Source organism: Ostrinia nubilalis, chromosome 7, assembly GCF_963855985.1.
Source record: "Ostrinia nubilalis chromosome 7, ilOstNubi1.1, whole genome shotgun sequence".
NCBI classification, from domain to species: Eukaryota; Metazoa; Arthropoda; class Insecta; order Lepidoptera; family Crambidae; genus Ostrinia; species Ostrinia nubilalis.
The window spans coordinates 9,880,542-9,952,630 of NC_087094.1; the positions used below are offsets into that span (position 1 = coordinate 9,880,542).

Below are 72,089 nucleotides of genomic sequence, written 5' to 3' on the forward strand. Positions count from 1 at the left end.
CCTTTCATTTCATACCTGAAATACGAGTAAGTTATATGGAATCCATCACATGAATTAATTCTTAAAAATAGGTATTGTGTATAATTAATGTATCGACGTTTCTAGAAACAGTTGAATGTAACAAAATCATTATTAAACCAAGTTCAAGCAGCTGAAACTTAGTTTCGAGCATTGAGAGAGGTTTTGCATATGAATAGTAAAAGTTTATTGTAACTCATAATGTTCTCTTTCTCTGTCCTTTCAGTCATGATCTATGTCCGATCCGAGAATAGCATTCATCGTCTCTCTGACAAACATAAATTTTGATAGAGTTTTGCTTCCTTTTCCATTTCATAAACAGGCTACAACCATCCAAAGCAGCAATTATTCGTCTACACTGTATGTTATACATATAATTCTGTAACATCAATTGCTTCCTTATCACAATATTAACATTGTAGAAGCGGCCTGTCAAGACGCGTTGTATTGACTTTGGTGACACGAGCGGCCGCTGGCCAAAAACCTATAGGGTGACGCGTGGGCGTAGGGGGTTGCCAAATGACACGTATCAATTATTCACACTAATTTCCCCGCCACATTTGCGTGTGGAAGACAAATAGTCGCCGTCCAAACGCACGGCCCGAAACATCTCTCTATAATTATGAATACTTAGGACCTCGTTCAATCAATGGATGGCCATTCTGAATTCCCTGTGATAATTAATGCACCTACCACACGAACTTATTAGCTTTTAATGACTCAGATGCAGAGCTTTCAAAGAATATTAGTGGTCAATTGTAGTACCTAAGAACGCGATAGAGAAAGAAGAAAACATATTTGGGATACTTTCGGTTCTTCTTCTTTATTGTTAGGCTATACTCGTATTAGTAGAGGAGAAAAGACAACCACCCTCGTCTCAAAATGTAATACGGCTACAGGCATCGACATAGCTGAAACGGATCGCGGCTTATGCTCTCGAAAGTGAAATATTTTCAGCAAATACATTTAATACAAATCCGCAATGTTTTAATCAAATCCTAAGAGTTATGGCAATATCAACTCAACTTTGCCGTTGTTTAGTCTCGCTCGTTAGTTATTGGTTCAAAGAATCGCTGTTTCTGAGTCCATCAATAATTCGCGGTAGGCATATTATAATCAACTGATAAAAGGCTGAGGTCCGGGGGTGTTGTGGGGGCGCTCAATTATTCAGCGCGCGTATTTTGGTCACGAGGCCGGCTGGCCGCAGCCCGCCTTTTCTCAGCCGTCAATACCGACTTCAAGGGGTTGATTTACAAATTAATGAAAAAAAACATACGCGTAAGGTTGACTTAAAAAATACAGGTAGATATTATGTACCTAAAAAGGTCCCCGAAAGTAAAGAGATAGATGCGGATTAAGCGACTCTACATTTTTGCTGTGGCAATTTTTCAGTCAACAATACCGACCGACGACTTCAAGGGGTTGATTTACGAATTAATGAACTAAAAATATACGCGTAAGGTTGGCTTAAAAAATACAGACACCTTAAAGGTCTCAAAGTTCAAAGTTAAAAGATAGATGCCAGAAGTGACTTTACATTTTTGGTGTGGCAATTTTTCAGTCAACAATGCCGACACAGTTTGGGGTACGAATAAATGAACTAAAAACATACGAGTAAGCCTAGGTTGACAGTAACACATGTTGGAGTAAAATATTTCAAAGTATTTTTATAAAATTATTATTACTGACGGGTTTGCTTATACCATCGGAAACTCAAAATTAAGGTACATATGGTAGCAATCTCGTCAGTAATAATAATTTTGTTTGTGACCATGAAAGTTTAAAACAGTATTTTTATAGTAAGTATTGATATACAATAAGAAATCCCAAGCCCTATATTTATAGCAATCTCAAAGATATATGGCATTTCAATGTTAATTCAACGCAATTACTGCACATTCAATTACGAGCGAGAATTAAACTGTATCTTGCTAAATTAGACAGCGGAAATGATGGTAATAAATTAATGAATATCTGAAAGGTAATCGGAGTGGATGGGATACCAGTTTTTCGACCTTTTGATGCTGGTACTCACTAAACTATAGGTATTTATCTCACATAAATGTCTACATATTAGCGTTAGTAAGGAGCCTTGGCCTCAAAATCTCGCGTAACCTCGACAACCCGTGTTTAACTGTGATGTTATAATATCGCGACTGAATAGATAATGTTTGGTTAACTGCCACTTCTTGTATATAAATAGGTGTTATTGTAAATTCAAATGTAACCCACATATTATTTTACACACCAATATATTTTACAGAAGAAATCGTATTTATTTTCGTTGATAAGGGCACAGAATGCTTAGATTTAAACTTATAGGTAGGTGAGTAAGTATCACTTATTGTCTATAATCTTATCTAATTCAACACAAAACCATGTGTTTATCAAAAGTTATTATATAGAAATGATTGCGCAAAAGGCAAACGCGAACGTTATCATTCACAGTAGGTATAGATTGTACCAGGGCAGCAGCTACGTTATCTCAGCCGTTGTCAATGTGTGCGAAAATCGCGAATGTTATGTACAGTTATAAATCCGCAATAGGTACCGCCTCCTCGCGAACTGGTTGCCAAAATGACTCATCGCACGATTATCATGAACCATGTATTTGTAACACTGGATTCCGTACAATTTAAACTTATTTTTAATGCCCATGCTAATGATTAAAGCAATATTTAAGTTTATGCTAAGTTTCTCATTGACATTTCTTGAAGCAAGACATGTTTGTAGCATAACAAGCCGATCGTGAAGGCCGCTCAGAGATTCTGCAGAGAATGGTATAACGTAATAAATGAATATTAATGAAGTACGTTATGTTAATTTAGATATATTTTTACCTTCATATTGTTGTTTTTTAGTTTGCAGGTTCCATAGTGTTGAATGAATTATTTAATTTTGTTTTTTTTTTTAGTTACCATACCTTGAACCTAATGTATACTTTGTCTATTATCGTTACGCACTTTAGCAGAAATTACCCACTAAAAAAAAACTTTTTACATTTTAGTTTCATAGTTAAGGAAGGATTTTTTTAATGTAAATAACGTGTGAAGTTTTTGTGTTACTGAACCCCAAAATGAGTAAATAGCTGCTATGTATCCATGTAACATTTATATGTATATCAATATAATAAACACATACATGTATATGTAAATGTCGTTGAGTTTTAGCAGCGATCCACTTGATTTCATGCTATCCTGGTAGTCGTTTGTTCGTACATTGTGAGATCAACAATTTAGTACCATTACAATGTACAATTTATTAGTATTTTTTCCATGTTAAGCTAATTATACTAATGACTTTAATAATTATTATCAAAAAGAAAAAATACCAGATTAGAAAAATTAAAAAAATTAAGAGAAGACAAATTTCAAATACGGAGTAAAAAGAGCTAACTGACTAAAAATGATAAATTAACACATTGCATTTCTGATAAAAACGATTACCTATGTAGGTACCTACTTATTAAAATATTATATTGTTTCGTGTACTATATACTTCATCCTAAGATATTAACAAAGCATGGCTATAAGGAGAGTAAAAAAAAATGCGGCTATGACCACAAGTCCCACAACAAAACACTTCTTGCTCGTTCATGCTGCCCTAGTACAATTGTGCGAAATTGACGTAACTCACGCCCGCTCCCGATACAATACTTTTTTTTGCACGAGCACGCTCCATCTCGCAAATAACACTCATTGTTGAGTCATCATTACGGTGGGTGAGCAACAAAAGTGGACGCTGCACTATTTCCATTTGTGCAAGTTTACTTTCGTTTGTAGGTCGGGGATGCCCATTCATGTCTCGGATCATTGCGAATACTACAGACAAGTCCTTGGCCTTGGAGTTGTATGTTTTGCTAGACACATACAACTCACACACACTTAGACATGTTCTCTCTATTTCTGTGTGTTGGTAAAGCTGACAACGAATATAACCAACTTTACATACAAACGGTACTGGTAAATTGTTTGATTAGTAACTGTAACTGAATATTACAAAAAAATGTTCTTTCATTTTTTTCATGTAAAGAGCAGAAAAGTTAAAACTTATGAAATACTCGTTAGGACTGCTCATTTAAAAATAAACGCTTTGCAATCGAGTTTACTCGCTTAACGTCTGCCCGGAGATAAAACGGGCGAAAGTCCATCGGAAATATTTGTGTAAGCAAATTTCATGCAGTATCGCAGCTGCAGGGCAGCGTATTATCGCGGGCGCGTTATCGGGCGAACGCGCGTTATCGTCGCTACGCACCGTGCGTGCGCGCTGCGTTTCGCGCACGCACCGGCCCGCACGTCTCGACTGATTTCGTAAAGGGACCACTTTCGCAAACGGAATTTTTACTAAAATTCACTAAACGTGAGTTGACGTTTTGTAACATGGGGAAGGTGCGTACGTGTAATACGAATTTTACGTGAAAAAGACCCAGTCGTTGAAATACAAAATCTTTGGTTGATCTTATATTTATGCAACTTAATTTGTTTACTATTAAAACGCATATTTTTAATGGGAACTTACGCAAGTTAATTGCTGACTTAGTGCCAAATTTACTGCAAAATATCTAAGGGACAAATACTGACATAATGTAAAAAGCTAAGTCCCAAACTAATGAGTTATTATTATTCATTAAAATAAAAATAAAACATTTAAGATCGTTTGGATATGTATGGAGCTATTCCTGATGCAGATAAAACTATCAATACTGGGAAACGAATGAACTGCGATAGTGTTAGATAACGAAATGACAAATTGCAATAGATAGGCTAGCTAGAACATAGATGCACAAATTCATTTGTTTTTCATATTTGACACGTAATGATGTTCTTTCTGCGCACACAATTAAAACATGTGACAATAAACAATATTGCGAGATATGGTAGAGTCAAGTTACAACAACAACTTAATTGGCATGTGTTTTGGTTTATAACTTTCAACTAAAGCTTTAAGGAAAAATATTCATATTGTGCTCCCAAAAAACAACGTGTTGGGGCCAAATATCCATCCATCGTTGATAATGCTCGAACGACATTCGTAGTTTTCACCCGGACAAAGGGATCAAGTCATATTTGCCAACAAAAATGGTCATGGGCAATCTTTTCGTGATATAAAAATGAGAAAAGGGGTTTATGCTAAGCCTTTTGATGCGGGTCCAATTGAGTATGGACAGGAGGACACATTCGCTTGTTTTTTGCTATTATTTGAATAATAAAACTGTCATTTTATTTCATCCTTGAGTGATATTTATTTTTTGTAAATTCAGTGAGGGCTGTATCCGAATAAAATACATTAAATGGGTATTATTAAGGTAGAGTTCCATTATGTTCAGTATCATTTCAAATGTGAGTTATTTGATATGAAACATCTACATAAAACTAGTTAGTTTAGCTCTATTTATTAATTTTCGCTAGCACTTATCAGTTTTATATTCGATTACGTCCCACAAACAGGTGAAAAGTGAGTCAATATCATTATTCATTACTAATTGCGAGATACCCTCGCGGTTCGGGTTTGGTGTAGCAAAACACAGCCCTACAATATTTACCCTAGCGGCCCGGCTCTATAAAACGAAGCAATTATAATAAAAATACAATTTCGTCCGCAACCCCACAAGGCACACGAGGGGTGTTCGCGAATAAAACTAGCGTAAAACTAATACTTATTCATATCGACATATGCTGGACGATGATTATCTCATAATTATGATTCATGACGTGAGATGAGACGTGTGTTTATTCTGTAATGGCAATTGTATGATCTGATGACATTTTCCTGCACTTTGAAACTCAACAGAATAATTTGGCCAAGACTAGAATATTTTGTCTTTTCGTATTACTTTTCTACGTGGCTTTGTAGAATAACAAAAAAATCCGTTAATTTTACAAGAAAATATTATTTTCATCGTGATTCATGCTTTGTGAAAACTTTTCCAACTGCCTACTAATTAAATTGTACTATCTACTTAAGACTCGTTAATAATTCTCTTCAATTGCGGTGCTAACAAAGTTCCAGCAAACTTATTTAAAAGGGGTTGGAATATGAAACTGTAACTGAATATCGATGTTTTGCATGTCGTTTCTATGACTCGTGTGGACGAGTTTATATTGCGAATGATACCTGTAATTATAGCCTATCGCGGTACCATCTACCGGACCGCCATTATGCACGCGCAGGAAATAACGTATGCCCACATTTTAACTATTGATTTTGCTAAAAAAAACATACCTTTCATTTGTGAACGTGTTATGGAATATTCCTGGGTTCAATTTGGACGAGTTTTAAAATGATTCACCATGGGCAATCCACCATGACAATATGTACGTACATGTCCCTAAATCAAGGTAGAGACTCTAAAACGTTAGTTAAAAACATGCATTATTGCCGAAATACTTAATTGCGAAAGTTTTAAAACATGTAGTGTCGTTAGTGATTGCGAAAGAAAAACTGTTTTTCCGACATTTAGCGATCTTTCGTCGTAAAGAAGGCGAAACATTTCGTCTCATTAGCGATGGGTGGGACTGAACCTGAGGACAACGTATTACACAAAACTTCAAAATAGCACTTAATGGCACTCTTAAAATTGTTTATTTATGTACCTGCCTCCCTAGTCACGGTCGATATGGGAAATAATTACGTTGGCAAGGTAGGGCATAGGGCAGCAAAACTTAGTGAAATATTTATGGCTACTTAATACTCTTATACCTACGCGAAAATATTGATTGCGCTGTTAGTCAGAAGTACATTACTTATGTGGTTTGTAACGTATCAGTCAACATATTTGGTTTAGATGCGCAGCAGAAGTGTCTCACACAAAGTAACCTATCCAACGTATACGATTTCTACTTTCCAATGCATTTTAAAAGTATCGTGTCGGTGCAACGACCAGCATGCAGCGATGGGACGATCTCTCGTGGCTAGCAGATCGAGTCCGCCCAAGGACGTCCACTCCGCCACAGCCTCCTAAGCCTAATCACAATAACAACCTTATCCCAATGGCAACAAGAGTGACTTTCGCCCAACGCATCAAAAAGATAATCCACCCGGTAAGAAAAATGATCCTGTACAAAAAAGTTAAAAAAGCCAAGAGCTCACCGTTGTTTTATTTTGTAAAGCTTCGGGCGGCAACATGGCCGCGATTGAGCGGCAAATTATATCTGGGTATATTTTATAGTAAGATTCTTATCGAGTGATGTAGACAGCGGCATCACTCATTATAATAACTATTTTGTGAAATACCGAGTACGAAATACTCAAACATATGAAGATAGGTACATCTCTACTCTACCATGAAAACTATGATGTTCCAATTTTAAATTCAGTTTAGTTAAAAACACAAAAGTTCGTTACGCGCCACCCTGTCTACGAAGCAGGTGCTGGCAATATTTTGACAACGATACTTAGCAGAACCGCCCATTTTTTTTACATTTATAATAGTTTTTTTTGTGCCCTCTTGACCCATTTCCGAATACGGTGATGTTATCTCTACCAATATGACATTTGCATTATTTTTTATGCCATAAAATTGTTATTTATAACTTTTTTTTTCAGAAAGAAGCGTTAATATAATTAAACAAACTTAATTAAATTTTACAAGTAGTACGTGTATTAGATAATGTCTCTTAAAGAAAAATTTGCCTTAAATTAGTAACGCCAAAAGTTTTGTACTGACCGAAAGCTTGTTAAAGCTCAATGAACATTAATTTGTTATATCAAAAACCATTTAAGTAGGTAAACTACAAACATAACCGAACCTAAATAATACCAGTGGAAGGTAATAAATTCGCGATTTTACATTATTTACTCATTACCCATAAATTAGGGATAGAATATTCGTTGTGGGCATAGACAATAGGAGGAAAGAGTGCATTGTTTTGTGCCCGGGGAGTTTCGCTACAATGAGCGCATCCGGGTGCGGCCGGGGCGTGTGCGTAGACGCAGTGGGAATACGTCCAACGATGCCCCAAACTGTCGTTTGCTCCCTGATTTGGCTTACACTTTATAAAATAGACAATAGAAATAGTCCTAGTTTAGCCATTCTTTCTAATTAAAGCAATGTTTCCAACAGCGGGTTATTTGTCAAGCTTATTGCTTTCAACGTAAAGTTAAAATAGTAACGTTCTTGTTTTTAAGTTTTTATACAGATTTTTATCGACTCTACCATTTCATGTGGCAGTATGCATCAAATTAACTCTTATTTTATTAATACGTTTGTGGAAATATGTTACCACAATTTTGAGAAATAACTAAATAATGTTGTGTCACTAATAAAAAAAGGCTTTCAAATAGATAAACATTTCTTTTAATTACCGCCACTTTATTCTCACTACAATAGTCAAATAGAGTTCAACACAATTTTTACGAGTCATCGCTACGAAGTATTAGTTTAATGCCCGCCTAGCGATTTCCATTAAAAATATTCGTTAAAATCATGAACTGTGGGTACATTCATAATAGCATTAATTGCAAATTCTTACGTATGTCTCTACCATATATATTTTACGTAACACATAAAAAGTAATAAACAGTTATGTTTAGACACTTATCTGCGCACTCAGACCCGCAGTTACCTACTTTCGCAAACACATAATTTTAAATATTTTGTATTATTGTTACTTTTATTAGCTAAAAGTAATCGCTATCGCTACGTAGAACACGACTAGTCGAAGAGTTTACAAATAATTGCCAGTCATACAATGAAAGATTCGGATGCCAGCCGCAACAACAAAAGCTATGGTCTATTATTTAATTGTCTCGTTGTTAATATGAAAGATAAGAGGGTAAGGGCTCCCTGGATAGCGTAAAATAATAAATTCGTAGGGCGCGTGGCAGGATGCTGGTGACAAATGACAAGGCCGCGGGTCCGCGTGAAATTACAATTATCTCTTCATGTACCACCCTTACTCATTATGCAAACTTTGCTTTTTAATTGCCATTAATGAATAACAACGCAACAGATATAATATGTGACGTTACTCAATTAAAATAATGGTCACTGTTGCAAAAAGCGTAGGTAAGTTTTTCTAATGTAAATCAGATGGCAAAGTGCCACAAATAAATTATGTTATAATAAACAAATGCATTTTCAGACTTAATCAATTAAAGCTTCTACATAGGTAGCTACTTAATACCCGTTTTTGGCTATTTATGTATTATCAATATTATCATTGTGGCCACGTACCTAACTTGTATTCAAAATTGCATAATATGTCTCTATGTTTAGATCCAGACACTAAGTAGATGTAAATTTTTCGTAGAAGAAAGCTTCCAAAAAGCTCGTAAATATTAACTAATCTACATTATTCGCATGCGTGCATCCTTATAAACTTTTTTAAGTTGAAACTTCGGAACAAAGCTTCTGGCAACGAAATTGCGGAGGGCTCTGGTTGCGTTTTGTGTTTTAAGAGGGCATCATCCGTGCAATAACGCTCATTGTCGATCACTTTATCCCTTACGGTTCATCAGCCGCGTCAATTTCGGACTAAACAAGCCGACATGCGGGATCTGATTATTGCTTTTTTATTAGTTTTTTATGTAACCCTCGTCCGCTTTGCAGTAACTGCGCGCGCGCCGTGGGATAGGTCGCGCGAGTTTATGCTGGTATTAGCATAATGCGCTTTTGTACACCGTGATATCGCATTGTTCACCAATTGACATCGAAATTTATAGCAGTGAGAATTGCAAATGCATTCCATAGAGTTGATTGTACCCGAACCATTAATGAATGCGAGGCGAAAGCTTCCGCGCGAATTTCAATACTAATTAAAGTAATTAACTAAACGTCCGAATCAAAGGTTAAAGTGTAGTATGAACAATGGAGCATTTGAATTTTGGTTTCCGGCGCAATATGTAGTCAAATTATCATCCTCTAACGGTCGTGTGGTTCACCGCGATACGTAGATGACACGTTGGCTTGCAGATAAATATTGCAATTTGTCTTATCTACTCATTAACTGCATTAACTGTACACTGTACCTAACTGGTTTTATTAGCCGGGCTTAAGTCAATTAATTCGTAGTAATCATTCCAGTTTTGTCACTACAATTTGCTCGTGTAATGACTGTTGCAGTCTTTGAACCAGACATAAACATACCGATCTAACGGTGACCACTTAAGTTAATTGACACATTTTTTTATTGTTTTTGTTATGTAATTAATGCTTTTAATTAGTCATAAAACAAAAATGCTTGTTTACCAGTAAGTATTTTTACCGCTTTTAAGTTATATTATGACGAGAAGTGCAGTAATCCAGTGGGGTTCCCATGAAATGCATACCGATACCCAAAAGTCGGTATTATTACCCACACTCTACACGTCATCGATATGCAAACGATTGCACACTCGACTCGAGTGCACTCTATTCTTTGCCACTGAGATGAGTGGCTATGACATTTGCTGCCATTGTTTCTGCTACGGAATTCGTATCGAAAAGTTTTGATCGTGAGAAAACAAAATCTTCGATGACCAATTTGAATTAAAACAAAGTTAAAATTAACTTAATATAATATGCATCAATAAATGTAGAGACGGCATAGTCTGTTATCTCATTATTACTTTTTAAATCGTGCTCGATATTTGCTATTTGGGTTTTAACACTAATTTCAAGTTGATTGCTATTGTGAAGCGCTACTAATGTGAAAGAACGTTATTGATGTAGACACTCGCTCGATTAACTCGATTTTCCCCTTTCGGTTATCTATCAATTCGTTGATAAATTCACGTGTCCCGTATAAAATCGAACCATTAAATATGATGAAGATTGGCACATTGTCGTCTCGATTTATAAAATGGATGATATTTATTAGCCACCATTTACTCTTATCTAAATTAACTAATAGATAGAAGGACTTGTGATTTTTTTTCGGATGTTTTAAAGCTAATATGAATAACACTTCCATTTTGGGTAATTTACGTATTTATAACAAAGTCATGATACCTACTTCAAAGTTATTTAAAATCCTCAAATAATCCAACTAAACATTTAAGCCAGTCGTACGACTAGAAATTTGATGTCAATTAGTAACAACTTTAACGAGAAACATTCCCCAAAATCGACGGAAGCCGCGCACGATGCACAGCAACAAAAAATATTGCACACAGCTTGATCTATTTTTGAGTGCATTTCGCGCTATTTTGGCGTTCCCTCCGCAGGCAATGTGTCAATGACCCCGTTTGCGTCGTTGTTCACGCACTTTTCGGAATTTTTGGGGCGATTCATGCGGAGTTAAACGGCCACGTATTTTCAGTTGCGCCCATTTCTGTTTGTTGATTTCTATTTGCATTTTACTCGCGCTGTAAATATGTATGAATGCTCATTTGTTAATTTATAATCATTGAGTTTACTTGTAACTATAGTTTATGTAGCATATCGACTCGCGTAACAGCAATATTTAGCAAAAACACTTGCCATAGGATGGTAGAGTCGATTGTTTGCGTTATAAATATTTAATAGCTTTCTATATCTTTGTACAAATGGAAAAGAAATTATATTATAAGATAAATAAAATTCTCATGTCAGTTTAATGTGCATAATAATCCTCCTAATATTGAGGAGCAATTAATTAATTAAGTTCGTTAGTAATTTAAAAGCAGAGCCGTTTTATATCCATGATGGTATAATAGTTATTGACATACTTAATTATCTAACGAAAACCTTGCATATATTTCAACGTACATATTTAATGTAAATGCAACAAAGCATATTAATTCGATATTTATGATAATTAGCGAAGCGAACTACAGAATTTGGATGGCCGACGAGAAGTTAAGTGTTAGCATACAAAGGGACGGCAAGGCGAGGCAACAATTTTTTATAAGCCGAAATCGGTTTTATACTATCGTCTCGCGGCGCGACGGCGGCGGACGCACACATTGGCGATGCGGTGTTGTGTCACAGTAGATAAATCAAACAGTACGGAAGCTTCATACAAACGCTCGAAATCAGACTCACGCACACAGACGCACGCTTTACACGAGCTCTAAGCGAACCTCGCAGTCCATCCGTCGCGAGTGTCGCGCGCGTTGTGTTTTTAATAATAATTTCATTGTATGCACTGTCCGCTGTATTTTTAAAAACATGCCACGAGTGTATTGCGTAGTGTACGGCTGCTTGAACTCGGCATCTTCAAAACCAGAACTTTTATTTTTTATACTTCGTAATAATTCTGAATTGTAAAAATTATTAAATATTACTTTTTAAATAAAGTGCATACATCTGATTTTGTAATAGTTCTTTTTAAATTACGTAATTACGCTTTTTAACAATTTATGTGTTCTATTTGATAAAGTAATTTGCTCCGCACCACGCTTTTGTACTAAGTGATGAACTGTATTTAAAATGAGGCAATAGCTATGTGAAAGTAAGTATCCGGTATTTTATTTGTGAGAATAGATCTTCTAACGGCCTCTAATAGTACTTAATCAATTTATTCGATTATGTATTCGATCATTATAGAACCTAATTAAAGTTTTATTTTTTTGTTAACTACTTAGTCAATTAATTTATTCCATTAGGTTTTTGATAATTAAAAAACCTAAATAAACGTTTTAATAAATAAGTAAGTAAGAACCCCATTAATTGTATAAAGATTAAGAGTGCCAACCCTAACACTCAGTCGAAGTGTAGGTATTTAACTCGCCGAAAGGGCTAAGTTTCCGTACTGCTTTAGCTCATATATATACTGTGGTTGTGTTGTGGCGATGCGCGCGCGCACTCACGCACACAGCGGCGCGCGCCCTCCTCAGCGGGCTGCAATTCGTCGGGCGCGGCGGCTCTGCCCGCGCCCTCTCGCCCGCACGCAATTGCACTGCACTCCGCGGCGCTGCGTGCGTAAAAAGCGCACGCAGGAGGTGCGGGGCGGGCGAGAGACCGCGGACGCGCCTGCAACCGAGCCAACAGTCATCGCCAGACGCTCGCAAGAGCACGCCGCCCCCACAGGGCGTATTCACCACTGGGACGCTTGCGCAAAACAACCCCGAACGTGTTACGAACTTTTTGAAAGTGCTAAGTGTGAATTTCTTCATGAGTTTTCCGAACATTTTCCTGTAGTTTTTTATCACTTCTGGATTTTTCACAGCGGAGGGTGAGTTTTTTTATTATGTAGAGTTTTGTAAACATTAGTTTTGGTCAAGGCTGAATTGGACTTTTCGGACTTCGATTACAGGTTTGAGCTTTATAAAGTTTTTTTTTGTTTGCAATTTTGCTAGTGTAGTTTATGCTCTTGCGTGTTGTGAATAAGATTGGAATCGGATAAGCCAAGCAATGCCAATTCATTGGTAACAACAGGAGGGACGCCGGTGCTTTCATCATTCCCCTAAGTTCGATTTACCTGCCGAATAAAAGGTAAAAAGTCAATTTGGCAGTGAGGAAGGGCTGTAGAGCGAAATATGTAAATGGGGAAGGGCGGTGCAGTGGAGCAGTCGCGCCGCCAGCCGCGAACGACACGACACAGTCGCGCTCTCGCAGTGCGCCCGCTGCGCTCGCTTGCACGTCTCGCGAACTCTACCTTGTGTTTGGTGGATTGTATTATCAGTTTTTCATACGTGGGCCGTGACGCAACTGGTTTTACCATGTATCCCGGCTCTACGTTCGAGGGAGTTTTACCGGGTTCGTAATTATTGCATGTTTTGTTTTGTTTGTGTTTAAGTGTATTAATTAACTGTTTTTTACTTAATTGTTTTAAATACTTTTTAACTTTATATCTAGATAATTTTGCATAAATTGGTTAATTTAAACCAAAGTTTTTTGTCAATATAAAATGTTTAATTACTATTTGCACATAATATGACGACATCCACTCTTAGTATATTTTATGTTATTTCGCTCTCTACAAATTAATGATTAAAAAATTATATTTGTTAATTTTGAGTTTTTATTGTTGCATTGTTCGCTAATTATAAACAGTTTCATAGTAGTTGTTGGTAAATAGTTTTTAGTGGAGAGATTATAATTAATTGACTGTACATCTTAATTATGTATAAACACGCCTTATCGTTGTTAATAAATTCATGTTTGTTCACAGAGTCGCAGTTTAAGAAAATGGGGAGTAGCGAAGGTCAGCAGACTTTCTGTCTAAAATGGAACCATCACAAGACGAATCTTGTGGAGATCCTGGAGGCGTTGATAAAAGTAGAGACTTATGTGGACTGCACGCTCGTGGTAGACGACCAGGTGACGTTCAAGGCTCACCGCGTGGTGCTCGCAGCCAACTCGCCCTACTTCCAGTCCATACTGGCTGACGTGCCCATGGACCACTGCAGCATCCTCTTCCCCGGGGTAAAAGACTTCGAGATGCGCGCGCTCCTCGAGTACATGTACACGGGCGAGGTGAACGTGACGCAGGCCCAGATACCGCGGATCATGAAGGTGGCCGAGCAGCTGGAAGTCAAGGGTTTGTTCGACATGACGGAGCTCCGTCGCCGGCCGGGCGCCAACGAGCGCACGCCGGCCGCGTCCCCGCCGCGAGTCGTGCCCGCGGCGCCGTCCAGCATCTCTCCGCCGGCTCCGGCGCCGCCCACGCGCTGGCCGCCACCACCGGCCGCGCCGGTTCTTTCAGCGGCCTACGAATCCGTTGACATGAACCCCCTGAAACGCAAAAAACTCTCCAGTATGTTAGCCACCCGCGATACACCCATCTTGAGGAACGTCCTCGCCCAGTCATCCCCGGTTGATTCCTCCCAACCGATTTCTCTCGTCTGCCATCCTGTTAACAATAATGGCCCTCCTCGTCTGCACTCTAATGGTTCCGCCCACGAGCCTGAGAGACCGCCGAGCCCGCAACGACCCTTTGACTATCGTCCTCGCAGATTGTCATCGAGAGCTTCGTCGCCCCATTATAATAACAGATCCGATCGCTCAGAGGATGCTCACTCTCCATACACGGAACGTTCCTTCGAGGAAGAAAATTCTCGCAATTTCCATCCCTCCCCTCCACCCGCGAATTTTCAACCAGATGTTAGAGCAGGACTCGCACCTTATGTACCACCGCAACAAAAGCCAGAGTGGAAAAGATACAAACAATATACGCGATCGGATATCATGTCCGCTATAGAATGCGTTAGAAATGGAATGAGCGCTTTACAGGCCTCTCGTAAATATGGCGTTCCATCACGTACTTTGTACGATAAAGTAAAGAAGCTGGGTATAACGACAAGTCGACCGATGAGTAGAGGAGTCAAAAGGGAGAGCAACGGTGCCGCCTTTCCTTACGGATTAAGTGGCACGGGTGGTAATGACGACGGAAATCCGACCACGCCTCTTATCGACCCATCTTTCCTTCAGCAAGCCTTAGAAGGGGCAACTAGAGATGGAGGACGCGAAGCCCTTCACGCCATGGCTCTAGCTGCAGCCGCGCACGCCGCACTCGCCCCTAGATCGCCGCCGCGATCTACACCGCAGTCACCTCGGTCACCGCTCCCCGACGACGATCATGTTGAGGATCTCTCAATTTCTCGACGTCACGATATAGAGCCACCATCCGGAGTCATAGTCCCGCCTCGAAACTTTGCCCTAGATTGCAGTAGCGAAAGAGATTGAACACAAGAAAGTCGTTTAATGCGTACATTCTGAAAAGACTGACTTAGGCGTACAAAGCTAGAAATAAGGCACTTATTGGTAGGCTACTGGTAGGACGCCACTCCGACCTGGCGCTCCGGCCGGGCGATTGCAATGGGCCCCGCGGCCACTTCTATTACTACCTCTCTTTTCTATTTATTTTCTTGAGTTATCGAAGCCCGATAACGAAATAAAATTTCCGTTACGGGGCTTCCGATGCTTATTTGTGATTTTATTTTTGTTTTTATTTCTTCTTTGACTTTTATGATTTGTATGATTTACATCTTTGTTAATAGAATAGATGAAATAGGTTAGCTTTAATTAGATCGTAATTTGTGTTAGTTTGAGCGGTAACTGTGTAGGGCCGAAGGGCGCCTCGGGCGGGTGTCCGCCTAGACGAGTTATTGTGCAATTTTGTTGTCCGCGACTGTGATGTTTATAGACTGAAACGCCGCTACTACCTCACGCTCGCTACTGCTTACTCTAGTCCTCCGCGTCGCACCACGCCATATCATTTGCAACAGTCCGTAACATAGAGTTTGTTGTCTGAATGTAAGGATCATTATTACTGTGGCTGTTGGGAAGGACAGTGCGACGCGCGACGCTCATGTCACTGCGAAAAGCGACCTTTCTATCCAAGTCCTATCTTATTCCTATATGTTACGGGTTAGACGTATCTTTTTTGTCGATTGCCATAATTTTGTTGTTAATATAGTTGTGCTCACCGTCATCAATATAATGTAAGTTCGTGTACATACTCGTATAACTTTATATTAAACACTAGCACGGTCGTTTTAATTTAAAATCCTAGAGAATACACTTAGTAAAATGCTCAATGTCATGTTAGTTACACATAAAATACCGTCGCGATTCGCTATTTATACGTAATAGAATATCTAAGTGTAAGATTATTTTCAATAATTAGTGTAATGTTTTAGTCTATCTATTACGGAACACATTAATTATATTGTTGTAAAATAATGTAGTAAAATCCTACGAAGTAAAGTTTGTGGCACTGTTTTTGTGGTTTGAAAATCAATCTGCGATGATTAATTTATGTAAGGTAATATAAATAATTTTATTTGTATACTATTGCCTCCTTGGGTTCACATAATCCGTTTGCTATATATTTCTTTACATGTGTTGACTTCTAATAAATAATGTTAATTTTATCATAATTGTTTAAGTTGAATACGGTATGGAAAGTTTTATTTCATAATTCATTGCAAGACTGATTTGTTACTTTAGTCTAGTTTGAAAATGCCATAGATACGAGTATATTGTTTACTTTAGTATTTGCATACGTAAAGTTAAATATAAGTTTAAACACTTGAGTGCGTGTAGAAGCTACACTTTGGTGGTGTCACTGTGTTGTGCCTTTGTTTTAATCAAGATTATGATGTATGTTAGGACATTCCAGTAGGTGCACGGTCGTGCTTTGTGTTCAAACCTTAAATGAAGGTATTTCCAATAAGAAGCTCGAAGGCGGTACTAAAGATACCTCTTGTAGCGAGTTTGTTTGTATTTAAGTATAATGCAATCCTGTAGTGCCTGAATAAGGTCCCATATCACTGTACCTCAGTTTGTTAAATCAGATGTTATGTAATTATTATTATATCCACTTTTGTGCCTATAGATATATATTTTTATTAAGTATGATGTTATTGCACTTAGAGTTCATCTTTTAAGTTGTGATTGCAAAATTTCGTAATGTAGTTGAGTATATTATGCTATTGTATCTACATGTCTAAGTTATATTAGAACAAGTAGTTCTCGGACATACATATTATTATAAGAACTCTATATTTACAAATAATATAATGTTATAAATATAAATTAAACGTTTAATAATTGATATTTACTTTTACTAAACCGTTACCCTAAAAAACATACATACAGTCGAACATATAACCTCCTCCTTTTTTGAAGTCGGTTAAAATGGATTAATCGTACTTATTCCTTAATTAATCTCAAGTAGCAGAATTTAATAAAAGCATCAGCCATTTGTTTGGCAAAATACTCGTATTCAATATTCATAGAGGCTCTAAGTTAAAGTACCTACCAACATTAGTTAATAAGTTTTTGCGTTATAGCAGGCCTCCGTCACTGGCCTATGCCGGCCGAGATAATTACCTACAGCGCGCGACAACTTCAAGTTGCAAATCAGTCATGGCCGCCACGCGCCTGTGTACACACGCGTACCTATACTCGCTCAGTCGATCATCGTCGCAATCAAGGTTTATTGTTCCAACAGCACTGTTATTCGTCTTTATAATGGAAAATCGTATATTTAGAAATAATAATTAACTGTAGTAATTTAAATAATTAAAAATAACAGCATTTTTTTTAAATAAATTTGAAATACTTATGGCAAAAAGCTATAGCAAAAACATTATTTTAGCTAATAAAACATTAACTTTACTTCACCGTGTCTATTTTCCGACACTACACCTTTTAAAACTGTTTGTCCAATTTCGAATTATCGCAACACTGAAGTTTATTAATAGGTACTTTGGAGATGGTACGAAATACAAACACCACTAGATTAACGTTTACTAATCGTAAATACAATAATTGCTTCTTAAAATTAAGTTTTGATTTATTTTACTTTGCTTAAACAACCCTGACGCTTGAGCTGCGAGCTAGATCAATTCTGATCACAAAAAAATTGCGCTCTTGTGAGCGTAGTAGTAAGGTGCGATTTCGAATGCACCAGGTTCGTTGGAAATTTTGCATTATTATTATTACCGTTAAAATGTCCGCATCTGATCCAGATCAAGGGAGTGCAATTTCTGTTGCTACTATTATGTATTCTGTGGTTATAGGTACAATGATACAATTAATTTTCTCTTGAATCAAAATCTAAATGCTGTAAAAAGGCCGAATTATACAAACATTCGTAGAATGTTTCAAATTTTTCCTTTAGCAAAAAATAAATACGTAATATGAAATGGACCAGTGTTTAGTCACCAAAAATATAATTACTTCCATAAAAGAGTAAATATTAATTTATTTAAAACTTTCATAAATTGGCAAGTAGATTTATGTATTACAGCTACACTCTACACTATGTTGTAACTGAAAATATTTCCACGTATGCAGGTAGTTCAAGAAAATGTTTAGCATGAATGACGTTACACTTACTACTAACGCCATCTAGTGCATTGAAGTAGCATTACATTATTGCTGGGATGCACCATCAAAATTTATCTTCATTAAAAGTTAAGAGTCTGGCAAACTCCATACAGAAAAGCTTGTAAAAGTTGTAAAACACCGGTTATGGAATAAGCAAGACCCGTCCTACGGCCCTTGCTTATTCATTAAATATTTATGTCAAATAGGAGAGTTTAACCAAAGAATATATTTACTCTGACGAGAAGAACGGCGACTCCATAGAAAAAAATTGGATTTTTTAAATGTTTAACTATGGCCACGCTCCCTAGGTGACCTATATGCCGTTTCTTTAAAAAAAATACATGCTCGAAGATAATCATTCCACTCGATACCTGCTATAAATATTTTTTGAATGAACGCAGTTTTAGATGACGTAAAATCATGCCACTGTTTTCTAGGCCTCCTATTGGCTGGAAAAAATCATCAGACTACTGTCAAATTTTAATGTCAAAAAATATAAACAAATTGCATGCAAGTGAGTAATGTTTTTCCTCAAAAATATATTTTTTAAAGGTGTTCCTGAAGTTACAAATTATCAGTGATGGATCAAGACGAATCTTTTATTAATGCTGATTTATTTAACGTCCATGATATTACTGAAATAGAAGGTAAGAAAGATTTATGCACACTTGTTATTTCCTATGGTGTTTCAAGAATTGCATCATGTATTTTTCTTATTAATTTCAGACTTCCTTAACAATTGTGATGATGCTTTTATGCGTAAACTGGAAGAGGAGCTGGCAACCACGGATGATTCTGGGTTACTTAGTATTGACACTAAAATAAAAACAGAAAATTCACCACTATCACAACACAGTCCACATTTCAACAGTCCTGGGAATCCTCTTGTATCTCAGTACACACATACAGTAAAAACTTCGCCTCAATCCCCACCGAACATTAAAAGGAGTCCTGTACAGGTAGTGCCTAATAGTGGTTTCGATGATGGCTATGGTTCGACGAAATTACGTAAAACAAACGATGGTGCGCCTCTACCCGACGTGACTCAACCCAGTAAAAATAGGGGCCCTGCTCAGGGCCCAATGATAGTGCAGCAAGTTCTACAAAACCCCCTGTATGTAAACTTGGCACCAGGGAGCATACACCAGCTGCCAGATGGCCGAGGATCTCTTGTCCAATTAGAAAGCGTCCCACAAGTGAAACAGTCGAATAAACCACAGCAAGCTGGACAGCCACTGCTGATTCAAAATAATCCTAAGGGGATGACTCCTCTTATTTTGAAAACTACAGATTCAAATTTCTCACCAGTGATATTACAACCAAATATTATAAATACAGAAGCTCAGACTTTAATGTATACCAGTGCACCTGTTCAAGGTAAGATTAATAGTAAAATTGATAATGGTTGAAATACTAGCAGTGACACTTAATTAATATGTACACATTAAACATTTTCCAGGATCCCAAAACATTCTAAACTCTAAATCCAGTCCAGAAAACCGACCTATCCATACATTTTTCACAAGTAACAGTGGGCCAACATTGTTGACCACGGGAATACCAGTTGTTATGGAGGGCGATAAGATTGCTCTTAGCCAAGTGCCAAGTCTTGGTATGCCTAAGGTCAAGGAGGTCAAGCGGAGTGCACACAATGCCATTGAAAGACGATACAGAACAAGTATCAATGACAGAATTATAGAACTTAAGAACATGCTAGTAGGAGAGGAAGCTAAGGTAAACTGTTAAGCTTAAATAAATGCTTCAAATTATTGTTTTGCACATTTTCATCAAATATTATTATCAGATCTTGGAATAGTCCATTATCTATGAGTGTGTTTATTTGATAGCATGACTTTCATGTAGTGTATAACAACTATTTGTATTTACAGTTAAACAAATCAGCAATATTAAGAAAAACAATTGAATACATTAAGTACTTGCAAAACCAAAATACCAGATTAAAACAAGAGAATATGGCTCTCAAGTTGAAGTACCAGAAAACCGGCACTAAAGAGACTGTTTACGAAGGGGCATACACTCCGCCTCACAGTGATATCTCTTCACCATACCATTCACCACATGCCCTGGATAGTGATTCACCCAGTTCACCAGATTTTAAGGTAACTTATGCTTCAATTAAGGAAAGTGCAGATGCTAATTTTGATGTGTTGTTTGGATATTTCATACTACTTAACTAAAAAATATGTAATAATATTACTTACAGATTGATGACAAATATTCAAAAATTGTTATGGGAATGGGAGACCATTCTCGTTTGGCGTTATGTGCCTTCATGGTTGGGCTTATTGCTTTCAATCCGTTCAGTTCTTTCTTAGGCAATTTTATGTCTGAGTCTTCAAGCAACGATTTCTCAGCAAGAGTTGATCAAAGGAAAATTTTATCTGACAACTACAGCAGTGAGTAACTAGCTATTTCTTTTTTGTTCGATGATACATCTTCTGTCTTAAATTATTAACAGATCATAATATTTTGTTCTTCTTTGTTTGGTTGCCATATTACTAAAATAAAACTTTTTTCCATCAGGTAACATTGGAATGTCATGGGCCTCTTGGTTGTTCAACACATTCTTTATTTATCTTATAAATTTTGTGATTCTTGGAGGATGTCTTGTTCAACTATTGGTTTATGGTGACTCTGTACCGAAATCACAATCTAAGGAAGCTGGTCTGTTCTACAAGCATAAAAAGCAAGCAGATGAATATTTAAAAAAGGTAAGTTTCCTACATAAATGTAAATACATTAGTTTTTTACAGGATTAATATAATATCATTTCACATTATTTTAAATTCATTACCCAAAATGTAGGTACTTTTGTGCCTCACTGTTTTGTCTCAATCTGAAGTACCTATTTTATGTAAAAAATATGTATTCTAGGGTGACGTAACAAACGCTCAATTGGAATTGCACCGTTCTTTAGCTGTGTGTGGTAAAAGTGTACAAGCGGGCGGACAAGGGCATGCCAAGTATTCTGCATTGGTGTCGGCAGTTCTTCGGCAGATATTGCAGCGCTTACCCTTCGGTGGATATCTGACCCGACGTGCTGGCGATTTGTGGTGTGATAGGTAAAATATTTTTTAAAAATTATACTTACAAATTGACTCCATCAGCATATAGAATTTGTTGCCAGATTAATACTGGTCATCATCATTTTCAGCCATAGGACGTCCACTGCTGAACATATGCCTCCACCAATGATTTCGTTGGTGGCGGCCTCCATTCATTAATATGGGTGTCATTTTCCAATATAAACCATAGACAAAAAATATTACTCAACCATATTGTTAAGCATAGAGCTTTTTCTTCACCATTTGTATTAAAATTTTCCTTTATATCTTTTCAATAGTTAATAGAAATAATGTGATTAGACACAATATCCATCTGTTTCCAGTCCTGCCAGACGAGCTACCCAGAAGTGGGCGGCCGAAGTCTCCAGCGTGTCCCATCGTCTTGCGCAGTTGGAGATCCTATCGAGCCACAGCGGTCGCAGCGAGCGAGTCCTCTTAGCGCTGCAAGCGGTAAATCTGGCTGAAGTGTCTGGGAACAGACAACTCATGGCCGATACCTACGTCATCGCTGCACTGGTGTTCAAAGATTACATGCCTAAGATCGGGAACTGGCTCTGTGGGTAAGAAATGTTTACATTATAAGATGTTGTAATTTAGAAAATTAAGAGGGCTTCCGTATTTGCGCTCACCAGATGGCGCCACTGTATGGCCCTATCACTCGCTAAGGGCGCCTACTAGTTACTAGTAGGCTATCACTAGCTTTAACTTCAATAAAGTTTCATGGCGTGTCTCTGCCATATAGAATGTAAAGGGGTACTCCGCGCTTTGACAGCTCCCATAAGTATGCTCATTGACTGGTATTGTCAACTACCCTATTGCGTATTTTAGCTTATCTATCGTGGGGCGCGAGTTATAAACTTTTCGAACCACTCGCGCGTGGAGAACACTCCTTAGTGCGTGTATCGATGTTGCTAGGCTGCTTGCGAGTTTGATGCACCGATGCATACAGTTTCACAGTTATTTTTAGTAGTCATTGTTCAATGTTTGGTCTTCCTGAATATGTGCTTGGAAATGTTGATATGGGCCTTTATAACATCTAAATACTTATAGCTACTACCTCCGCCTGTGCCGCGTGACGTGCTCGGATTCGTGCGCATTACCGCCGGTGCGTCTGCGCTGGGTGACGAGCGCGCGCGGGTATAAGTTCCTGCGCGCGCGCCGCTGGAGCTACGAGCGCGCGCACCCCCCCTCCGCGCTCTTCTGCCGCCCGCCCGACCCCGCAGACCCCCTCCAATACGCTATGAGGGTATGTATAGTCCGGTTGCCAAGCACTAGAATTTCGTCCAATGACCCCAAGCTACCCATCCTTATCGCTCGCGTGATATTGTTGTTGCGAGTTTGCGATGGGCGGCCGCAGTGAGAGTACGGGATAGCTTGGGGTCATTGGACGAAATTCTATGTTTTCGGAGACCGGGCTTTAGAACATGTTCACGTGACGTGTTCAGCTTCTTGCACGCTCCCACCGGTGCGCCTGCGATGGGTGACGAGCGCGCGCGGGGGTCTGACGCAAAATGTGCACTTCGCAAAATGTGCACTGCGCAAAATGTGGATTTTTCTATACAAATGTAAAGGCTGAAGAGTTTGTATGTATAATATTAGTATGGAAAAGTGCACATTTCACGAAATGCTCATTTTGCGAAGTGCACATTCTGAGTCAGACCCGCGCGCGGGTATAAGTTCCTGCGCGCGCGCCGCTGGAGCTACGAGCGCGCGCACCCCCCCCTCCGCGCTCTTCTGCCGCCCGCCCGACCCCGCCGACCCCCTCCAGTACGCCATGAGGGTATGTAGCACATGTTCACGTGACGTGTTCAGCTTCGCGCCGATGCGCCTTCAGCAGGGTACTCATCTAGCCGTGTAGCATGTAATGTATCAGATACTGTATCAAGTGAGTACATAGGCACGAGCCCGCTGCGAGCTGCTCGCGCATGGTTCGCAGGGAGATCGCAACGACCCGCCAAGTGGCGGTATCAATGCGAGCACAAAGGCGGCTCGCAGTTGTATTCAGGAGCTCGCAGCTAGATACGCGATGACCGTGGACGAGCCGTACTCATTTGAAGGTTGGTTACGTTACATTCTACGTTACGTGCTACATGGCAGGTGAGTACCCTGCCTTCGCTGGGTGACGAGCGCGCGCGGGTACAAGTTCCTGCGCGCGCGGCGCTGGAGCTACGAGCGCGCGCACCCCCCCTCCGCGCTCTTCTGCCGCCCGCCCGACCCCGCCGACCCCCTCCAGTATGCCATGAGGGTATGTAGAACATGTTCACATGACGTGTTCAGCTTCCCGCCAGTGCGTCTGCGCTGGGTGACGAGCGCGCGCGGGTATAAGTTCCTGCGCGCGCGCCGCTGGAGCTACGAGCGCGCGCACCCCCCCTCCGCGCTCTTCTGCCGCCCGCCCGACCCCGCCGACCCCCTCCAGTATGCCATGAGGGTATGTAGAATACGCTTGAGTAACAGGGTTACTCGTTGGGAAAAAAATCCATCCAGTTACACCGTTACTCGATGGGACATCTCTTCAAAATGTTTTGCGGCCGCCCGTCGCACAGTCGCGACAGCAATATAATTACGCGCGAGCGATAAGGATGGGTAGCTTGGGGTAATTGGACAAAATTCTACGTGCTCAGAGACCGGGGTTTAGAACATGTTCACGTGACGTGTTCAGATTCCTACGCATTTCGGACGCAGGCCGCTACCCACCGGGAAACGTGGAAAGCATTGAGGGAAACCTATGTTCAGCAGTGGACGTCCTATGGCTGAGATGATGATGATGACCGCCGGTGCGTTTGCGCTGGGTGACCAGCACCAGCACCTCCAGTATGCTATGAGGTATGTAGAACACCTCCAGCACCGTTTTCAGAGGTCTGACTGTGCACCTACAAATAATGCGATTTAAGTTTATTACTAGTGATGACATTATTAAGGTATAATACAGCATGTAGTAGCACAATATCATGCTATATGCTCGGCGTTTCTTTACGAGATACAATCCAAAACTAAAGCTAAAGTCGCTGACGTAACTCGACGGATTAGCAAGCTAAATTGGCAATAGGCAGGGCATATTAGCATGCAGAACTGAGACCACAAGGTGAACAGATGACCTTAATTTAAAGGTTGCAGGAAGGCACTGGGTGCAGGTCGCTTCCAATCGGCCAATTTGGAAGTCATTGGGGGATATGTGGTTAAAATGATGACGATGATAATGAACAAGTCTCCAACACGCACCTTTGGATTTCCCTTTGCTTTTATTCTTGTCCTGATATGTTTCGTCTAAGAAAGACATTTCAACCACCCAACCTTTGAATATAGTTCCGCAAATTCATTGCATTCTTCAACTTTTCTATCTAGGCGTACCACCTGGACTTGCTGCAAAAGAGTCTTCAAATGCTTCTCTGCGCTGACGAACGCAGCAACACCCGCGACGTCCTGGAACTGGTCAAGTTGATAACCGACGACGTGTCTACCGACGCCCCGCAACACACTGGTAACTTGAAGAATAATCTTTATCAAATTACACGTTAAACACGATTCAGAGCGAGGCAGTGAATTTTATTAAAAATCCGGAAGAGACCCGATTCCTAGCGATAAATTCTGATCATTTTACATTTTACAACTTGCTGATGCAAATTAGCATTAGAACCTCGAAGCCCATGCTGCATCAGAGAATAAAAATATAATTAAAAATACGATACGATAAAGGATAAAGTCATTTTGGGAGACTATAATTACCTGCAAAACCAGGTATTCCATAACGATCAATTTTTTTTATATCAAACATTTGTACCAAGCTCAAGTCCCCAAAAGACGGGACTACCTAGTTTAGGAACTATTAGTAAGTCATCTGACATTCTTTTAGTATACCTACCTTTGTAACCCGATTATAATGATTCGTGTTACAGGATCAATAAGCTAGAAATATTTGCTTTATAACTCAAACTCTTTGACACTCAAATGTTCAAGAAATTCAAATACCTGCTTTTCGTAGACATCTTTAATAACCGCAGATTCCCCAGGTTGCTGGGACCCAGTCATGGAGTGGTGGGCGAACATCGTGGGAGTAGCAGCCGCCTGGCTTCTGGCCGATAGCTCCCGCGCGTCTGAAATCGGGGACCGGCTGTACATACTGCCCGAGCCTTTGGCCACTTCCGAAGACCCTTTACCGGGGTATGTTTAGCACTTATTACTATGAGAATTGAATTTGTATTTAAAACGATTTTCGTCGTTATTATGCACTTTCGAAGACCTTCAAAACTGTAGGTTGTAGTCAAATTTTTTTGATGTGTCTAATAATTTACATAAAAATTTAGTTTTCAAGGATAAAAAAGTGAATATGAATAGATGATGTAATTCTCCACAAAATTTTACACTGCTAAATTGTAATGGCAAAATATCTCTACGAATAATTTAAAGTAAACGTCAACACTTACCTTGAAAATGTGCGATTGTACGTAACGAAAAAGTCTAAATGCAAAGATGTGCGTGCTGCCGTAGAATTGAAACTGAATTGATAATATGACACCTCATATAGATTACGTTATTCTCACACATGCGCCGCTTAGAAATTCTAGTCTCGATGTTTATAAAACACGCGTGTGTAGTTTATAGTTGTTTAATTAATAACTATTGTCTTTGGCGGGTAAACATCGGCCGATGATGATATAGCTATTGTGCTATGACCGGCAGGGCCCTGCATATGGCGTACAAAAGCCGCCGGGGACTATTGAGCCTCGCTCAGTGTCGAGATGAACGCGCCCTCGAGAAGACGTCGGAAACCATACTCAAGGTACGATAAATTCACTATTTGAACCGTTAAATGTATTTTATTGTGTAATGACATGACCCGTTCTAAAATGCATAGATAAAAAGTACTTTTGCTAAGGAAAAGACAATGCCGGAAATTGGCGTCTTTTTTTTTTCGCGCGGCCATCGACCAAACCTGTTTTTTTATTACAAAATAGTGTAATAAACCAAACTTACTATGACATGTAACCTCTAAACTCAGTCTGAACTGAGTTACGAGCATTAGAAGTTTGAACATTTTACATACTAGATTTGCTTTTGTGACACGTGACGCCACCTTCCATACAAAATCTGGCATTGCCATTTGACAGCATACTGGTAAGCGCAGCGCGTACCACCCTAAAAGTAGACAGTGACCCAATAAAGGTCGCAGGATGCCACTGGATGTAGGTCGCTTTCAACCGGCCAATCTGAAAATCATTAGGAAATGGCTTTGTTTAGCAGTGCACGTCTTATGACTGCAATGGCAGTACTGCAGTCGGTAGGTTTCTTTTTATCATTAAAAACGTGACATCTCCTTAGAACTCATAAAATCACCATGTTAAAGTAATGTAAACCCTAAAAAAATACAGTTAATTGAAAACTAACTGAGTACCAACGTTTGATATCATTTTAGGTGTGTGATATTGCTGGAGGCAAGCTAGCAGACTCCTTGGCGTACTATTGCTGCAAACAACCGACACAGCTGATGATGGTAAGTGCAACAAAATTAGTCCATTTCATTTGCATTAATTTATTTTTTTCCTCAAGTATATAGAAATGCATGGATCGTTATCAGAAGCTCACGAAGACCGACTATTTCGGGAGTGCATTGTAGTTGCATTGCACTTGTTTCCATTTGTGCAATATCACTACAAGGCAAATCTCGCATTAGTCACTCTCGTCGCCTTGAAGCCATTTTATTTATGTGAATTTTGTGTTGGTATGATTTTAATATTACTTTTTTTGCGTAAAATTAGGCATGATGATTAAATTTATATTTTGGCATGCTATAGGTTTCAAATCCTTTGCTATAAACTGTATGGACTGTTATTTTTTTCTTGCATTTACTTTTTTATGCCTATTGTTATTGACTCTATGTAAATTATTTTTTCCAGTTGTTAGGAATGAGATTTAAATCATTATTTATTAATGTTAAGTAGTCTACCTAATGCACAGCAATTTTATTTTTATTTGAATACTTTAATTCTCCAAATGAATTTTTGATTGAAACACCTTTTGCCTGTATCAAAGTCGTGCTTGAATTCAGGTGTCTTACTCAATATTGCTTTTAGTGTACTGCTTCAAACTCGCATAGGTGTAAAAAATATGCTTTCTATTGAACAAGCATAGCGTCACCTAGAATTCAATGGGACGGTGCTTGCGAGAAGACGCATAGCAGAGCGCGGCACTTTCTCGATGCCTATTGGCGTGTAGTATTATGTAGAAAGCAATGTATGCCGAGTTAAACAATTACCCTGAGTTCTGAGTTGCACCATCTTATTTAACTATAAGAAATGTCAAAAGTCTGTCAAACTCCATACAAAAACACGGGTAAACAACTCAGCCTAGGATGCTGATTTCGACTAACTCTTAACCGGAACAGTTATTTCGTAGTTTTAATGCCGTTGACGTCATTTCCAGCTGATGCAGGTGCTATGCGTCGACTGGCTGTTGGAGGTACGCGCCGGAGTATGGGAGGCGACCTGTGGTTCGTCACCCGCGCCGCACGCGCAGTTACGTGGCTTTCAACGAGACTTGCATTCGCTTCGCCGCCTGTCGCAGAGCTTACCGGTGAGACACATTCACTTTGTATTCAAGGAGTAACTTCAGGGTGTGACGTGTTCGTTCGTTCGTTCGTTTCAGCCGAAAGACGTCCACTGCTGGACAAAGGCCTCCCCCAAGGATTTCCACAAAGCGGTCCTGGGCCGCTCGCATGCAGGCAACTCCCGCGACCATCACCAGATCGTCGGTCCACCTAGTGGGAGGCCTGCCCACGCTACGTCTTCCGGCTCGCGGTCGCCACTCAAGAACTTTCCTGCCCCAGCGGCCATCAGCTCTTCGAGCTATGTGCCCCGCCCACTGCCACTTGATTTTAGCGATTCTGCGGGCTATGTCAGTCACTCTGGTTCTACGGATCTCCTCCGTATGCCGTGTAGTTCCTGCAAAATAGAATAGTGCCACCTACATTTTTCCTATGAATGTCGTAAAAGGTGTCTAAGTGGCAAATATGTGAAAATCAGGCCTCCCCTACCCGCCAGACCAGTCATTTTAGATATTTTATTCCTCCATTTTATAAATTATAGAGGGTCGTGATTTTGCAGAGCATTGCTAAACGTGTAATTTTTTTGATACTGATGTATAACGAAAGTTATTTCATTTTTCAGTGGGTGACATCACGCGTGTTCCTTCAGTCTGCAGTATGCCGCATGATGGCGGGCGCCGCGCCGCGCCGCACGCAACAGTTACTGGACGGCAGCCTGCGCCCGCGCTTAAATCGCTCCTCTATCATCTGTGGGAAAGGTGAGTGGAACTTACACCGTCGGGAAAGGCCTAAGGCTTTATCCGCTCCCAACTTATGCTTAGCGAGATGGAGATTGGTGGATTTTCAGTGGGTGTCCCTCCCTTCTAAAGGGGAGAGCAACACATAACCGCTGCGTGACTACGGGTGTCAATGCTCTTGCTCATCATCACACTGTAATTTGTCTCCAGTGTGATCCGAAGCCACAATCGGACAATAAATCATAAAATACATAACTTTAACTTTTCAAAGAGGAGTGATCCCACCTCTTTTTTCCATCAATGTAAATTCTGTAGCCAGGATCTACAGTTCAACCTACCAACAAGTCAAGGTTGAGTTGTCCTCAGGGATAGCTTACTGTCTTGGAACCAGCTTAGCGTGTTGATATTTCAAGAAAACCCACTTTTTAACGAATCCATTTCCTAATCCCCAGAGCGAGCCCTAGAAGGCGGTGGCGGCGACGGCGAACGCGCTGTAGCTCTATACATGGCCTGCAAGCATCTGCCGGCCGCAGTATTGGCCGCGCCGGGCGAGCGAGCCGGAATGTTGGCTCAAGCCGCCGCTACACTACTACGCCTCGGTCACCGAAGCCGCCTGCCACACTGCTACCATCTCATGAAATCTGTGGGCACGCTACCCGCAGCGCCGTAACTTGGCAACCCATATAAGATACTGGTCGTATCGGCACGCTGCACTGGTATTATGGGTGAAACATTTTAGAATAGCAGAAACTCTAATACTACCTTATCTGTTGTTTCTATCTATGCTATGGCAGAGAACTACTACTATTTTAATAATAATCATTTGGTTGTAGTAAAAATCATAATCACGACTTCTATTTCGGCAGGTCTGATTAATTATATCCGAAAAAAATTGTACCTGACGAAAGGACACTGCGTGTTGCAGTTATTTTTACATGAACTTGTTTTTATTTATTTTTACTTCGCACTTAGTGCTTAGCTTTAGGAACCGATTGTATTTCTTTAGTTTGCGATCAAACTTGTTATAAGTTTACAACAACAGTAGTTAGTCCAGTAGATGTATTAAAAATACTAAGCAGTTATCGAGTTATGTTATTTGTTTTAATGTATTATCAACATTGTCTTACTTTTATAGTTAACCAAATATGTACAATAGAACATAATTATGGAGCGAATATCCTGTCTCTCTAGACCTGCTCGAGACATTTTTGAACATCAGGCCATATTTTTGTGCCTAGCACAAAATATTTGTTTCGGGCTGCTTTATAAAAGTGTTTTATAATTATGATGTAGGTGTATTGATGAAGAAAAATAAACGCTTTTGTTCAGATTTATTTGGTTTTTCACTTCAGTTAAGTTTGATGGAGTCAGGTTCTCGAAACGACGAAAGATAAAGACGAAAATATAAACATTCATCATCATCATCTCAGCCATAGGACGTCCACGGCTGAACATAGGATTGGGGGAGCCAATGCTTTCCATGTTGCCCGGTTGGTAGGTTGGTAGCGGCCTGCGTCCAGCGCCTTAATGATGTCGTCGGTCCCACCTTGTGGGTGGACGTCCAATGTGTGTTATCAGTGATGACTTATGGTTCGGAAACGTGATCTTTCACTATAGGCCTTAACAGAAGCTCAAAGTTGCACAGCGTGATGGAGAGGGCTATGCTCGGTGTTTCTTTACGAGATCGAATCAGAAATGAGGAGATCTAAAGTCGCTGACATAGCCCGACGGATTAGCAAGCTGAAGTGGCAATGGGCAAGGCACATAGTACGCAGAACTGACGGCCGATGGGGCAGCAAGGTTATGGAGTGGAGGCTGCGTATCAGAAAACGCGGCGTGGGACGTCCACCCGCAAGGTGGACCGACGACAATATAAACATTATCAGCAGTATAATGTTAAGTAGTTTTCGGTGATTTTTTTCGTGGTAAGCAGACGCAAGCAGAGTAAAGCCTGCCTGTGTAAATATTCATGGGAGCATCAGGAAAATATTCGAAAGTCTAGGGGGCTGGCCGGTATGGACTTGGATAAAATAAAATAAAAAAAAATTAAAATTTAATTTTTAAATTCGAAGAAAACTTTTTTAAATATAAAGGCACTGGGTCTCTATCAGAAGGAACTCTAGGGGTGGAATCTCCATTGGCGTGGGTTAACGGGCAAGGAGATAATATCTTGGATGGTTGACAATCACTTTTCCTACAATTTAACGTTCCACCAAACTCAACACGCTTTCAAAGATAACCTCGCAGCCGCCTGCTCACACTTGACATGACACAACTGATTGACAGTTATCTTTTTCTGCGCATTAGTCAGGTGTTACGTTTAGGAATCACAAACCTTCCGCTCTACAGATTTATACAGATAACATAATATTAAGATTGGTACTATTAATCATCAATAATAATTTGCAGCATCTGTGTCCGGCGCCGACACGGCCAGCCTGACTATCGCACGGCCTCGTGCGCTTAGTCCAGGGTTTGTCCATCTGTAAACATTCAATTTCTCATTATCACAGCTCGTCCATTCCTGACTACAGAGCGTGCGAATATCAGATCGTAGAATCACAATAAATACAGCTGATCAGGGCGTGATGACCCTCGATCAGGAAACCAAACCATTACAGCTGGCCCGGGCGCGAAGCCCGACCAGGAAACCAAAACATTACAGCTGGCCCGGGCGTGAGGCCCCTTCGACCAGGAAACCGGGGTTTAGGTAACATGGCCCGACGCGCAAGGCTTACGCCAAGGCTCCTTCAACCATTTACCTCAAACCGCACCACTACTACTGCTGATCCAGGCATGCAGCCATGCGACCAGGAAACCAGGGTTTAGGTAACATGGCCCGACGCGCAAGGCTTAAGCCAAGGCTCCTTCAACCATTTACCTCAAACCGCACCACTACTACTGCTGATCCAGGCATGCAGCCATGCGACCAGGAAACCAACATTACATCAGCGTGGCCCGGGCGTAAACAGCCCCTTCAACCACGGCAACAGGGTGGCCCGGGCGCCCTTGGCCCGGCCCCCTCAACTCACTCACTCACAAAGGCCCTTCCAGTTTACGTCAATCACAATAATTTCCGTCAACCTGCACCAACTCTCAATGTCTGAGCCAGCATCCTCCATGTAAAACTTGATGAGTTGCGTAGCGTAGGTGTGCATGCTGAAAGATTTATCTCCTTTGAATAGTGCCCTTCGAATCCCACTTCTGATAAAGGCACTGGGTCTCTATCAGAAGGAACTCTAGGGGTGGAATCTCCATTGGCGTGGGTTAACGGGCAAGGAGATAATATCTTGGATGGTTGACAATCACTTTTCCTACAATTTAACGTTCCACCAAACTCAACACGCTTTCAAAGATAACCTCGCAGCCGCCTGCTCACACTTGACATGACACAACTGATTGACAGTTATCTTTTTCTGCGCATTAGTCAGGTGTTACGTTTAGGAATCACAAACCTTCCGCTCTACAGATTTATACAGATAACATAATATTAAGATTGGTACTATTAATCATCAATAATAATTTGCAGCATCTGTGTCCGGCGCCGACAAATAAATAAAAAAGCAATTTATCTTGTCTATGATGTTGAAGCGCAAGTATAGCCTGACCAGGAACATAAAAACCCTGGCATAGAGGCGCGTCAATCGCATTTGATAGTGCAACACTGAGTACAGTCGTACCTGTGTTAAATTAATAGGCTAACTTTATGTATCAGGATTCAGGATTACGGGCTAATTTGATATTTTCATAAATTAACCAAAAAATATTATTATAGGTAACCTGGTTTAAATAAATTAAATGAAACCATCAATCGAGCTAGTAGGATTTATTTTATTATTCATCAATAATCAAATTCAGAACTTGAATATTCAACTGCAATATATGTTTGGTCGTGAACGCTTCAACCTCGGTACTTCTTTCCCAATTCCATAAAATTCAACACTTAGAAAGTGACAGAAAATTTTAAAATAAGTAGGTAGTTGAAACAAACCACAGCTAATTTTCATAGTGGACTGTACTATACGATAAACATGACAGTCAATTTGACAACCTTTGTCGGAAACATTATTCAATGAAAATATTGTCCGAACCCTTAGTATTTCTCTTCGACAAATACTTTAACACATTGTGAACCACTTTTCTTTCACGACTATAAAAAGATTTTAGCAATTTAATTCACAAAATCAATTGCGCACATTTAAAATGAAGTTTGTTTACACTTTGACAGCAATAGACTGACATGCAAGGTGACATGTCAATGAAGTTTTCAGTTACTGTTGCCATTAAAAGAAATTAGTACCATTAGTTTTCCGCAACATGGCGAGGGTTTTTATGTTCCTGGTCAGGCTATACACTATGTGGGACCTATACCGAGCACCGAAGTATGGGCGACGTACTCGAGGAGAGAGAGGAGAAAGTAGCCGAGATGGTATTCACACGATTACGTCTTGGCCAATTTGTCTTGAGCCATTGCAATTAGTCATGTCGTGTGTTACGGGGCTTATCTGTGGGTCTAATCGGACGTTAAAATAAGTGACATTGACAGCTGGCAAAAGTTGTGTTTGGAGGTTCAATTGAATCGATAAACAAAACAATTTGAACATTTTCTGGGCAATTTGTTTATAAATATTTTAAGTTAAGCATTTGATTTTGCGCTCGCTTCTCATTGAATCGAAATAATGGTTAGATGTTAACAAAATAAAAGTTCATGAGTTCACGACAATCCCAGTTGTTTAGCTACCACTGAGTTTTTCGTATTTTTACAGGCAACTGCTGTGGCTACTAATCCTAAAAAGACAGCTTCTAACACTGTCCCAGGAGGAGTGCGAAAGAAATCGGGGCCCAAGTTTGAATTATCAGAAGAACAGAGAAGAGATATTAAAGAAGCATTTGATTTATTTGATACCGAAAGTACTGGTAAGATAGATACTAAAGAGCTGAAAGTGGCCATCAGAGCTCTTGGTTTTGAGCCAAAGAAAGAAGAAATCAAGAAAATGATAGCAGAAATAGATAAAGGTGATGGAAAAGTCTCATTTGAAGATTTCCTTGATCTAATGACTGTAAAAATGGCAGAAAAAGATACAAAAGAAGAAATAATGAAAGCATTTAAACTTTTTGATGATGATGAAACAGGTAATTAAAACTAATTTGCATGAACATTATAAATAAAAGCAAATTAAGTTAGGTAAACCTATTAAGTTAGGTATTGCATATTTTCATAGCCACTAAGTTTCACACCAAGTAATTAAATTTGAGGAAGTTTTATACTTTGATGCCCTTTGGTGGAGAACTATTTGACACTGACTGTACCACACCCACTACTTACATTATCTAGGTACTTATAAATGACCTAGAAACATACATTAAGATAAGCACAGCACTTCACAAAACCAAATTATCAAGAGTTCATGAATGTGCAATGAGCTTTGCTATATTATTTTGTATGTTTTCTCCTGAAATTACTTGTTTGGTACTATCTAAAGCTATGTAATTTTGTTCTTTCAGGGAAAATATCATTTAAAAATCTAAAGAGAGTCGCAAAAGAACTCGGTGAAAATCTAACTGATGAAGAACTTCATGAAATGATAGACGAAGCAGACAGGGATGGAGATGGGGAAATTAATCAAGAAGAGTTCTTACGTATAATGAAGAAAACTAGTCTTTATTAAGACAAATTAAATCTCTCTGTTCATAATTTATTGCAAGTTTATGTTGTAGAAATCTAATAGTCAGTATTCAGCTCATGGCTACATAGTCAAAGCAATTGTTTTTATGTTAGTTATAATAATTATCACCAAAATGTTATTATAGTTAGTTGGAAATAGAGTAGGATAACATTGTAGAATTTATTTTCACTAAATTCCAAGCCTACATCTTCTAGGTATTTTGTGATCAATTAAATAGCTTTCATTGTTGGTAGCTCATGGTCAATTGAGGTGTTTGTTTATTATTTTGAATGATAAAAGTAATTATCACATAGCCAAATAAACTGAATTTACTAATAATGTGCAAATATCTGTGGGTAAGTGTGAGTTTATTTTTAGTTAGTAAGATCAATATCTACTACATGCACAATGTGTTCTTAATCAATGTAATTTAATTTTAATATCCACCAGGTGCATTTTTAAATTTAAGTACTTTTTGTATTGTTTTGAGAAAAATATCTGTAGCTGTTCTTTTTGCCTATGTAACGGTTATTATCTCAAAAGATTATATTCTAGAAACTTAAGATATAACTATTTTATGAATAAAAGTTTATCGGCACTATGAAATGTTTCTACCTTTTAATATTATGTCTTAATCTTAATGGAATGGACACTAAATAGAAAAAAATAAAATGTAGGGAATCTTAACATTTTTATTTCTGCTTAAGTGGTATAAAAATAAATGAACATACTTTTATTTCACATACACATGGAGACAATGTATTATAGTAGTACAAAGGCAACTTCCACCAATAACTAACAATAGGAAGGAAGCAACATTATTTATTCTGGAAAATGTATTATTTGTCATGAGGTTGCAAGATTATAACAAGAATAATAATTAAAAAATCTATAAGTACTTAAATTTTTTGAACAGTGATATGAAATAAGCACCTGATAAATTCATTATACTTCAATAATGAGATTGCTCACGATGCATGTTATCCAAGAGATTCCTATTGAAATTGATCAGATTTCAAAGTAAAGAAAATGAGAAATAGGTACCTAATTTTTAAATGAAGCAGTACTTATTATAATGGACGTGATCTTTCCACCACATTTCCTTCTGGCTGACCAAAATAGGCTTTTTGGCACATATCTACAAATAAGCCTATTTCTACCACACCAGGGATCATCTTAATAGTGGAGTCCACTTTCTTCCAGTCCAAATCTTGATTTGTGAATAACCAATCAAGAATAAAGTTTCCATTATCAGTAACAACTGGGCCAGCCTTGGCAATAGCACTTCGGAGTTTGATTTCTCCACCATATAAAGCAATTACTTTATTTCTTATTGGAACGTAAGCCATTGGCACAACTTCGATTGGGATTCCTTTTTTGTATCTGTCTCCTAACTTTGCAGAATCCTTAGTGTAATCAGCTATGACAATTAATTTCTTTGAGCAGGATGCAACAATTTTCTCTTGAAGAAGGCAGCCACCACCTCCTTTAATCAAAGTCATTTTAGAGTCCACTTCATCTGCACCATCAACAGTGACATCTATTACAGGATTGGTTTCAAGTTCTCCAAGTGTTAAATTGTGTTTCAGAATAAGCTGTTTTGCTTGAAAAGATGTTGGTACGCAGGTCACCTTCAAATTTTCCGTCTCCACTCGTTCGGCGAGACGCTGAACGGCATAAACCACAGTAGAACCGCTGCCGACACCGAAAACACAATTATTTGTAACAAACTCGTCTACGGCTCGATAAGCCGCAACTTGCTTAGCTTGTTCCAGGGACATGTTTCCAATATTTGCACTTATTAGACGAACACTTCTGACAATAACAGCACTGTTGCAATACTTGAGTATTTTAGTGAATGCGTCCTTTGCAAACATTCATCTGGGTTATTTATAGAATTTTATGATTGTAAATATTTAAATGTGTGTAGGTGTGCACACGTGGTTAAGAACCAGTAACAACCATGCGGTGTGTGAGAAATTCTATACAATTTTACGGATTCATTCTAGCCGCAAAGTTCACTTCCTTCAAGTACGACGTAAGTAAATGTCAATAAAGCGCGCGAAGTTCAAACTGACAAGTGACAGGTCGGTAACGCGGTCCGATTTACGTGGTCAGTGCTTTATGAACGAACGGTTTAAAATTTTCTAAAAAATGTGCTCAAGTCTAAGGCTCAAGTATTCGATTGCGGAGGGAAAAGGGAAATATAGATGACCCACGCTGAACTGTTCCACCAAACTCAATGACAGGGGGGCGCTACCATTGTTCAACTATATGGTTTCCAACATGGCAAAAATCGGAACCAGCGATCCGGTATTGACGGTGGCGCCCCACTGTCAATGTCATCGATAGGACAGTCCAGTATTTTGGAACTATACTACTATATATGAACGCTGTAAGTTTTTATTTTGTCTTTGTTTATGTAAGAAAATAGGTTGTCTTTATTGTTAGTCCAAAATCGTAGTTTCACCAAAGTTAGAATTAATGCTTAACTTTTCAGAAAGCTTTCTCAAATCTTTTAACATGCTATCTTGATTATTTAATAAACTTTTAACTAATGAAAGATGAGAGGTTAAATCGAAGCTGTGATCGTTTTCAACGCTTTGTACAGATGTATTGTAATTTATATTTTGGATATGTAAGGTATTTTCTTCGCGAAAAGTGTGTCTTGATGGGACCACTATGCCAGCATAGCTATCAATTTGCTTGAAGTATTTGTTTTTTAGCAATGAGTTTTCTTTTTGCAGCTTAACATTTTGGTAACGCAGATTTTTCAATTCTTCTATCACCGCTTGTAAATTGTTGCTGATTATATTGAGTTTGTTGTTTAAAAAGCGATTTTTCTGTTCAAGTTGCGTACGATTAACATGTTCATTTGAATAATCTGCATAATATTGTCCACAAGAAAGCATAATTTCCTTTAGCTGCATGACGACTGGCATATCCTTAGCAGGGATGTCCTGTATCTTTTGCAATTCTTGGTAACCAAGTTCAATAAAGTTTTCCAAATGCTCCATTTTCTCCTTTAAAGCCTTATTCTCTGCCAGTAAATTTCGTATGGTCTCCACGTTAGTTTTATTTTTCTGAGATAAATCGGCATACTCACTACGAGCACTATTGATATGGTTGTGTAACGACATGGTTTCGTTTTCTTTTGCAGACATAACCGTTTTAGCAACAACTGAAAATTAATAGAATGTTGAAATGGTGGTTTAATCGTCAGAGTAGGAAAATGTAAGCACCTACACTAATGTGAATTTCAAAGGAATATTTAAATGCTTGTTAATCAGAGTAGGACATTTTATAACTAAGTGATAGTGAAACTCAAACTTACTACAAGCTTTTCTAAGGTTTTCTTTCAGTAATTTGATCTGCTTTCTCTTAAGTCTAAGGTTGGATTTGCACAAATTTAATTTATCACATATTTCTTGATTTTCTCCGAAGTTATGGCATGAGATTGGTGCACTTTTGTGAAATCTGAAACGAATTTACGAACGTGAAAAAAATAAGTTACCTACTTAGGGCCGATTTTTCAATCGTCGGAAAACTAACTTATCAACCCTATATTCTTTCTGCAAAAATATAACGTCTACATTAAATTAAGATAATAAACGTTAATAAATTAATTATTACTCGTATATTAAATTAAAATGACCTAAGAAAAGGACTTACTTTTGCATTTCAAGAGCTATCGAAGATAATGCACTTATCATTTTGTTGGCACTTATGTCTTCATTGCTTACTTTAGACGGCAAGAGCATTTTCTTGTACTCAGCACACATTTTAGCAGATTATTAGTTAATAAAAATATAAAAGAAATAAATTGTAAAATAAAAATAAAACTTGTAAACACAAAAAAAAAATACAAAATAATTTTGATTAAGATTCTTGTCATTTGATTAGACCACAGATGCAGAGTAGTTTTAGAAATAAGTTTTTATTGTTCCGTTCGGAATACCTAGAAGGCTTAAAAGAGCTTTTTGTTTCAAATCTTTCGTTTTCGGTTGGGGAGTAAAACGAGTGATAATAATGCTGAAGAACAGCGCCGTAAGGCTGCAATACAATATCTTTCACGCTTCCAATATGATTCGGCAGTAAAGTATGAGTAGAACGCTGTCTATAAAATGAAAACGAAATTTCTCGCTGGCCTCCGTCCGTGATGAAAATCATAACGGTCGACATTTTATGGCGCATCGGCTCGTCACGATACGGGGCAGGATTGTTTGAGGATCCTGGCGGGACTAGGGGTTTATTTTGGCTGCTGCTATTAATTTTCGCTAAACATTTTTAGAATTAAGTTATAGGTACACATTTGCTAAATGCAATTTTTTTTTAGAAAGATTATTAGCAATTTGTATTGCACAAATTACTAATAGTCCCGTTAGCCCCTCGTGGTAAGCTAAATAAGCTTGTGTTACGAGTGGGCTCACCACAAATAGTCGAGCGGCGGTGGGATTCGAACCCGCGTTCCTCGGATCTCGAGTCGGCCACTCCGACCCCTTCACTATAATTATTATTGTCCGTATTATCTATTAAAGAGGTTTGTAAAAAAAGAGACACCTTTTCAGATGAAGTAGGTAACCTAAGCCATTACTGAAGTTAAGGAAGTTTCCAAAACAGCATAAATGCAATAAGCGTGATATTATGGTTGCTTGTAAAATTTGAGGAAATAGGTAAGTAGTAACTTAGTAAAATTATTAGACACCTGCGTCCTGCATAATATTAAATTATTCAGCTATTCAATTTGTGTGATGATGGCAGTTGGAGTTCGCAAAGTTGCACGTTGTGAATTTACGTGTTTTGTATTACCTGTGTCCGTATTATTTATTAAGCTAGTACCTACGTACCGGCGAGCGTTCTGCCAGCCAATTTTCCGCCAAACGCCCCGGCGGGGACGGCGATCCGCCATTTCGTTTGTTCGCGAGACAACCACTCGTGTGGTAACCATTTCACGCTCGATTTCTGCTCCGCCACTAAAAATAGGGACGTATCTCCTGAACAATCTGTTATATGGAATAGGGAAAAATTAGAAAACACCATTTCTATTTGTCTGTCTTTTCTTCAATCGCGATGGATTTTTCATTTCGAACGTCTAGCAATGGATGGATTTATAAATTATCATACCCCAGCCAGTTAATTTTTCAGACTACTTAGTCCTAAATTACTTTTTTTATATTTATTTTGTCTCACTCTCCCTTGCTCGGAGTCAAGTAGGGTGCACATAACATTTTATGACGGTATGCTCTATATTGTCTCATCTACCGACACTTCCATTTTTTTCTCGCTGGCAACTTTTTTTTTTCGGCAACGAAGAAGTTCTTGACCTGCATCTCACCTGATAGGAAGTGTTGGTCAGGCCGAAGGTGGAAGCGAGCTTCACCCGGAATCTTCAGCTATATAGGAACTGCAGTGGCTATCCTATCATCAACCCGGAACATAGCAATGTTGTCAACATTGTTGTTAAGGTGACAGACTTAGGTAGTGGTAGCTTAGCCAGGCGGACTTAGATCAAGAGACTGAGCAGAAAATTTTGCCCTCACTGGGAATTTTATTGAACCCGGGGCCCCTGGATCTGAAACAGGTGGCCAATTTTCAGCCTACCAACTAGCAAAACTAATAAAACAAGGCTTTTTGAGAGCATCTCTTAATCGTAAACGTAATCATACTTCGTTTGCCGCAGGTAAAGAAAATAATAGGTCACTTGAAATAATTCTGCAAACAACATGTTTGGCCAATGCCTGTTTATTTTTCGTCAAACAATAGGAGTATTTCGCTAAATGACAGATTTATTGTACTTGTTCCACTTTCGGGCTGAGTTGATGAATGGAAATGATTCACCAATATATTCTAAAGGGATCCCGATCTTCTTACTTAGCCGTTATCCGCACGGTCGGTTTATTTCAATTTCCTTCATAAAAGACGCTATTCTCGGATTTGAAGTAGATTTATCATGCTTGGATAAAGCGGGCACTTTTTGTGCTTTCTTGTGCCTGGATCTGACCCGAGATCTGTCCACTTAATGTGAATAATGGTGTGCGATGGAAAACGAATGCGAGCCCGAACACAAAAGACAACAATGCGACGCGATTTTAAGTCTTGATACGTACAGAATTTCGCCGAGATGATCCCCGCGCTACACAATCGAATGTTTTGTCGGTCAATAACGTGGCACTTCTAATAATCCGCATCCTATTTTCACAGGAAAAGGGAATTTTCCTCTGACTTTTCGAAAATAACACATGAGAAATAAAAACATAAAAACATCGATATCTAATAAAGATTAGTGATCGATGCATAAAAAACATTAGGAGTAGGTACATTGATATTATACCTAGTAAATGAGGGTCTTATCCAGTAAATTAATGCTACAACAGCTAGGTATAATTAGTTAAGTCTTATATCAGTTATCCCTTATTGTATTATTATCACAGATCCGCTCGGAGTCAATAGGAATACTCGCTGTCTCAGTTATGCCGACTTGAATAAACCACACACGGAGACAGGTATGTATTAAATGCAGGTCGGTGAGATGGAGATCAGGCGAGGCACGCGAGACGTCTCGAGATAATCGATTCACGGCAAAAGCCCGAGCATCCGACACGGCACGCGCTAACACTATGCGTTGTCTAATAAGCACATTGCGCACATTCTAAGTAAGTATGATAATGTCTGAGTTAACTGTGATGCAGAAAAGACGACAATTTAACTTTTCGAGTATAAAAGTTGGAGCCAATTTAGCTACCTAAGATTAATGACAATAAAGGGTTGGTACACGGTATTTGTAGCTTAAAAACATGTTTAATACCATCCTAATGAAATAAATATTGCATGAGTTACTATGTCTTTGTCATATAATAACTATAAATACAGTTATTCCAATGACGTCCAATTCAACATTATAATATTTTGACTCATTCGGACACAGTTGCCATCGCACTTTTACTACAAGAAAGTGTTCACCTCACTTTTTAAGGTTCCGTAGTCCTGACAAGGAACCCTTATTATTTGTTAATGTTGTACGAAATAATAATTTTGCAATTTCATTAATTTATAGTACTGAAGTGACTCTAGATCGAGATTTTCAGATGTCTATCAAATCGCACATAACATACCTTCGTTTCCATTCGCATCCCCCAATGCTTCCCGTTCGATCATGGTATCGGTTTCGAGGAAATTGCCGCCTTATGTCTCAATGGGATCAGACGCGCCATCAACTGTTGCTCGAATCGATCCCGTCTCGTCTCTTACATCAGACCCATTCAGTCTGCGTCGATTAACGTCAGAACATCTTATTATCGTAAGATATTATCACCTCTTTGTGAATTCGAATGTTCATTTCTTACATGTAACTTTTGTCTTTTATAGCGTTAGTATCTAAAATGGACTCAAAAAATATAACTTAACTAGCTAAAAACTTATGTGAGAGTACCAACTTTAACCAGATTTTAATTGAAAAACTTCTAACATGAAATGAAATGAAATGAAATAGTTTATTCAGTACATAGGCCCTTTCCAGGGCACTTAAATACACGTCCCAAATATAGCTTGCCCAAACAGCTTGATTATCAAAAGTATCAAAACACTTCTATGTCAGTTATTTGATTATTGTATAAAAAACAGGAAGTTACATCATTCTCGATATCAATTTTATCAATACAATAGTTACAATAAAAGATCACAATTAAAATCTACTAATGCTGTAATGTTTTGAACATTATTTTTATTTGATAGATAACATTGACCCTTGGTAGGATGATTAGATAATTTAAATTAGAATATTGTGTGTAACCACACAATTATAGCGACCCTGAAATGTAATTAAAAGTACTTAGTGTAAAAAGTACCTAATAAAACAAAAAACTTTTGTCGACAAAATTTTACATTATTTTACGATTTCGTGTCAAGTTTTACAGCTAAAATATTATTGGTGCAGATTTAACATTCTGAAAGCGTGTCCAGTAATTCATTAACGTCCAGAAATTACGCGAGCTTTGCCCTCACCCTTGTCAAATCAGGTTGTAATGCTCGAATGAAACTATTCTCATAAAAACATTCCAGTTTTGGCGGTCCGAGCCAGCTTTGTGATGACGTTGTGATGCGACCCTAACATTAACGGGCACTGATGGCCTCTTTGTACAAAACGATGTTTATGTAAAGTTTCAAATTATGATGAGACTAGTAACATAAAAGTTTGTATTACTACTTTGGAAACGAATCCAAAATATCACATTCTTTCTCCATTTACAAGCTCATTTTATAATACTTTTTACTGTTTAGTACTTGAAAGAACTTAGGTAGGATACAGCAAAAAAGAAAACATTTGCTGTAGAAACTAGGTAAATTAGTACGCCCGTCTAGAACAACAATTTTCTTTTTGCAGAAAACACATCGGGCTGAATAATGACCGGCCACTAATCTAAAAATAGAGACAAAACCTCCGCAGTAAGCAGTGACGATGAAAATGTTCGTTCCCTTGCTAATGTTCATTGTAAAGGCAACAAATAACCTCCAATCAAACTAACGCCCGACCGTTATTTGTCTTGGCCAAAGAAATATTGTGTTCCTTAGTGGAGCTAGCTGCGTACATATGTGGCGAACATTACACTCCGACTAAACATTAAACAAAGAAACTGGGATGAAGTCAAATGGCAGATTTTGGGTTAAGCGATGAAAGAAAAGCGTTTTCCTGTTTCAGGACGCTTGTCATACGACTTAATATTCAATTAAGCCAAGTATTTAGAGCAAACTGCGATTAAAAACAAGTTACTTATTTCTTTGTGACAAAAGGTAGTTCGTAAGTCTCGTTTCTGGGTCTTTAGAGAGTTTGTCTGCGTCTGGAAAATATAAAATGTAACAGTATGAAACTATAAAATGCGGAATAAAGAATAAACTATTTTGCTTATCCTGTGATTACACGCCTTGCTGAGTTGAAATGTGCATTCGGCAACATTTCAAGAACGTGCATTTATGTTGAAAACAATGTAAACGAAAAATGTAAGTATTCGTTATACCTGACATCTACTTAGCGCTACATTACAAGCCGTAGGAATAAGACATGTACGTAAATAAATACGATAAATAACAGACTACACTCAGTACACAGTTGTGGCAAGTTAATTGAGTTTGTTAAGGAATGGTATCACAGCACAACAATGAATAAGCAGCAATCATCAAATAATAACGCAAACGGCACAAAGTTTCCAAAGTAGAGGAACGTAATACCAACTCTGATGGCCATTAAGTTGCGTTCGTTGCTATCAAAGCGATTTTGCACCTAAGATGCTATTCCTGGTTAACACGTCAGTTGTGAGTAACTTTTTATCGTTCCTAATGCAATGGGCCTGTTGGTAGAGGAGGGCAATAGAAAACGAATTAATTTCTTTAAATGAGAGATACTTTCCTGTTGAAGTGAAGAACAAAGTCGTTCGTTTCAGCCAAATGACGTCCACTGCTGGACAAACGCCTCCACCAAGGTTTTCCACAATGAACGGTCCTGCGCTGCCTGCTGCTTACCATATCGCTACGATATATTAATGAGCAAATGAAATAAATAAAGCTCTACAATAAGCTCAGAATTATATAGGACTCAGAAGTTAATGTGGTAGTTTGGGCTCACCATGCGGGATCGAAGGGGATTTGTCATCGGGTCGTTTTCACATCTGACTGAATGACTCTACTGGTCATTAAGCCGATGCAATTTTAGAGCAACAATTATGTACTGGCTACGCAATATGGAAAATGAATGAATAGAACAATTTAAATGGATGAATGCTACAGGACTATTTCAGTAATTTCACCAAATATTGTCAAATAACATTATACATAACTTACATTTTTAGTGTTTCTATCTCGCTTGTGTATAAGGTCTTGTTTTCAACAGAGGTGGTCGGTAGCGGGGAAGTCTAGATTTCCTAAATTGCTCCCTATTGTTCAGCTAATTGACCTATATTACCATGACGTCAAATAACGAAATTGCTCTAAATGGAGCCCAGAATGGCACGTACGTAATTTTGCGAGATGCTTTTAGAGATGTTATTAAGGGCCGACCACCGCCGGGTTATAAAGTGTAAGGAGGAAGTTCAATCGGACTTTAAACGAGTTAATCCCCTTTTAATAAGTGTTGATGCTCGCCGCTCCGCGGTTGCCGACGATTCTCATTTCGCCGTGTTAACTCGCTGAAATATTTCGGCTGATTTTTATAGGAATTTATCGTAAGGTTTATTAAGCGTAATTAAATTTTCTGCTAGATTTAGCAAGGGTTAAGTAAGTTTGTGAAATATGAACGCATTAATTATTTGATTTTAACATAATCAGATGCTTGCTTGGTGATGAAGAAAAGAGCCTTATTATGGATTTGTGTTCTGCTTTGGTGGCGGCATTAATAATTTTACGTTAAGTTTATTATAGGTAGGTAGGTACCTACTGTTATTCAAAAAATATCTGTGTAAAATAAATGTCATGTCTGGTTACCACAGTAGGTATTCCAGGGTTTGGCATGCAATGATGCTTAGTAAAATATTTTTTGTTTTTTATTAAAACATCATTGTTTTACCACAAAATATATATATGTCGACGCAAGACTATAAATGCTTCAACACATAATAATAAGTATAGCTGATTCTTATTGTTCTAATTATTTGTTATTGATTCTAAAAACCTTGCCTTGATTTATAAATTAAGAAAGATTGTTTTCTGTAAAGTTTATTTAATTTATTAAACTAATATGGACTTGTTTACCAGTCGAAATATCCGCCGACATTTTCGGATATTCCCGCCGGATGTTTCGACTGGAATTATTTGTAAAAATTATCTGAAGGTTTAAACAAGCTTCTAAAAATAGTTCATGAATTTACATGTCATTTACTTGTCAAGGCAAGATTTAATTTCATTTCCAATTACTTTCTATTATTTTGAGAATGTAATAATCAGTATTGCTAATTTACGATTTATTAATTTAACGCTGATAGTTTTAAAAATCTTGCCTTGATTATAAATGACACAAAACCAGTTTGCTAAAATATTTTGTGGTAAAACACGAATTATTAAAACTTATTTGAACTTGATTACAAGCCGGAACATCCGCTGCCATTTCTAAGATAATTCAGCTGATGTTTCGACTGAAATTCACTGTAAAAATAATTTGAATATTAAAAGTAACTTGTTAAAATTATTAATGATTTTACAAATGTATTTCGTCGTTCTAAAAAATCAATCTGTTAATATTTTCTTAAAAGTAGTGTTTTGACTACGGCACTTCCGCCAAGCGACGCCATTCTAGTTTTGTGTTCAGTTAAGTGATTTTGGTGGCGGCGCGCGGCATTATTGAATCGACTTTGGTCGAGGGAGGACGGTGATCACGAATCCTGTGAGTATTTTATTATTTTTATAATTATTGTAATGAAAACTAATTATTTTCTTTAAGTAATTTTTGTTTTATGGAATAAATACAGTGTACGTGCTCCAACCTGTGTTTTCGGTAATTTGTGATGAGTGATGACGAAAGGGATGACGTCAGCAGAGCTGACGTCACCCCTTTTAAAAACCCTGCTGGCCCAAATCCTCCGTTATCAGAAGTGGGATCACAACCCACTTCTGCTCGCCCTTCTGTTTTAAATGATGAAAATAGTAACGCTTCTGTTAGCGGAGTACCAGCAGAGTTTTTCTCACAAATGATGCAAATGATGAAGCACATGTCCGATCGTATTTGTGTGTTACCCGATGCGAAAGTAAAAATTAATGATGTGTTTTTGCCATCATACGATCCGGACGCCAATGTTGGAGTACGTGAGTGGTGTCAGCATGTGACCACTGCCATGGAAACCTATAACCTGAGCGACTATGACGTAAGAATGAAGGCGGGTAGTTTACTCAAAGGTCGTGCCAGGTTGTGGGTCGACAATTGGCTTGTTTCTACCACCACCTGGCAGGAATTGCGCGATGTTTTAATTACAACATTCGAACCTGAGAATAGGTACTCTCGAGATGTCATACGTTTTCGAGAGCATACCTATGATAATTCAAAGGATATCGCGCAGTTCCTATCACAGGCTTGGGTGTTATGGCGACGTATTACCAAGGATAAATTATCCAATGATGACGCAGTTGAGGCCGTAATCGGTTGCATTGGGGACGAAAGACTTAGAATCGAGCTGTTGAATGCCAGGGCCGCTTCAGTGCCCGAGTTAATATCAGTAGCTTCATCCATACGCCGCGTAAAACGCCCTTACCCAAGTACATCAAATGTACAGCAGGGCCCTGTCAAGCGGCAAAGACTCGCAGATAAGCCATCATTATTTTGCCGAATTTGTAAAAAACCCGGTCATGATACGCGTGATTGCTATTACCGTGATAAAAATGAAAACCCTCAACCACGTCATCTGGATGATAAAACCGTGCCGCAAAAGGATAAGAGGCCGACATGCACGTTCTGTTCAAGAGTTGGTCACACATATGAAACGTGTTACAAACGCGAACGCGCAGTAACATCAAATGTGAATTGTGTGGGCATACCAAAATTAAATTCCATGCCCCTAATAATCGGTGATTTAAAAATTTGCGCAATTTTCGATAGCGGGGCGGAATGTTCTGTTATGCGGGAGTCGATAGCATCAAAGTTACCCGGGAAACGAATTCATGCTGTCAATTATTTGAAAGGCATAGGGCAATATACAGTCGTATCATTATCAACATTGACAACTATCTGCATGATAGACAACATGCGAGTGGAGCTTCAGTTCCACATAGTCCCGGACTATGAAGTAGGCTCCGATGTTTTGATAGGGATAAATCTTGTAGAGAACACGAATTTAAGTGTGGTAGTAAATTCTCGGGGTGCAACATTGGTTCATCAGCCGTCGGTTTACCACGTGCGATCGCATAGCGAAAAGTTTGACAGTTTAGATTGCGACCTGACTGATGGTGATCAAATTAGCGAATTGAAAATATTGTTGAACAAGTTTGAACACCTGTTTATCCGCGGCTACCCTCACACACGGGTCAATACTGGCGAACTGGAAATTCGTTTGAAAGATCCAAATAAGTGCGTCGAGCGTAGACCGTATAGATTGAGTCCCGTCGAGCGGGAAAAGGTGCGTGACATTGTCAATGAATTACTTGAGCACAATATCATTCGAGAGAGCAAATCACCATTCTCTAGTCCAATCATTCTTGTTAAGAAGAAAAATGGAAAGGATCGCATGTGCGTGGACTACCGCGAGTTGAACAAAAATACCCTGAGAGATCACTACCCATTACCAATCATTTCGGATCAAATAGATCAATTAGCGGGGGGTCTCTACTTCTCTACATTTGACATGGCGGCTGGCTTTCACCAAATTCCCATTTCTGAGAACTCTATTGAAAAGACCGCCTTCGTGACCCCTGACGGCATGTACGAATACTTGACCATGCCGTTTGGTCTCAGTAATGCATGCTCTGTGTACCAAAGATGTATGAATAGGGCTTTAGCGGAACTTTTAAATTCTCCTGATCAGGTTTGTCAAGTTTACGTTGACGATGTACTCTCAAAATGTAAGGGATTTGATCAGGGTCTAGCCCATATTGAACGGATACTAATTGCTTTGCAAGAAGCCGGCTTCTCGATTAATGTGGAAAAGACTGCTTTCTTTAAACGCTCCATCGAGTATTTGGGCAATATTGTGACCGACGGGCAAGTCAGCCCCAGCCCACGAAAAGTGGAGGCTTTAACGAAGGCACCTATTCCACAAACAGCTAAGCAAGTTAGGCAATTTAACGGCCTCGCCGGCTACTTCCGGCGTTTCATTCCCAATTTTTCACGCGTAATGCTACCCCTTTACGAGTTAACTAAGAAAGACGCCAAATGGGAATGGAATGACCGACATGACGAGGCTCGTAACAAAATTATACAACACTTGTCTACTGCGCCTACCCTTGCACTATTCCAGGAAGGCGCACCAATCGAGCTCTACACGGACGCCAGCAGCCTCGGCTTCGGAGCGGTGTTGGTCCAGACTGTTGGAGACCGCCAGCATCCAGTCGCGTACATGAGTCAGCGCACCACCGACGCCGAGAGCCGCTACCATTCGTACGAGCTGGAGACCTTGGCGGTGGTGAGGGCCATCAAACATTTTCGGCACTACTTATACGGCCGAAAGTTCAAGGTAATAACAGACTGTAATGCTTTAAAGGCATCCAAGCACAAGAAGGACTTACTTCCACGAATTCATCGGTGGTGGGCCTTTCTACAGAATTACGATTTCGAGGTAGAGTACCGAAAAGGTGAGCGTTTACAGCACGCAGATTTTTTTAGCCGAAACCCCACAGCGGAAATGTCCGTTAACACCATAACCAGAGACACAGAGTGGCTCCGAATTGAGCAACGACGCGATGATACTCTGCGTCCACTAATCGAAAGCATGACTACCGACAGTCCCGCTGCAGGCTACGTGTTGGAAGAGGGCGTGCTCAAGAAAACGATCACCGACTCAATACTTGGTACGTACAAATCAATAGTGGCACCAAAGTCATTCCAGTGGAGTTTAATAAACTCTTTCCACACAACACTCCAACATCCAGGATGGGAGAAAACTTTACAAAAGTTGAGAGAAACTTACTGGTTTGCTAACATGATCACTATTGTCAGGAGGTTTGTGGACAATTGCGTAATATGTAGAACTTCAAAAGGCCCTTCCGGTGCAATTCAAGCCCAGCTTCATCCGATACAAAAACCCACTACAGCATTTCAAGTCATTCACATGGACATTACCGGCAAGCTGGGTACAAGAAACGCTGAAGGTCAGGACGAGTACGTAATAGTCACCATCGATGCGTTCAGTAAGTACATACTCCTCAGTTACTCCAATGACAAGAGCCCAAGCAGCACTCTCGCAGCACTGAAACGAGTTGTACACTTATTTGGAACTCCAATCCAGGTGGTAGTCGATGGCGGTCGGGAATTTCTCGGTGAGTTCAAAACCTATTGCGACCGTTTTGGTATAAATTTTCATGCAATAGCGCCAGGAGTAAGCCGAGCGAATGGACAAGTTGAACGGGTAATGGCTACTCTCAAAAATGCACTAACCATGATCAAGAACTATGATACTGAAAACTGGCAGACCGCTTTAGAAGCCCTTCAACTTGCATTCAACTGCACTCCACACAGGGTCACAGGAGTTGCACCACTTACTCTCTTGACACGCCGTCAACACTGTGTACCACCAGAATTGCTAAGGTTGGTAAATATTGATAATGAGTCAATAGATTTTGATACACTCGACCAACACGTGCAACAGAAAATGGCGGCTGCAGCTCAGTATGAAAAACAACGCTTTGATCGGAATAAAGCAAGATTACGCCCATTTCAAAGAGGTGACTATGTACTTATTAAGAACAATCCCAGAAATCAAACGTCCCTGGACCTGAAGTACAGCGAACCATACGAGATCTTCAGAATACTGGATAATGACCGCTACATGGTGAAACGCGTAACGGGCAGAGGGCGACCACGCAAAGTCGCTCACGATCAATTACGTAAAGCTCCTCAACCTGGTGAGCAAGAAACCGTGTCGACGGGGTCCGATGACGATACCCAACAACAGACTGCACTCCAACTCGATGACAACTCATCGGCAGGCGTTAATGACACTCCACAAACAGATACCTCTAATGAACCACAACCTTCTACATCTCGAGCTGCCTTGCTTCTGGATGCCTCAACTAATTGGTTGGTATCATGACATTAACCTACCTAAAAGACCAAAGGTTACTTTTTCCTTCGTTCCTTTCCAATTTCTGTTGTTTTCAGAGCCTCTGGGGACCACGGTCATAAAAGTAAGGCCTAGGCCCCAGCATCGTCCTTCCTCTATCCTTTAGAGCCCCTGTGGACCACGGCGTACGAGACCGCTCAGCACCACAGCAACATTTACCTGTGAGCTTCAACAAACGCAAGTACCTATTTTTCAGAGCCCCTGGGGACCACGGTCATAAAAGTAAGGCCTAGGCCCCAGCATCGTCCTTCCTCTATCCTTTAGAGCCCCTGTGGACCACGGCGTACGAGACCGCTCAGCACCACAGCAACATTTACCTGTGAGCTTCAACAAACGCAAGTACCTATTTTTCAGAGCCCCTGGGGACCACGGTCATAAAAGTAAGGCCTAGGCCCCAGCATCGACCTTCTCCTAAATCCTTTAGAGCCCCTGTGGACCACGGCGTACGAGACCGCTCAGCACCACAGCATCATCCTATTTCTAAAAGGTATGCAAGTATGCGTGGAGCATTTGCATATAAACAAAACATAATTATAAACCTGATCAATACGAGTATGTGTAAAATATTCGTAACATAAAAGTAAAAACTTCGCTCACTTTCCTTCATCCTGTTCTATTTCTTGAGTTCTCTTATTTTCACAAATTCTCAAATGATTTAATGTGAATTTACTAAAACACGAATCGTAAATTCGTAATAAGATGCAGTACCAGTACTTATTATAAATCTGAAAGTACTATGTACAAAATTATAGCTGAATACTTGGCTGTGATCATTGTCGTCAAGTTTCATTAATAACACTATGGAGTACCATAACCAAGTTATCAGCTAGTGTACCTCCTAACAGATACCTAGCTCAGAGAAACCATTTGTATTTTTCAGAACTAAGACTGGCGCAGAGCACGCACCGTCTCGCAGAATGGCCGTGTCGACGCAAGACTATAAATGCTTCAACACATAATAATAAGTATAGCTGATTCTTATTGTTCTAATTATTTGTTATTGATTCTAAAAACCTTGCCTTGATTTATAAATTAAGAAAGATTGTTTTCTGTAAAGTTTATTTAATTTATTAAACTAATATGGACTTGTTTACCAGTCGAAATATCCGCCGACATTTTCGGATATTCCCGCCGGATGTTTCGACTGGAATTATTTGTAAAAATTATCTGAAGGTTTAAACAAGCTTCTAAAAATAGTTCATGAATTTACATGTCATTTACTTGTCAAGGCAAGATTTAATTTCATTTCCAATTACTTTCTATTATTTTGAGAATGTAATAATCAGTATTGCTAATTTACGATTTATTAATTTAACGCTGATAGTTTTAAAAATCTTGCCTTGATTATAAATGACACAAAACCAGTTTGCTAAAATATTTTGTGGTAAAACACGAATTATTAAAACTTATTTGAACTTGATTACAAGCCGGAACATCCGCTGCCATTTCTAAGATAATTCAGCGGATGTTTCGACTGAAATTCACTGTAAAAATAATTTGAATATTAAAAGTAACTTGTTAAAATTATTAATGATTTTACAAATGTATTTCGTCGTTCTAAAAAATCAATCTGTTAATATTTTCTTAAAAGTAGTGTTTTGACTACGGCACTTCCGCCAAGCGACACCATTCTAGTTTTGTGTTCAGTTAAGTGATTTTGGTGGCGGCGCGCGGCATTATTGAATCGACTTTGGTCGAGGGAGGACGGTGATCACGAATCCTGTGAGTATTTTATTATTTTTATAATTATTGTAATGAAAACTAATTATTTTCTTTAAGTAATTTTTGTTTTATGGAATAAATACAGTGTACGTGCTCCAACCTGTGTTTTCGTTAATTTGTGATGAGTGATGACGAAAGGGATGACGTCAGCAGAGCTGACGTCACCCCTTTTAAAAACCCTGCTGGCCCAAATCCTCCGTTATATATTTAAATGTAGTTCTTAAATTAGCAGCTCAACACAAACTTCCACATGTAAGGAATGGGCCGAGTAAAATTTGGCGTGTTGTCGATTGAGTTAATTTTCGCGAAATCGTTTTTATGGGTTTCCTCAGTCGTTGTTACGGTTTATTTCACCCCACGGTATCATCTCCACGAAATTGTTTCCGGGAATCCTTTCCCGTTCTATGAAAAAGATTTTATTTTATACTACTTATGTGGATGTATGTGGGCAAATGAGGCCAACAGTTTAGCCTGCTATTTTATGTTTTTTATTATCTATATACTACACAAACGCCCCCTTCAGGGACACAACATCTTAAAGATAGCTTGCTCTACCACCACTTCGGCTGGTGTTGAGAAGTGGAGAAAGAAGTACCTACTGTAAAGTTAATTTTGTGTATTGAGCAACAACGTCAATCAATAAGTAGGTAATGGTTGAGATTGTAATACGGTCAATGACCACCAGCGGTCATAATCGAAGACATGTTTATCTATTTTAAGAACTAGCTCTGTTCTTTAGTTACAAATAAATATTTATTGCTATAAAAGTTATGTAAAGTACCTAATTATTATTTGGCTATCTTTTGTATAATTTTAAGTGTATTTTTTTTTAATTTTCTCTGTAAATGTAAACACTGAAAAGCATTTTCTTTGTATTATCAGTAGCAAAATCAAATAAAAGTATGCAATCAACAAATTAGCGTAACAGAAGTATAGTTGGCAGCATTTAAATGAACTTTAATAATTTTTGTGTGTCATTTTGAAAGATTTATTAGTAAGGAGCTTATTACGAACTTAATGCCATATGACGGCGTTCTCTTCCAGTCAACCTTTAGGTGGGCGTATAGTGTGCGTTAAGTATTTTATTATCGAATAAGTGAAGGTTAGGTACACTCTTGTTCTAATATAAATGAATAGCTTATAAGTAGAAAATTGAATAATACTATTTTTGTCATTTTGAAACGACTTAAAAGTCCTTAAAATGCCCGTACAAAGTCTTAGTTTGCTCAATGCATTTCCTCCCCGGGAATGCGATACGGCCACCGCTGTGTCCGAGTGTACCTTTTAAGAGATAACGCTCGCGCGCGGCGAAATCATTTCCTGTGTGTCAATCACATGTCCCGGACTGTACGTCGGTCGCGGCCGACTGTACATACGCGTCCACTAATGAGTTCACGAACCCGTATCTAGATTCGCGTGAACATCACATGAAACGGTGAGCCTTTATGTTTGAACAATAGTTAAAAGGGTGCACGCGAATATCCGCCTAAACGTCAGTCGTGTCTCGAGCATTTCTAGACATTTCCTAGATAGTGGAATAGAACGTGCATTAGAGCATTAGAATTCCCTGTTAGGCTTGAGTCTACCTAAAAATAAATATGTTTCCTATACGCTAAAGCTGATGCCATTTCTAATGTGTGATCACTCCCTGATTATTTTCTCGCCATGTGAATCTTTAAGCACTTAATTAAGCCAAAGGGGTTTTAACATTAATTAAAGAAGTATTTTCGGATTGAAGAGTTATTCCGTCAAGTAAGTACAAATATAACATAATAAAATCGATTACATTACCCTCTCATTAAAATTACCAATAAAGATTATGACTTAATTACTGAACTGAAAACTTGTAAGTGCTCCATCGTATTGCTGTAGGTAATTAAATTATTTTGGTTGCAGGTAGATTAATAGCGTTATTTTCCACTTGAGTTAATTTGTAAATAATTTTACTTAGTATTGATTTTTTCCAGTCTCAACTGAAGTTAAAATGACCTTTATTGTTTAAAAGGTGCATCTAACACATACCCCTAAAAATCACCTTTCACCACCATACGTAACAAAGTAAACGTTGCGCCGCGAAAACGCCGTAATGGGACATGTCAGGTTTGCCCTCGTAACTCCATTGTGGGGAAGTTTTATAGGCAACACATCGAAGACCGCTGACCGCAAGTGGCGCAAGTCGGAAACATTAAGGTTCCATCAGCGTCCATATTTTCCGGCCGAGCTGAATTTTCACGGAGGCCGCCGCCCGACACGCCTTTGCACTCAGACACTGGCGTTGGATGGAGTGGAATTGTGTACCCTGTAGACTTTTCGCGCCAATATTTTTGCACGTTCACCGTTTAAGATGCGGCCGAAGATTGCATGAGATAGCCTCGAAAAAAGCTGCCAAAAAGCTGTTTGATTTATAGGAATACAAATAAACATGTAAATAAAGGTTTTTAATCTAACTCATTAGTCCCTAGTACCTAGTTATTAACAAGCATTATTATGTGAAACAAAAACATTGTAGAAAGATAGGTAAATAACGTGCCTAATCGATTAGCATAATAATAAATTAGAATCACCAAACACATTTGCGATAATAGCTCTTTCAAATCGAGCCATGAAATATCTATGTCAAGGAATTTTCCGTAAAACCTTAGGAGAAGTTTAGCAAAAAAATAAAATTGTTATAAGTTCGGGTAGCTTTCAGCCAAATGACGCCTTTGGGCATCTTTGTCGCCCAACAAACGCCCCGTGAAATTGAAACAGACTGGCCCATGCATCCCGGGAAATTTTACCTTCTCTCCTCTTTTGATACTTTTAAATCTGGCGACATTCGCCCATTGTGCATGCGGGGAGCGTTGAAGCCGGGTATTTTTACTGATACCATTGAAAGTTTGTAAGAATGAGTATGGAAACATTTTGTTCAGGTTATGTTTTTAGGAAAACACCGATGGGACTTACTTTTCAGGACTTATTTAACAGTCTTATGAAATCTATAATAGTGCCTATTGGTTATTAATTTATATTTTTTTATATTTCAGACTGCCTGATGAGGTGATAGTGTGCAGGACTAACTTAAAAAAATATTGCAGAATTGATCACACACAGGGAGCAAATGTTAGTAATGAGTACGAGACTTGAGGTCTTGGACGTTTGTTATTGTTTACTCATAATTATGTATCTGTTATATTTTGTACTAGCAACGTGAGCAGTAAGCAGAGCTGTAATTTCTTTATAAAATCTGTATAGTATTCGGAGCATATTTTTAAAAATATTTTACAAGTTCAAAAAACTGAACGTAAATAAATTCAAAACTACCACAACCACGTATGTTGTATCATAGTTCATGAGTTCACCGAAACAAATTATGGGTCGCATGTAATGAATATGTCTGCGATCTATCAGAATTAGAAGACCCTTCTGCTGTCGCGGCATGATCGATGTGCGGAAATGAACTGATCTTTTTCTAAGAGCGCTCAGTGTACTGTGCAATCGCTACTTCATCACCGCATCGAACGTACGAGTTATTACTTGATAGATGGTAGAAAGAGTTGAAATTATTATTTTTTTCATTTTTAGACTATACTAGCTTCTGGCCGTGGTAAGTATTTCGTGAATTTTGATAAGTCAGGAGAAGAGATAATTCCTGATAGAGATGGTTCCTTTGCAAATTGTATGTATTTGAAAAGATTTTATGTATTAAAAGAAATTTTAGATCAAGTTCAAAAGTTTATGTAGAAACACGAATGAAGTAAAATTTTATTTTTATTTGTTAGTTTTATTTTTCAAATCCTACCACTTTCCTGAAAGATTAAGACATTTTATTAGAAAGAAAATTGCTGCCTGTATACTACATGCCTCACGAACACGATAGTTAGTATTTTTCGTTCTAACAGTGTTTAAAAAATGCATCCAGTAGAGAGGATTACTTAAAGTACGCTCGGAATCTACGCTTGCGCTCCACTATTTTAAGAGAAAAGGAAAATTTAACACCTACAAAAATAAATAATAGTAAAAGAAATTGTTTCTTACGCTCTCAGGCGTTAGATACGTTCAGAATAATTTATTACGGAAAGGATTTTAAAAACACATATCGGCCGAACCCTCGGATAAAGCTGTTTTAAGAATATGTGGGAAATTCCGCAGGTGAACGCGAGGAATGTATTATGGCGGCAGCATAAAAATCGCGAAATTTTTGGTACTTTGTGTTACGTAGCTTATGCATGACGTACCTACAACATGTCTAAACATATTCGATAGATTTATTGGTGAAGTGGAGTGTATTCTAAGGCTGGGTTGCATCATCTTACTTTAGTTATAACAAACGTCAAAAGTCTGTCAAGCTCCGTACAAAAATCACCGGTTATGGTTATAGTGACGAGTAGGTAAGCTAGTGCAACTCAGCCATAATGCCAGCTAGAAACCAAAACCGCCGACACGAGTCATTGACTTTTGACATGTTGTCACAATATAATATTGTAAAATATTTGTATTCTGTGTTGTCAAAAGTCATAGAAACTAATAGAAAGTATAAAGTCGCCGATATCTTGATGTGTAGAGAGTCCTTACTAACATACGTTCCAATGATCTAAAACAATATTATGATATTACGTTGAATCATAACTATCACAACATGGCTGTTGCTTTCATAAATACGAGTGTATGAAAGCAGCCGGTATTTGCTCGGTTCTCATAGCGCGCCCATTCAAGTCTCATCGCGCACTATTGTATTTGCGGAAGACTCAGCGCCGATTGCCAATCGGTCGGTCTGCCGATTGCGATGCGCCATTTGCCACCGGCGTTGATTACTCACTAATCATGCGTGCAGGCAGGGATACTAAGTATAAGAACAGCCTACATGGTTACCTATTAATAAATCAGTTACCAATAATGTTTGATGGGCAACATTAAAAAATGATTACGTTTAAAGCTCAAAAAAGCACTTTAGTGCATTTAACTAGAGACTGTATTTGCAGAAAAGGATTTGATATTTTTATGTCTTGTCAAATACCCATGGTACAAGTTTTATTAATTGAATTTGGACCTACTTATAAATACTAACAGAAATAGAAAAACGTTTATTGGAAACTAATAATATAAAGCAAGTAAGTTTTTCAGTAAATCAGACTGGGCAACTGGAAAATGTTTTTGCAGTTGATCTTCACTCGAACCGTTTAAATAAGTAACTGATGAATATTAACTAGTTTCCAATCTCTACTAAATTGAAGAAGAATGTAAAAGGGGTTTTCACTATTCAGTTGGAGTGCTCTATTAGTTTAGATTGGACTCTAGCCAAATGAAGTTGCAATGGGTCGATTAATTTGTTGAGCCTCAAAGGTTTGGGTATTAGAATTTTACTAATAGCAATTGTTTTATAAGATGTCTATGAAATCAATTTCATCTCCATTGTAAATTAAATTCATCTGCGTAATTACAACATTTTAATAAAGCATATTTGCTCATTATAGAGCCCTAAACAAGTACGTGCGGTGCCCCAGGAGAACAGAGCGTGACTGCGAGCCGAGTAATTGCCTTCACGTCGTAGCGGGATATCTCGGATTAATTAGCTCGTGAGCTGAAAGTTTTAATCTTTATAATGTACCGAAGGGCTGCGCCGCGTAAATACAACTGCATTTTTCAATCTACCGGCTTGCGAGCGAAACCAAATCGATTCGGGTATTTGGCCATCGGACGGACATCCCGCGGACGCCGCATGTAATCGAATACGCTATACGATTCACCGATATATTGTAGCGATGACAGTTCACCTCGTTTGTAGACATGAAATTGAATAACTAAATTATTCGTATCGCCCCTTTGCGGCTCGTATACTTTTGTGTACGAATCAAGCGAAGTACGTGATGGGTGCAGTTCATTAAAGATTCTGTTTTCTGTGAAGCTTCCCTGCAACCGATCTGGAATTCATTATTACACCGATACTAATTGGGTGGGAGGAGTGGCAAAGGCAGTTAACTCACTAATAACTTTACTTACTGACAAATACTTAAGATTTGTTTCTATTGAAAATTTTCATTAGTTAGATTACTTTTCAAAGCATTTGAAGAAAAATAAACTGCTACCTACCATGATTATTTTTATGTTCACTATACATTTTTAATGAATTAAGAAAATCATGTCGCTGCATGTTTCGTAGCAAGTAATCGTAGACCGTAGCTCAGTGCTACGAGCTACGGAGCGTAATTGCTTTCATTGGTGTTTTTATATTAATTAAAATGTGTAAAAAGCATTTACTTTTTAGACTTATAGTGCATGACTTTTAGTTCTTTATCACACTCGTAGAGATACGACGTCCTAATCGTGTCGTTTAAATGTTATGTTTGGTTTATTCGGCCGTTTGGTGTAGTGGTTCAGAACGGACTTCTATGCCGAGAGGTCCCGGGTTCGATTCCCGGCCAGGCAGAAATTGAAATGATGAATTTTTATTTCTGTGACGGGTCTGGGTGTTACTATGTATAATATGTATGTATTTACAAAAAAAAAGTATTTAAGTATGTTTATATCCGTTGTCTAGTATCCATAGTACCTACAAGCTTTGTTTAGTTTGGGACTAGAAGCGTAGTGTTAAATGTCCAAGGATATTAATTAATTAAAAAGTATCTCTATCCGTCTATCTTTTTGATGTAATTAAGAAATGTTTTAGCTACCAAGCAAAAAATGGTCAGTCAAAAGTACAAGCTGCAGGCTGCATATGCAGGTCCCTTGACGCCCTCCGTACATAAATCGCGGGAGTGCGCTGCGGCGCGGCGCGGCGGCTAACTACCGCCATTTGTTTGCCGCGTCTCTGATTACCGCCGCAAATGTACGGACACGCTACTGACGTGGAGTAACTGTTGCTGAAATCACGAGTTGGACTAACGTGTGAGTGAAGCTTTAGCACGTGTTGAAAAAAAAAATTTTAGATTAAAACAATAGCTTGATTTTAGAGGTAAAAGAATTTGTATTCATTGAAGATCTATGTCAATCAGAATGTGGCTCTACATGATTGTACCTGTTTCAGCTATAGCGTATAGATATGTCAGGTACTACGAGTATTATACTGACCATTATAATTCTTTTTAATATTTTGAAACTTTCGAAACGATTTAAGATATTTAACTAAAGATTATGTAAAGAAACAGTATGAAAATTATACTCTAGTCTGGTAAACGCAAGTTTAACACATGGTGAGTATCTAACTTACGTAGGTAGCACATCTCTATTTGCAAGACAAGTTAGCACAGTTCCTACTGACGTAAATAACTAGTCTTTGAGGCAAAGGTTTATAGTACAAGATAATATGTTGCTGTGAGATAGCTGTGTTTAATGCTAAAGGATAACAGTTAATATTTTAGTCAAATAAATTAACTCGTCAATTGTTTCTATTGAACCGTCAGTCCTGTTTGTTTTTCCACTGCGCCGGTGACCTTTCAGAGTCGTGCCGTGCAAATAGGGGCAGTGGCGGGTTGACTCAACTCTCGACGCTACGTGTAGCTCGCTCGGGCGCGCCGTGTTGTCGCAGCTTGGCCGTCTGCAGATGAATTAGAAAGCTGGTAGTGCATTTAGTATACTTTGCTTCAAGTAGACAATGCTAAGTGCAGAGTTTTGTATTTTTATGTTATAAATAATAAAGTTTCATTTACTTTAAAATGTAATTGTTTTTATTTAGAAATTAAACAAAATCCTCAAAACGTCAACTATTTCAACTGAAACTTAGCTCCTTTGTTTATCTGCTGCGCCGGTGACCTTTCAGAGTCGTGCCGTGCAAATAGAGGCAGTGGCGGGTTGACTTAGCTCTCGACGCTACGTGTAGCTCGCTCGGGCGCGCCGTGTTGTCGCAGCTTGGCCCTGTCTGCAGATGAATTAGAAAATTGGTAGTGGTAGTAACTAGAGGAGAGTAAAGTGTGTTTTGCTTTCTTTTTGTGAGTTCAACGTGAAAAGTAAAAAAAAAAACAATAATTATCCCAGCTCACGATCTGATTACTTATTATTTATCGCCTATCAAATATCATAAACTACGAATAAACTCGCCACTGGAGATCAATAACACATTATTTTTACCTATAAAAATAAAACGAAGGGTTTTAGGAGAACTATTCCGTCGAATCGGCCGTCACAAAATTCTATTTGGGCAACGACAGTCCAACGTCCTTTATCTATGCACAGACGGCCCTTTATTTGATGGGCTCTCGGGAAGCTGTTGTCTCATTGGCAAGGGACTCCAAAATAGAAAAACGTGGATAAGATTGGCTGGTTTAACGTTTTATTTCATTCTTTGGTTTAAAATCTGTGGGATTAAAAATTTGTTTGAAAATTTATACTTTTTCACTTCTCGCGTGTTCATTATCGTTTGTAAATGAAAGTGTTTCATTATAAAATAGTAAAAAGTAAGTAGGTAATTACATCTACCGATGACAACGCGCTTTATTGTGCTCAGAACATGCTCTACCTGGCTGCCTAATTAATTTGAAATGCGCTCTACTGTACAGAGTTTTGAACCACAACAAACTTGTAAATACATATCATTATAATCAAATATGAATAATAATATTTTCACTACACATATTTTCTACATTACGGAATAGGTAGAAGAAGTAGTAGGTGTATTATCTGCAAAATATGAGTTTTTATCTCGAATACCCAATTTTCACAAATAAAAGGTGACCTTTTCAAATTGACGGGTAGGTATATTTTTTCCCAATGAAATGTGTACGCATCTCTCTAAAACTAACGTGTTGAATATTCATCACGTTTAGATAGTACAGGCCGATAGACCCACATCAGAAAAACATCAAAAATGCATCAGGCGGAAATATCCGTCTACATTGTGAGCAATATCGCGTCCCCGTTCCTTGCTTTATTGGTTTAGCCTATGATCTTCGTGCCGATGAGACACGCTTAATTAATTATTATCGTCTGATAGGTGTAATAATCTATACTTATAATAAATATGTAGAGATGTCAATTCTGTACAGGAAATATATTTTCAAAATAACTATCAGGGGGTGATAAGTGATCGATACTGATGCCAAAAATGCAATCAGTAAAATTTTTGTCTGTCTGTCCATCTGTATGTTCCTTATAGAAACAAAAACTACTCGACGGATTTTAACGAAACATGGTACAATTATTCTTCATACTCCTCGGCAGGTTATAGTATACTTAGGAATTCCCAGGGGAACAGGAATTAGCGGGAAACTCTTTTTGTATGAAAAATCTAAACCGCTTAAGTTAGACGCTTGGAATTTGGCATGTAGGTACCTTAGTAAACTTAAAGCTTAGTTACAACAAGGAATTCTTGAAATTCCCACAGGAACGGGAATTAGCGGGAAAATCCTATTGTATGAAAAATCTAAACCGCTTAAGTTAGACGCTTGAAATTTGGTATGTAGTTACCTTAGTAAACTTAAAGCTTAGTTACAACAGGATATTGCAAAATTCCCACGGGAACGGGAGTTAGCGGGAAAAAACATTTCTATGAAAAAATCTACACCGCGTAAGATAGATGAAGGGGTAAAAGGAGATCCACGTAAGAAGTCGCGGGCGGCCGCTGCGTCTTTCCGTTCTGTACATGGCCAGAACGCACCCATAGGAAACTGCTCGTGTATATTTTGAGGTGCCTGTTTGTAAATCTGTGACTCCAAACTATACACGAATTTTGCGTACTGATCGTGTATAGTTTGGAGGAGCTTAGTAAAAAAAGTCATCTCCAAACTATGTATACTCGATTAGTTTCTACTACACCACTTACACTTGACTAGAGTGTGTTTAGTTGATATTGATTTAGTAAAATTCAGTAAAATATGGAACTATATTTAAAATGACATTTATTTGATATTATTACATAAAATATTATTATTTTACTGAATCTATAATAAGTCTAGATTTTTAACACTACCTATTGTAAGTGGTTTTTGAAATTAAATTGATTAGGTAGATTTCAAATTAAATAACAATTTAATTAAAATGAGAGAGAGTGAGAGAAGAAAGTTCAACCTGCATTAAATACAATATTATGCGAGACTTTAAATGCTAGGTTTGTATTGTCGGCCGTTTGGTGTAGTGGTTCGAAACGGACTACTATTCTGGAGGTAGCGGGTTCGATTCCCGCACAGTACAAACATTTGTGTGCATGAACATATTTGTTTGTATTGGACTGGGTGTTTTCTATGTATAATAAGTATGTATTTACAAAAAGTATTTAAGTATGTTTATATCCGTTGTCTAGTACCCATAGTACAAGCTTTGCTTAGTTTGGGACTAGAAGCGCAGTGTAAAATGTCTAATAAGGATATTTATTTATTATTTATTTTATTTATTAACTTTTATCTCAAGAATAAAATTATTTTGACATATTTCCATACCTACGACAAATTGGTGAAATATCAGCCCCACAACAAATATCTTTTCTATGGCAGAATAAGAAACACCAAAAAATCCTTTATCAAAACAATGACACGTGTCGAAAGATGATTCAATGTTTAAAGTAGACACGCAGATATGAATTAATATGTAATAGAAAGAGAGGTCAATAAGTCAAAATGACTAGCATGCAACTACTCGCGTATAAATTGTAATCACGCACTTATTACAATACTCGTACATACATGATTAGTCCGTATGCGTACTGGCGATGTATATTATGGAGTAAGATAATTGACCTAAGTCACTACAAAGTATACGCGAGCAGTACGCAGCATATGCGTACTGGTCGTGTATAGTTTGGAGGAGCTTAGTAAATAAAGTCATTTCCAAACTATACTCGATTAGTTTCACACCCTTGCGTTCTGGCTATGTATAGAACGGAAAGACGCGCGGCCGCTAGTATAATAATAAAACTCTTTATTGCACACCACAATGAATAAGAACAATATAGAAACACACGGAAAGGTACAATAGGCGGTCTTATCGCTGTAATTGGTATAAAAACTTAAGTACTGAAGTAGGTTACTAAATATTTCATTCTTTTTAAAAACGCCGTACTTTAACTCTACCAAAGCGTTGTATCTCTATCATCTATTGTGTGAAGGCTTAATTACTACCAGAATCAACAGACTGACGATAGTAATATTCCTTTGATACAAAATAATTTGATACAATACAGTGTGAGTCACGTTAAAGTGTACATATGAAAATAAATGAAACAAGACCTACATATTTTTATCGACAAAAAAGAGGTCAAAATTTTTTTGAGTTTATTTTTAATTTTTTATAGAATTTTATTTCTTCCGATTACTTATTGCAAAGAAAACGTAATAACTTTTAAACTATGAGGTATATCCTGATAAAATAAAAACAGTAATATTGCTAAATTGTTATTACTAAAGAAATACATATATTACTAACTCTACTACTATTTTTCCTATTTTGCTTTACATTTGTTTGCTTGGTGACAAAACCGCCTAAACGATCTTATAACTAAAAAATATGAAAACAGTATTCTGTTTTAGGTGTTGAACCTGCAACCTGTGTAAGAGAAATACAATTTAGGAATGTACCTTTACAAGTGAAATGGTTGAGCTTGGATAATTATCCTGAAGCCGAATACGACGTGACAACGACGACTCACTCACGTTTAATGAGCGGTCACCGCAGACAGCTACGCACCTCGCCGCCCGCCCAAGGCGTCTGCGAACCGTGAAACCTAATACCTAGGCACACCGCCAACTTTTTAATTACAAAGACTCCCTAATAATACATGTTTCGATTATAATGGCTCTATTGTAATCGATACGCTTCCAAAACTTTCCAAATGAAGCGGCTCAAATTTTAAATTGCTCAACCTCGAATGTATCGAGACTTCATTATTAGAACGGCATTTCTTTCCCAAACTCCCGTTTTAAAACGGGATACGAGAATCGTTGTGCATTTCTTATTTGGCTGACTTGCACGATCCAATCTGGTCCATATTATCTGTTTTGAATAAATATTCCTCTCTACTTTCAATATTGTTTCGCGGGGATACACAATATGGCCGTGTGCGGGGGCTGCTATTCAAAATATTCGCAAGAACACGTGTGCATGCTCCAATGATTATTATTTCTTAGGGTGAAATCACACAAGGAGCTGAGCGGTCGGCAGATGGGGACAAGTTGTTTTGCGCTGTGCGGCTCGCGATGCATCCACAATTTTTGTTTGAAGAACGACAGTCTCTTTCCAACATTTTCATATTCTGTTCAGTGACTTGGCTTTGTACGATAGCTTTTGAACGGTTTCTGCTAAATTTGTATTTCGGATTGGTTTTATATTTTGCAGAATATAACAACATTTACATAACTGGTACCTTATTGAAGGGAGATCAAACTATATCTAACACTAATTCAAAGTTACTTTAAATAAGGTCATAGGATTACACATCGTACTATCTCTCGGCAGCAGGTATTTGTAAATCTTGCACACAATGCGGCCAGAGGGTAGATAAACTAATATTAACAGGCACGTATCGCAAACCGCAAGATCATGAAAATGTACCCCGATCCCTCTCGGCATGGCAAGGATAAGTTCCATGTTTGGCCTCCATATATTATTTATTGGGTTAGCTAGTTACCTGTTTACGTTGGATGCTTTCGTCGAACTCCACGGCTATTATGGCCAAATTAATTTTCATTCTGTGTTCACGTATAGATGAGCTTGGAGTGCGTTAATTTGCTCGCCCTTAATAAAGTATCGATTTGATAACGTACTTGACCTACTCGCTTGGATTGGGTTTGAAGAGAATGTTGTCGGTAATTTGGTAGGTACTATCTTATTGAGTAAACGTATTTTAAATTATAGTAGGTACCTATTAATAATTTCTTCAGTGTTTATTTCTTTATTTTGAGAATTTCGATCCTTCAGTATTAGGTCTCGCCCACATAATTTCCAATACCTATGTCACGTCTTGCGACGAGAACCCTCTTGTACTGGACACAAGTTTTCACTGAAAACTTTTTGTGTATTATCGAGAGCTAACCTATGTATGTATAGTGTCTTTTATGATGTGTTACAAAAATGTTTTAAGAGTCGCACAATTCTATAATTTAATGTTTACTTACGTTGGGCTGGACTCGGCTTGAGATCGAATCAAAGGATGAAAAGTCACACAAATGTTACCAGTTATCACAAGTAACTTACCTATTACAATAATTCTATATCTATGATTGTAAAAATAAGACAGAGATAACTGAAACCAATCTCATTACAGTAACAGATTTTTTAATACATTAAAATTTTAAAAATAATACAAAAGCCAAGGGCGTGAATAGTTTCTGAAAGTTACTTGAACGCTACTCTTTCACTTGAAGATAAGTATGTCGGTGTCTTCGAAGTGTCACCAGTGTCGGGAGTCCTTTGAGCAGCGAGGGGAAGAATCGCCGACACCGTGTACCGGTTCACGCCGGTGTGAGCCGATTAAGTCGAGACTTGAGACTTCTTACTTTTTAGTGAAGATATTTTTATGCCTGTAAGTTTTAAGCTACTTATGAACATTTTTGAATTCCTTAACTTAGTTCGTTATGCCATATTAAATTATACTTTTATAATGACGCCGTTTGACAAATGAGCTGAAAAATAACTGTCCGATAAGGACAAAAAATTACCAAGAACTTCGGTTTTTCTAAAAGATGGACTAACATTTCTTATCGAGGATAAGCAGCTCATCTACACTCCTACTTATATAATTAACATAATGGTGTGAAGTTTTTTTATGATATTCGTAAAGTGGTTTAAATATCAGAACTAAACCAGTTTGATATTATTAGTTATGAAAAAGTAAAATATTTACAAATTTTCTCTTTTCTCTCACATATTTTAAAATATTGAAATTATTCTATATCACAACTTTACTAACTCGCGATTTCATCTATAAATTAAACGCGTATACTTTTTCAGTCGGCGCTGGCTGTATCAATAACAGAAGTTGCATTTGCATGCAGCGGGATTACATCTGAATAATTTATTTTGAATTTGTTAGCAACCGTGAGTTAAACCGTAAATCTGGTGCGGAAGTTTAGGCTGTAAATCAAATAGTATTATGCATTTTGATACCGTAATAGAGGCGAAACAAACTGTAGGGTCGTATAAAGTGATTAAAGTAACATTTCCAAGACCGTTGACCGTGTTCGGGAGAATTATAATGTTGTTATCGGTCAGTGCCAAGCGCGCCTCGTAAATTACAACTTCAGTTCACATGTTCGAAGTTACGTGTTGCCACGCCTTTATCTATTTTTAAGTATCTAAAACACGTCAAGTTGGCATAATGTTGTGGAACATGTAACAAAGGTTTATTCTGTGCATTTTCTTTAAACGTTTTTCTTCATTTGAAAATGAAAAACCACTGGTGAACTGTTGGTGGAAGTTTGGCGTAGCGTGATTATGTCACACACTCTTAATTTGACAACTCAAAACCATGTAACGCTACAATATGCTCTGGGCTGTTGGGTTGCTACGCTACTGGACGTGTCACATGCTCATGCCACGCCACGCTCAATTCAACTATTGTTACACGCAAACCACACACAACTTTAATTATTAACGAAAAAAAAGATTTTTAATATCTCCAAGTAATTAATTGGTTTACATAGATAATATCGCCAGCATACGTGAAAACTTTCAGAGCACCCCAATAGAGCGATTACATGAAATCAATTCGACTCGAAACACATTAAAACAGCCCCCGCCGCTATCCGCGCCCGGTTTATCTTTTATTTTGAAACAAAGCCCGAACTAAGGCACAGAACAAAGTAGCATTAAATTTACGGTACAGTGAACGCTACGCAAAACTCGTAAAAGTGCCTCATATGTCAATACCTTTTGAAATACGGTAATGGAAATGCGAAATAAAACAGAAAGCAAAGTATGATTAGTGAGTGCCATATGTCCCATTGTTACAGTTTACTGCGTTTGCCTCTGCAATATCCATTTCAATACAGAATATAGATTTAAACATTCACACAGTGTGATATTTCCTTGTATATTTTGAAATGTAAAATAGTGAAAATGCACCAGTTACTGCGAGGTCCAAAATTGTGTATATGAATTTTTATGGTGATTAATATATTCAGCGGGGCAATATGTCCGTACAACGTGACTATTAAGTGTGCGTATTTGAGATGCATTTAATAAAGGATAATCCTGTAATAATGTTTGTGGTGATAAGCTTTGAATATTATGTGGGTTTAATAACGTTGTACTAGTTATTAAATTTCATTTTGCGAATCTGACCCATTTATTTGATTACTTGGCATAAATTAGCGGCACAATAAATAGAGCGGATTACGGCCCGGCACGAGGTAGAAGAACTCCTGAATAAAAGGCTAATTGATTCAAAGCCGTAAAAAGTTTATGCAATTATTTTAATAATCTCGTTCTGTTATTTCAAAATTCGTTACTGAATATTCATTCTTTGAAGATTTCATAATGAGAATTTTGATTCTTTTGTTGGCGTTTGGCTGAAAATAACAAGTTTTAAAGATACAATTGGAATGGTTGGCTTAATTGGCTGGAAATACATTTCCATGAAATGTCCGAGTGAGCAGCGCGTTTGTGTTTAATTTTGGTAGAGGGGATTGTGCCTACATTTTAGTGTCAGTTAAACCTTTGTTAAAAACTACGTCATTAATAAATAAATAATGAAATAACATAAGATTTAAGATTCGTCAAATAACTAATGATTGTTTCATTTGGCGTATCCCTCGACAGTGAACACTCATTTAAATGTTTATATCAAAATAACAATAGCTGTGAAGATATTTCAATATTTCTTCTGTTATTTCTCTCCAACCTCAATAAAAAGTTATTAGGTCAGGCAGATAGAAACAATTCCGCGTCTGTCGGAGGCAAGCGCTACCAACGGCCCGGGCCGCATTAACCAACTTTTCAATCAGATTCAGTCAAAAGCCTAGCCTAGAAAAATACAAAAATGTTAGATAGATAGGTTAACTGAAGCAGAGTTATTTGTATTTATCTGTTACTATAAGCCAAAAAGTTTTATTGTGTTTTCATTTACATTTGAATGACACCCTCATATTTATTTTAATTTTATCGAATATTTATAGGTAATTATAATAAGAAATTAAATTATTTTATGCGTTAACAAAATGGTATAATCAAATATCAATATGGTATTTAATATTTCATCGAATCGAAGAATTGAATTGAAAATTCGCTAAAGCCGGCGGCCGTTAGCCCTCTCGGGTTGCACTATCAACTTTTCTATCAGGCACAGTCGTCGTAAATTGGAATATCAAAGTAAGCGCAACAAAACATGCGGAAACACATTAAAATGGACGTTATTGGTACATTGGTAAGGTAGCAGATAAATAGAAACAATCCTGCAACTGTCGAAAGTTTTCCAACGTTGTTTGCGTATTTTCGGGCCTATCACTACCGCTCCTGCTGGTTTTCCGCTTTGCGTGAAAGGGATGGATACATTCGGACTTTGGATAACGTTGAGGGTAAGGTAGGGTAGCCCCTCAGGCCGGCATGTGATCACGGGTGCGACCGCAAGACCGCCCGGGGCGCACTAACAACTTTTCAATCCGATCCGGCCGACAGCATCAGCCCGTAAATTAGAGTATCGATGCGAGGATACGGTCAAGTGGAAAAGCAACAGAATAGACGTTATTAATTTTTGCTTTATAACCATTTCAAATAAATGTTCCGTTACCCATTTCTGAAATCATATATTTTAATAGGATATAATAAGACTGCAGAACCAATACTGTGCGTAAGTTCAAGATTTGATCTGCAATTTTTTATTGTATTTTCGTAAAGTTTAAATTGGATTTGATTAAAAAACATGTTCAAAAACTGAATAGAAAATTATGAAATAAGTAGGTCATAATTTTCCAATATAGGATTTATCAGGTAGGGGAAGCCCGGGAAGCACTGATACCTTAACAAAAGTGGCAAAAAAACCACATAAATATGCAATCAACAACAGTCTCTTAATTAATAATTTGTATCTCAGGTAATCATCTTTGGAATTGTAAAGAATAAACTTAGAAACTTAAACAAATTCTACAATAAAAATGTCATTAAAAAAAAGTTCCAATTATCCATTTTGCCCGACCCCCCTGGGCAAGACGGATATGTACAGTAATAACTGCTTTAATCATTGCAATCATCACAATAATAACTGCCTATGCCTGAATATAAGGTACAATCCTCGTGTGCCCACTTCTTGCATTGATTGCACTCTATCCAATCCTCGGTAGGTGGTTCAGTGTATTCTTCTGAGCACACAACATAAATATTTTGTTTTCTCCATCTGATTTTTGTTTTTGGTCATTTTTCCTCTTGACAAGTCTTGTTTGGAAGTTCTTGTTTTCAGATGTGTGATTTTGTTAGAGCCTGCTATTCAGTTATGGCTGTCTTTACCTATCCGTTCTGCCCATATCCGTCTTGCCCAAAGCACCAATATTTAAAAGATGTGTACCCACCCGTTAAATTTCTACCGGTGAAAAAAAGCAACACACACAAATTAAACTTAATTTAACATGCAATCAACTAAACAGAGTCTATAAGTCAACACTTAATACGTAATACAAGAAATCAACACACATACCTTGCCAAAAATCGTAAGAAAACAGCCAAAAACTTTTGATTTCGAATTGACAAAAAGTTCACGCACGTATTGTTTTGGTGGAACTATCATGGCGTGGCTGTGTTGCTATTTTATAGACCCGCAAACGTCCAGTAGCGCTATGTGTTGTAGGTTTTTAGTAAAATCGATTATTCTTCTTACCCACATTATGCTTCTTGTCCGGGCTTCCCCTATTTAATTATCAGGTCGTTGCTAGCAAAGCTTTTGGGTAAAGAACTCTGAAAAAGAAACTAGTTTTCTATCTCTAAAAGTAACTCTTTAACATCATAAGTTTTGATAAGAAATACAGTCTAATCGATCATTCTCAAAATGTCTGACTTTACTTGCAAATCCAATCCTTCCATGTAAGGCTTATTAATTACTCAAAATAATTTTTACATACATATTTGACTCAATTTGTCAGTAACAGCATTTCGAGGTTCCGATATATCTAATCTTTTTATGAAGGCTAGTCGCTTTCCGAGTTGGTAGTGCGCCCGCAGGTGAGATTAAAAGTCCGGCACAGTTGTTTGCGGCGAGGCTGAATGCACATGCACTCGCAGACGGCGCCCACTGTTCGCAATGATTAATATCAACCGCTCGTCTACAAATAAATGCGGGATATATTCCACAGTAATTCCAAGTTTTACATTCATTTGTCCGTTTTGCGCGAGATCAAAGCGCGCAAACCCTTTGACGTGCGCTAGCGTCAATGCTTTCAATTGAACTGGAATTATTTTATTTTAATAGACGCCTATGAAACGTTTGATTAGTGAAAAAGCGCAAAATAATTATTTCTGTGAAGTTGGGAATGGAACTAATGACGCTGAAAGGCTTTGATGGTGGTTTTACATAAATATCAATGCAATTGCCATGGCGTGTTCATTTGGTTTTAAAAAGTGTTCTTCTGAAGAGCGTGTAAAATGTTTTTTTCCCATTTTTATTCACCCTACCAGAACCATTCACAATTTTCTTCTCACAAGTAACTAGTAGTTCCAGCAGGAGATTTAGGAGCAGGTTAATTTGCGTGCTTATTACAAAGAGTCTGGCCTTAGCAGTTAGTTCGCAAGGTAGCCGAGATTTATCGGGCAGGCCGCGACCGCTAACGACGCCGCCGGTGACTGATGCCTCGCATTTGTTTCAACTGGTTTACTTTGGTAGGGCCGAACTTTACCCGAACAACTGAGAAGATTTGAACGCAGTTCTGTGTACTGGTAGTTTCGTATAAACTATTCTGGCTCATGTACCTACTTAATGATTGGATTATCCTGAAAGTAGAAAGAAGAATGTGAATCATTTGCCACTACAGAATGTTATTTCCATTTTATTTAATGCCTTAATGCTTAAGACAAATAATGAACCATCAATACCTACTCATTATTATACTATAGTACTATCAAAATCACATGCACAAGTATGTGAACTATATTAAAGAATTTTAAAGAATACAAGAATACACGTTAACTCAGTATATCAAGTGTTTTCAACTATTTCAAAGACTTGTTTTCAAGGTGGCTTCGGCGACAATATTTATTGTCGGATGCTCGACCTCTACCCCTTTCTGATGGCTCAAATTTATTTCTACTGTTTTACTTTTACAAAGGTCATTGAAAAGATAAAAAAGTTTATCTACTTAGTAAAAAGCTTTAGGTATTAGACGATTAGGTATCAGGAGTTTAAAAAGTTATGCTGAGTGGAAGCCTATTTGGCATAATTTTTAAATTAATTTTTTATCGTATTAATATTCTGTAATTTGTTGTTCTAGTGTGCCAAATAAATGTATTTTCTTTCTTTCAAAAAAGTCAATTTACACCGTGATCGTAACCTTGGAACAATATTTTTTAGCATGTAATTATTATTTCACCACATTGTATGTTCTACGTAACATCTTTCATCTCAGGATTAGTCAAGAAATTGTTAGTTGAACTGTTTCCGTACCAGTCAGTTCTGAAGGTGACTGCGCGTCGAGATTTATGTAGGCCGCGACCGCAAGCGCTGACTGACGACTTGCATTTGGTTTAACTGCTATATTTACACCTCTATTTAGATCTTCTATGACATGGTAAGGGAAATATCAGATTTTAACTGTTTCAGTAGCTTCATCTGCTTTTAGGTTGCTGCCCTACGAGATTTATTCGCTATGGCCACGATCGCGCGCTCTGCTTGATCTCTCACATTTGGCTTAAATGTCTTATTTTACGGGTACGTCACTAGCTAAATTTTAATTTTGTCTATTGCAATATTTATATCATCTATGACTTTCAACTATTTCAGTAACGAAATGATCAGATTTCAACTGTTTCAGTAGGTCTTCTGTTCTTAAGGTGGCCGTACGAGATTTATCGGCTT

General features: G+C 38.3%; 5 protein-coding genes across 6 annotated transcripts; 3 read left to right on the top strand and 2 right to left on the bottom strand.

Annotated features, from left to right (window-relative positions):
- The first annotated feature begins 12,931 nt into the window (after window positions 1-12,931).
- LOC135073443 (uncharacterized) lies at window positions 12,932-15,547 on the top strand. The gene is made up of 2 exons (XM_063967625.1): window positions 12,932-13,094; window positions 14,034-15,547. The coding sequence occupies exon 2, from the start codon at window positions 14,051-14,053 to the stop codon at window positions 15,545-15,547; it is 1,497 nt and encodes a 498-aa protein (XP_063823695.1). The 5' UTR covers window positions 12,932-13,094; window positions 14,034-14,050.
- Window positions 15,548-19,164: 3,617 nt separating this feature from the next.
- Window positions 19,165-30,373, top strand: LOC135073241 (sterol regulatory element-binding protein 1). Of its 2 annotated transcripts, none has more exons than XM_063967346.1 (16): window positions 19,165-19,347; window positions 19,427-20,077; window positions 20,160-20,434; window positions 20,590-20,820; window positions 20,925-21,117; window positions 21,245-21,432; window positions 21,596-21,783; window positions 22,110-22,346; window positions 22,837-23,032; window positions 25,129-25,264; window positions 25,785-25,944; window positions 26,464-26,563; window positions 27,197-27,274; window positions 28,204-28,353; window positions 28,947-29,082; window positions 29,514-30,373. In XM_063967346.1, the coding sequence occupies exons 1-16, from the start codon at window positions 19,281-19,283 to the stop codon at window positions 29,729-29,731; spliced, it is 3,204 nt and encodes a 1,067-aa protein (XP_063823416.1). In that variant the 5' UTR covers window positions 19,165-19,280; the 3' UTR covers window positions 29,732-30,373. The 2 variants fall into 2 exon arrangements, with proteins under 2 accessions (XP_063823416.1, XP_063823417.1); XM_063967347.1 differs by having other exon boundaries at window positions 19,166-19,347; window positions 25,794-25,944.
- A 3,237-nt stretch (window positions 30,374-33,610) lies between these two features.
- On the top strand, window positions 33,611-35,334 carry LOC135073244 (uncharacterized). Its single transcript, XM_063967351.1, has 3 exons — window positions 33,611-33,743; window positions 33,828-34,194; window positions 34,567-35,334. The coding sequence occupies exons 1-3, from the start codon at window positions 33,741-33,743 to the stop codon at window positions 34,728-34,730; spliced, it is 534 nt and encodes a 177-aa protein (XP_063823421.1). The 5' UTR covers window positions 33,611-33,740; the 3' UTR covers window positions 34,731-35,334.
- Window positions 35,335-35,399: 65 nt separating this feature from the next.
- Window positions 35,400-36,907, bottom strand: LOC135073243 (ribose-5-phosphate isomerase). Its single transcript, XM_063967349.1, has one exon. It carries the CDS (start codon window positions 36,602-36,604, stop codon window positions 35,798-35,800), a length of 807 nt encoding a protein of 268 aa, XP_063823419.1. The 5' UTR covers window positions 36,605-36,907; the 3' UTR covers window positions 35,400-35,797.
- A 202-nt stretch (window positions 36,908-37,109) lies between these two features.
- LOC135073242 (kinesin-related protein 12-like) lies at window positions 37,110-38,585 on the bottom strand. Its single transcript, XM_063967348.1, has 3 exons — window positions 38,400-38,585; window positions 38,062-38,204; window positions 37,110-37,908 (listed from the first exon to the last, which is right to left on the bottom strand). The coding sequence occupies exons 1-3, from the start codon at window positions 38,507-38,509 to the stop codon at window positions 37,175-37,177; spliced, it is 987 nt and encodes a 328-aa protein (XP_063823418.1). The 5' UTR covers window positions 38,510-38,585; the 3' UTR covers window positions 37,110-37,174.
- Between the last annotated feature and the right edge of the window lie 33,504 nt (window positions 38,586-72,089).

Coding starts and splice junctions, on each gene's coding strand:
- LOC135073443 (XM_063967625.1), top strand. CDS start 14,051: ATGGGGAGTAGCGAAGGTCAGCAGACTTTCTGTCTAAAATGGAACCAT.
- LOC135073241 (XM_063967346.1), top strand. CDS start 19,281: ATGGATCAAGACGAATCTTTTATTAATGCTGATTTATTTAACGTCCAT. Junction 25,945..26,463: donor TCCGAAGACCCTTTACCGGG/GTATGTTTAGCA, acceptor TATGACCGGCAG/GGCCCTGCATATGGCGTACA. Junction 27,275..28,203: donor AACCGACACAGCTGATGATG/GTAAGTGCAACA, acceptor CGTCATTTCCAG/CTGATGCAGGTGCTATGCGT.
- LOC135073244 (XM_063967351.1), top strand. Junction 34,195..34,566: donor TTTTGATGATGATGAAACAG/GTAATTAAAACT, acceptor TTGTTCTTTCAG/GGAAAATATCATTTAAAAAT.
- LOC135073243 (XM_063967349.1), bottom strand. CDS start 36,604: ATGTTTGCAAAGGACGCATTCACTAAAATACTCAAGTATTGCAACAGT.
- LOC135073242 (XM_063967348.1), bottom strand. CDS start 38,509: ATGTGTGCTGAGTACAAGAAAATGCTCTTGCCGTCTAAAGTAAGCAAT. Junction 38,205..38,399: donor ATAGCTCTTGAAATGCAAAA/GTAAGTCCTTTT, acceptor AATTCGTTTCAG/ATTTCACAAAAGTGCACCAA. Junction 37,909..38,061: donor AAACCTTAGAAAAGCTTGTA/GTAAGTTTGAGT, acceptor ATTAATTTTCAG/TTGTTGCTAAAACGGTTATG.